This window comes from Benincasa hispida, chromosome 10 (assembly GCF_009727055.1).
Source record: "Benincasa hispida cultivar B227 chromosome 10, ASM972705v1, whole genome shotgun sequence".
Classification (NCBI taxonomy): Eukaryota; Viridiplantae; Streptophyta; class Magnoliopsida; order Cucurbitales; family Cucurbitaceae; genus Benincasa; species Benincasa hispida.
The window spans coordinates 13085676-13144840 of record NC_052358.1 but is presented as its reverse complement, the minus strand read 5'-3'; the positions used below and the strand labels follow the sequence as shown (position 1 = coordinate 13144840).

The 59165-nt window shown below is 34.9% G+C and overlaps 2 protein-coding genes and 1 long non-coding RNA gene across 4 annotated transcripts; 2 read left to right on the top strand and 1 right to left on the bottom strand.

Moving 5' to 3' along the window:
- Positions 1-17037: 17037 nt before the first annotated feature.
- LOC120089305 (NEDD8-specific protease 1) lies at positions 17038-22783 on the top strand. Its single transcript, XM_039046741.1, has 2 exons — positions 17038-17187; positions 21819-22783. Exon 2 carries the CDS (start codon positions 21840-21842, stop codon positions 22548-22550), a length of 711 nt encoding a protein of 236 aa, XP_038902669.1. The 5' UTR covers positions 17038-17187; positions 21819-21839; the 3' UTR covers positions 22551-22783.
- Positions 22784-23038: 255 nt separating this feature from the next.
- Positions 23039-25897, top strand: LOC120088802. The gene is made up of 2 exons (XR_005485039.1): positions 23039-25531; positions 25681-25897. It is a non-coding gene; the product is annotated as an uncharacterized LOC120088802 (long non-coding RNA).
- Positions 25898-32445: 6548 nt separating this feature from the next.
- LOC120087646 (arogenate dehydratase 2-like) lies at positions 32446-36026 on the bottom strand. Of its 2 annotated transcripts, none has more exons than XM_039044488.1 (12): positions 35664-36026; positions 35498-35559; positions 35307-35399; positions 34536-34736; positions 34371-34451; positions 33990-34085; positions 33827-33904; positions 33597-33686; positions 33447-33508; positions 33202-33286; positions 33030-33114; positions 32446-32730 (listed from the first exon to the last, which is right to left on the bottom strand). In XM_039044488.1, the coding sequence occupies exons 1-11, from the start codon at positions 35914-35916 to the stop codon at positions 33055-33057; spliced, it is 1161 nt and encodes a 386-aa protein (XP_038900416.1). In that variant the 5' UTR covers positions 35917-36026; the 3' UTR covers positions 32446-32730; positions 33030-33054. The 2 variants fall into 2 exon arrangements, with proteins under 2 accessions (XP_038900416.1, XP_038900417.1); XM_039044489.1 differs by having other exon boundaries at positions 33202-33283; positions 35664-36023.
- Between the last annotated feature and the right edge of the window lie 23139 nt (positions 36027-59165).

The following is a 59165-nucleotide window of genomic DNA, read 5'->3' as shown; positions in this document are numbered from 1 at the left end:
GAGTCCTTTACAAAGGCCCTCACGGCTAAAGTGTTGAGTGCTCACTGATAGTCTGGGTCTGCGGGACAGTGACACTCTTGTCTAGGGCAAGTGAGAGATGATACTGGAGTATGCTTTAGTTTATTGTATATTGTAACATTTTTATATTGTATTGTACATTAGTCTCTCGAGTCATGAGACAAGTGGGAATTGTTAGTTAGTGTCCTAAATTCTCCCGGAAGTCTCGTTGTTTTGTAAAGATACACATTGTTCAATGAATAAAATAAATGTTATTTAATTCTGCATTTACTCATATCCAATAACAAAAAGCTCCTTGTTATCTTATGTGAACTAAGCATGTATATTGTGATATACAAGTGGATCATGCCTTAAGTGATAACCTAAAATCGGTCTGTAGTATAAGGATTAAGGTGGGATAACTGATCCTGGTTGACACTACGGATACGGCCGCCTTGTAGAGGTTTACAAGTGTTGAAACACTATAGATGATCGATCCTGACCATTCATGTGGAGACATGGAGCGGGGGTCCTATACAAAGAGTTTGTTATAAACCTGGACCACGAGAGATACTAGACTCTGTATATAACGCCGTTGATACTAGAGACTTTACATCTCACCTAAACGACCATAGGTAACACGACCTCAATCCTGAGTATTTTGTGAACACAAAATCCTGAGTATTTTGTGAACTTGATTTCTTCAGCCATTGTAGTGGTTTCCTCACTAAACTTGACTGAGTTCGAGGTTTTGGAGGTGTTCATTGGGTTCGTGTTCTTGGAGATCGTTGAGTTCGAGTTTGTTGTTGATCGTGCTGTTTGCGGTGTTGTGTTCGAGGGGCCATACTCGTAGTGTTACAAGGATAAGGTTCACCAACCTTATCCATCTATTATAGACCATTTAGGTTATCACTTAAACATGATCCACTCGTATGTCTCTACTATACTGTTTAGGTTACAAAGTAAACCTTGGATGTTAGTTTGTTGGTTTGTGTTAATGTAACTAAAATATCTATATTTTTATAGATAGTTAATTTGAATAAAATATCATATATTTCATTAAATACACAATGAGTTTGTTCAATAATGGTACAAACTATAGGACCCTACGAAATTTAGGGTATCAACCCCAATATGTAGTAGATGGATAAGGCTAGATACCCTATCTTAGTGACACTACGAGTATGAACCACTTTGTAGATGTTACAATTGTTGTTAAAGTGCTACAAATGATCCGATCCTGATCATTCATGTGGAGACATGTGAGCGGGATATTTCTATACAAAGGAGTTTTTATAAGATCAAACCACGAAATGTTATAGTCTTATTATATAACATCGTTCATAATAGAGACTTTACATTTCACCAGAGATGACCACAGTAACAAGACCTGAATCCTGAGTGAGTGTGAACTCCTGCCCATGAAGGCATTTCTTTGATTTGTATGGGTGAGAGTGGCCAAATCGCGACTCCATTTTGGGATTCCTTAATTGGGAGCTAGAACACAACTACACAAAGAGAATTCACTCCTTCCAACGTCGAGGTGAAGTAGATAAATTGCTCCCTTAAAGGGCTGATTTCCGGGGCTTGAACAATGATGGCGCCACACCTCTCCTAACCCTAGAGGGTTTGTCATAGTTGGACTATGATTTATTGTTTTATTAGAAGGATCAGTGGTACTTAGAAGTTAGATATAACTATAGGAGAAAACGGTAATTTTTGGGTTGCTTGTACTTACGAGAAATTTGGATGGTCATCGTACTGTTGATTGGTTTATATCCAATTGGCACAAAAATATATTCTGTAATGCGAAGAGTGTAGCCTGACGTCTTTAGTGGAGTGCCCGTCAGTTAATATATAGTGAATAATTATATTTAAAGAGTTTAATTAATTAGTCACGAACGATTGGAGCTTCAAGCTACAGGTCCATGGGTCCCTCAGTAGCTCAATGGGATTTAAGTGAGAACAATTTTTGGATAATTTGAGTTGTTCAAATTATTGAGGAAATTAAATATTGATATAAATTAATTAAATTTATTTATATATGATATAATATATAATTATTATAATGTAATCAAATACATTATAATGAGAGGAAATGTGTATTTAAATATAATTCAAATATTAATTATGTGAATTGGATTCATATAATTAAAAGTTAATATAAATGAGATTTATATTAAATATCGTTATTGAGAGAATTAAACTATAGGTATATGTTATATTTTATGTAACAATATAGTTTAATATGATATATGATAAAGTAGTTATCAATATATATTATATATATTTATATATATATATATATTATATATAGTATTATTATAAAATTAAATTTATTAATTTTAATTTTATATTAAAAAAAGCTTTCTAGGGAAGAAGTTTGTAATCCTCCCCTTTTTCTTCCCGACAAGTGTAAGGAGCGGTAAGAGAGGCTTATTCTTCTTTTCCTAAAAGAAAAACACATAAACGTTCTGTGTGGGAAAAAAAAAACCCCAATTCTTCCTTCTCCTCCTCTCTACGAAGAAACCTTTTCCCTCTCGAAATCCAAAATAGTTAGAGCCCACTCCTTCTGGTTCTCATCTCTGAGAATACCTTGTAGCCATTTGTTGGTGACCTTTCTGAAGAGGATTTAACATGAGATTGGTATTATTCAAGGTTAAGGGTTCTGAACCTATTTTAGTTTTTATTAAATTGTTAAAAAAAAACATGTTGTATTATTTTTTTAAATGCATATTTTTGTTATGTTCTCTCTGTAAATTTTTTGTTCTATAAATTTGGAAATTGTGATGATCATATCTTCTGCTCAAGAACCTTTAACAAGGTCCTTCAATTTGATCAGAGTTTAGGTTTTGATCCCAATTTTTCTAATTTTCATAATTTTTTTATACAGTGATGGTGAGTATGAAGGATCCCAATGAGAGGTTCTTTGAGTGGAAGCGGGACCGTCCCAATTCCCCAAAAATTTTAAAGAACAATTTTACAAAGAATAAAAAGAATTATGCATTTAACCCAAAAAATACAACATGCATAATTAATTTAAAAAAAAAAAAAAACAGAAGAAGAGATAAGAAGGCTTATCCTTGAAACTCCAAACTTCACATAGATCTCCTTCTCTGTGAAATTCACAAACAGAATCCAAAAAGGGCCAATTGGGCACCACCACTTGGGAGACTCGTTATTCTTAGTGAGAATCCAAGAGGTGTAGACTCTGGTGAATTTGGTTTGAGAGGGAAGAGATTAGAAATTGAGAGCCAAAAGAGAGAAGGAGCAAGAGAGTTTTTGTTTTCTTAGATAACCTAGAGACATTCTCTGTTTGCAGGAAGAAGAAGGAAAACCAAAAACCCTTTTCTCTCTCTATCAACCACCCAAATAAAATCTGGGCGGAGAAAATATGGAGAGTGGAAGTTAAATTCCCTCCAAAAGAAACCAAATATAAAAAATAATTAATTAATTTAAAAAAAATTAAATTATATATATATGATATAATAATTATAACATATTACATAAAACTATGGTTATATATAACATATAACCTATAGTTTTTTAGATTGTATTAAACATACAATCTATAGCATATAGCCACTTTCTCTCAAACCCAAATGGCTTTTAATATAAATCACATTACATTAAAATTAATAATATGATCAATTCATATAATTAAGATTTGATCATATTCAAATATTTATTTCCTTTAATAGTTAATATTATAAATGTATCAAATTACATTATAGTAATTATATTACATATAATCAATTAATTAATCATATCATATATAATTAATTCCCTTCAATAATCTGAACAATTTCAAATCTAATCCAAAAAGCTGATTCTCATTTAATCCTATTGAGCTACCGATGGGACCTATGGACCTGTACTTGAAGTTTAAATGGTACACGATAATTAATTAAATATTCACCATTCATTAATTGTCGGAACACTTCACTCTAAAGCACGATAGTGTACTTTTCGTACTACATTATATTTATGTGTCCATTGGATATAACCACATCAACAGTACGATTGACCCTTATAAATTGCTCGTAAGTACAGTTGGGCCAAATAATTAACCGTTCTGCCCCTTAAAGTTAATCAACTTTCTTAAGTACCACTTTAAAACCCTCTATGAACAATAAAACATAGTCTGAGAATATTTGATTAAACCCTTTAGGTCAAGAATGGTTGTGGCGCCCATGTTCAAGTCTCAGAATCAGCTTAAGGAGCAATTATTTACTTGTCCCGACATTGGAGAAAGGAGTGAAGTCTTCCTGTCGTTGTGCGGCTCCTCAATCAGACAATCCTCAAATGGATAGCTTGTTGAGTTCGACGATCTGGCCACTCTCACCATACAAATCAAGGACATGCTCCTCATAGCAGGAGGTTCACATCTCATCAGGATTTTAGGTTATGTTACCTAATGTCATCCTGGTACAATGTAAGCTCTCGATTATGACGATTTATATATATGAGAGTAAACCTTTTGTGGTCCGGGTCTTAAACTAACTCCTTTGTTATAGATATATCCCCGCTTCACAGTATCTCCACATGGAATTATCAAGATCAGATCATTGGTAGCACCTTTTTTACAACAATTGTAACACCACAAAGAGGCCATTACTCTATAGTGTCACTAGATAAGATATCCAACCTTATCCATCTACTACAGATCGTTTTATATTATCACTAACATGATTCCCTCGTATTGCTATACAGTACATGTTAGCTACAAAAAACCCTGGATGTTAGTTTATTGGTTTGTGGTTACTCATCATACTCTAACTATCTCTCTTCATTAAATTTTTTGAAATAACATCAAATAATTTTATTACATAAAATAAAAGTTTACATAATACAATTACAAACTTAGTTTTTGGGGAATTCTAAATTCTTGCCTACTTGTGTTGACCCTATTGCTTGGCCACTTGTTCTACCTTATATAATAGTAGTTCTACTATAATAATTTTTGTTTTGAGTTTAAAGTCCGAATAACGACATTTATTCTTTAATCAACAAACTCTCCTAAAACTTTAACAAATAAAATATCTTTAACGGGTTTTTCGCCACCAACATGAGTTGAGTTGATTTTGTATAAATACAACTTAAATATTTTGGCCATCAACTAAATGTTTGATGATTAGTTATATATTTTACTAACTCATTCACAACTCTCCCTTTTTCCAAATTCCAATGGCTCCATCCATCAGCCACACGGATACTATCGCTACCACACTCTAGAACATCCAGGCTCCGTACAAATTGATAGCTCTCAAAAGACTATATTCCTAGCTTAATTTGGCTCGTTAATCACGATTTCTATGCTACTATAGATGATCGATCCTGACCATTCATGTGGAGACATGGAGCGGGGGTGTCCTATACAAAGAGTTTGTATAAGACCTGGACCACGAGATGACTAGACTCTGTATATAACGCCGTTGATACTAGAGACTTACATCTCACCTAAACGACCATAGGTAACACGACCTCAATCCTGAGTATTTTGTGAACACAAAATCCTGAGTATTTTGTGAACTTGATTTCCTTCAGCCATTGTAGTGGTTTCCTCACTAAACTTGACTGAGTTCGAGGTTTTGGAGGTCGTTCATTGGGTTCGTGTTCTTGGAGATCGTTGAGTTCGAGTTTGTTGTTGATCGTGCTGTTTGCGGTTGTTGTGTTCGAGTGGGCCATACTCGTAGTGTTACAAGGATAAGGTACCCAACCTTATCCATCTATTATAGACCATTTAGGTTATCACTTAAACATGATCCACTCGTATGTCTCTACATACGTGTTTAGGTTACAAAGATAACCTTGGATGTTAGTTTGTTGGTTTGTGGTTAATGTAACTAAAATATCATATATTTTATAGATAGTTAATTTGAATAAAATATCATATATTTCATTAAATACACAATGAGTTTGTTCAATAATGTTTACAAACTATAGGACCCTACGAAATTTAGGGTATCAACCCCAATATGTAGTAGATGGATAAGGCTAGATACCCTATCTTAGTGACACTACGAGTATGAACCACTTTGTAGATGTTACAATTGTTGTTAAAGTGCTACAAATGATCCGATCCTGATCATTCATGTGGAGACATGTGAGCGGGAATATTCTATACAAAGGAGTTTTTATAAGATCAAACCACGAAATGTTTAGTCTTATTATATAACATCGTTCATAATAGAGACTTACATTTCACCAGGATGACCACAGGTAACAAGACCTGAATCCTGAGTGAGTGTGAACTCCTGCCCATGAAGGCATTTCTTTGATTTGTATGGGTGAGAGTGGCCAAATCGCCGACCCATTTTGGGGATTCCTCTAATTGGGGAGCTAGAACACAGCTACACAAGAGAGAATTCACTCCTTCCCCAACGTCGAGGTAAGTAGATAAATTGCTCCCTTAAGGGCTGATTCCGGGGCTTGAACAATATGGCGCCACATCCTCTCCTAACCCTAGAGGGGTTTGGTCATAGTTGGACTATGATTTATTGTTTATTAGAAGGATCAGTGGTACTTAAGAAGTTAGATATAACTATAGGAGAAAAACGGTAATTTTGGGCTTGCTGTACTTACGAGAAATTTGGATGGTCATCGTACTGTTGATTGGTTATATCCAATTGGCACAAAAATATATCTGTAATGCGAAGAGTGTAGCTGACGGTCTTTAGTGGAGTGCCCGTCAGTTAATAGATAGTGAATAATTATATTAAAGAGTTTAATTAATTAGTCACGAACCGTTGGAGCTTCAAGCTACAGGTCCATGAGGTCCCCTCAGTAGCTCAATGGGATTTAATGAGAATCAATTTTTGGATTAATTTGAGTTGTTCAAATTAATTGAGGAAATTAATTATATATGATATAATTAATTATTATAATGTATCAAATACATTATAATGAGAGGAAATGTGTATTTAAATATAATTCAAATATTAATTATGTGAATTGGATTCATATAATTAAGTTAATATAAATGAGATTTATATTAAATATCGTTATTGAGAGAATTAAACTATAGGTTATTATGTTATATTTTATGTAACATATAGTTTAATATGATATATGATAAAGTAGTTATCAAATATATATTATATATATTTATATATATATATATATTATATATATATTATTATTAAAATTAAATTTATTAATTTTAATTTTATATTAAAAAAAAGCTTTTAGGGAAGAAGTTGTAACTTCCTCCCCTTTTTTTCTCTCGACAACGTGTAAGAGCGGTAAGAGAGGCTTCATTCTTCTTTTTCCTAAAAGAAAAACACATAAACGTTCTGTGTGGAAAAAAAAACCCCAATTCTTCCTCCTCCTCCTCTCTACGAAGAAAATCCTTTTCCCTCTCGAAATCCAAAATAGTTAGAGCCCACTCCTTCTGGGTTCTCATCTCTGAGAATACCTTGGTAGCCATTTGTTGGTGACCTTTCTGAAGAGGATTTAACATGAAGATTGGATTATTCAAAGGTAAGGGTTCTGAACCTATTTTATTTTTATTGTAAATTGTTAAAAAAAAACATGTTGTATTATTTTTTAAATGCATATTTTTGTTATGTTCTCTGTAAATTTTTTGTTCTATAAAATTTTGGAAAATTGTGATGATCCATATCTTCTGCTCAAGAACCTTAACAAGGTTCCTTCAATTGGTATCAGAGTTAGGTTTTGATCCCAATTTTTTCTAATTTTCATAATTTTTTTTACAGTGATGGTGAGTATTGAAGGATCCCAATGAAGGGTTCTTTGAGTGGAAGCGGGATCGTCCCAATTCCCAAAATTTTAAAGAACAAATTTTACAAAGAATAAAAAGAATTATGCATTTAACCCAAAAATACAACATGCAATAATTAATTTAAAAAAAAAAAAAACAGAAGAAGAGATAAGAAGGCTTATCCTTGAAGACTCCAAACTTCACATAGATCCTCTTCTCTGTGAAATTCACAAACAGAATCCAAAAAGGGCCAATTGGGCACCACCACTTGGAGACCTCGGTATTCTCTAGTGAGAATCCAAGAGGTGTAGACTCTGGTGAATTTGGTTTGAGAGGGAAGAGATTAGAAATTGAGAGCCAAAAGAGGAGAAGGAGCAAGAGAGTTTTTTTGTTTTTCTTAGATAACCTAGAGACATTCTCTGTTGCAGGAAGAAGAAGGAAAACCAAAAACCCTTTTCTCTCTATCAACCACCCAAATAAAATCTGGGCGGAGAGAAAATTGGAGAGGGAAGTAAATTCCCTCCAAAAGAAACCAAATATAAAAAATAATTAATTAATTTAAAAAAATTAAATTATATATATATATATAACTAATTATACATATATACATAACTATAGGTTATATATAACATATAACCTATAGTTTTTAGATTGTATTAAATACAATATAGCATATAGTTCCACTTTTCTCTCACAAATGGCTTTTAATATAAATCACATTTACATTAAATTATATAATATGAATCCAATTCATATAATTAATATTTGAATCATATTCAAATATTTATTTCCTCTTAAATAGTTAATATTATAATGTATCAAATACATTATAGTAATTATATTACATATAATCAAAATTTAATTAATCATATCATATATAATTAATTCCCTCAAGTAATTTGAACAATTCAAATTAATCCAAAAACTGATTCTCATTTAATCCTATTGAGCTACCGATGGGACCTAATGGACCTGTAGCTTGAAGTTTAAATGGTACACGAATAATTAATTAAACTATTCACCATTCATTAATTGTCGGACACTTCACTAAAGACCGATAGTTGTACTTTTCGTACTACATATATATTTATGTGTCCATTGGATATAACCAATCAACAGTACGATGACCCTTATAAATTGCTCGTAAGTACAGTTGGGCCAAAATTACCGTTCTGCCCCTGTAGTTACATCTAACTTCTTAAGTACCACTAAACCCTCTAATGAACAATAAACATAGTCTAAATATGATTAAACCCCTTTGAGGTCAAGAGATGGTGTGGCGCCACATTGTTCAAGTCTCAGAATCAGCCTTTAAGGGAGCAATTTATCTACTTGTCCCGACATTGGGAAAGGAGTGAATTCCTTCCTGTGTTGTGTTCCTGGCTCCTCAATCAGACAAATCCTCAAAATGGTAGGCTTGTTGAGTCGACGATCTGGCCACTCTCACCCATACAAATCAAAGGACTGCCCTCATAGGCAGGAGTTCACAACTCACTCAGGATTTAGGTTATGTTACCTATGGTCATCCTGGTGAAATGTAAGTCTCTATTATGAACGATGTTATATAATGAGAGTAAACATTTTGTGGTCCGGTCTTAAACAAACTCCTTTGTATAGAATATCCCCGCTCACATGTCTCCACATGAATTATCAAGATCAGATCATTTGTAGCACTTTACAACAATTGTAACACCTACAAAGAGGGCCATACTCATAGTGTCACTAGGATAAGATATCCAACCTTATCCATCTACTACAGATCGTTTAGATTATCACTTAAAACATGATCCACTCGTATGTCTCTACATACATGTTTAAGCTACAAGATAACCCTGGATGTTAGTTTATTGGTTTGTGGTTATTGCAACTAATTTTGAAATAAAACATCAAATATTTTATTACATAAATAAAATGTTTACATAATACAATTACAAACTATAGTTTTAGGGGAGATCTAATTCTTGGCCTCTTTGTGGTTTGACCCTATGCTTGCCACTTGTTCTACCTAGTAGTATAAGTAGTAGTTCGATGACTTATAAATATTATTTTTTTGTTTTGAGTTAAAGTCGAATTAACGACATTTATTTTTTAATCGAACAAACTCTCCTAAAGACTTTAACAAAAAATTATCTTAACGGGTTGTTTCGCTCACCAACATGAGTTGAGTTGAGTTTGTATAATATACCAACTAAATATTTGGCCCATCAACTTTAAATGTTTGTGGAGTTGAGTTATATATTTTACTAACTCATCACAACTCTCCCTTTTTCCAATATTTCCAATGGCTCCATCCATCAGCCACCATCGGTGACTATCGCTACCACACTCTAGGAACCAACTCCAGGCTCCGACAATTGATAGCTCTCAAAAAGAGCTATGATTCCTAGCTTAATTTGGGCTCGTTAATAGATTTTATGTGTTAATCGTCCTATTTTGTTGGCACTGAGCAACCAAGAGGTAGAATTAACCATTTGGTGAGAAAAGGAGTTAAATTGAAGCAATTTGGAGTTAATTTGAGCATCCGGACTTCAAAAGAGTGAATGACCAAAATGCCCCTGTTAGAGCGCCGCGACACTCATTATATGCCTAAGCCCAACGCTTGCACAACACTGAGTGGCAATAGCTACATTCGTAGGGCAGCGTTCCAAAACTTCCAATAGCGTTGCGATGCTACAGATTCTTTAACGCTACCCAGTCATCCGCGTGCACGTTTCTTCAAGCCCATTTGTAAGGTAGCATTGCAACGCCCATTCATAGGGTTGCAACGCTGCAATGATTTCTATAAATACTCTCTTCGATTTTTAGGTTAAAGGGATGCTGATTTTCATAAAGACTGAGGAGAGGACTAACATTATTCTTTTCCTTTTGAATTTTCAATATCAATAGGTTAGATTTATGTTTAATTTTGGATTGTAAGCATGGATTGGGTTGTATCTTATGGATTTGTCTATGGATTTTTTAGGTAAATTCCATCTAGTTTCTTGGATCAAGTATTCAATGTTAATTTCTTCAGTTTTCTACTCTTAATTGATGTTTTGCACTCTAAATTATGTTTTATTGAAATCTTCTTTAATTCTTAAATGCATGATTTTGAGGTTGACTTTTCACGGGTAATTGTACATGCTAATTGATTCTTAGTTCGTCACAATCTTGTATGAATATCTTGTTAAATTTATTTTTGCATAAGAATGTCTAGCTAATGTCACCTAAGTAGCAATAGTTAATTAGGAATTTGATGGCTATTCCTAGAATGTGCTAATTGCTAGGTTCAAAAATAAAATTGGTTAATTGAATATGGCTTTCCTGACAGTTAATCGACATAATTAAATCCTAAATTCGTAATGCATGTGTTTTTAGTTCTATATGGCCGCTATCGAACCCAATAGAATTTAGAAGCATGTAGATTAGTTATGATATGGTCTTTTCGACCTTAATTAATAATTAGGACGCTTTCTTGATTAGATTCATGCTAGTTATCCGCCATTATAAAGGCTAGTTAGATCGAATCGAGTGAGTAGTTGTGCATGCATAATTTGATTGCATAATTAATTGACAGAAAACGATGATTGAAATTGCATTTAATATCTATCTTGATCTGAGAACTAAATAAATCAATCCCTGACTACATTTATCCATTGCATTTAATTTCCTGCATGTTTTCAAATTAGTTATAAAAAAAAAAAAAATCAAAACCCATTTTTTACTGCTTTCATAAACAAACATAGCTTAAGAAAGATTTAATTCTCGTCCTCTCTATGGTTCGACCCTGCACTTACCACTGTTGCTACGTTTTTGTAGTAATAGAGTAGTTCGATGTAATTATAAATCTTCTTTTGTTTTGCGGTCCTTTTTTTGGAATTAAATGACACCGAAAAAGGCAGTCGAACAATAACCACTTCCGATGATAACTCGATGACCTAACTCCGGCGACCACTTTCACACGACCAACTCTGACGATCAATTTTGGCTCCAAAAACCACCTTCGACAAACAAACTCCGATGACTAACTTCGACAACCACCTTCATACGCTTCGAAAACCACCTTCGACTACAAACTTCGACTAAAATCACCTTCAATGACCACCTTCAAACTAGCAACTCCAACGACCAACTCCAGCAACCAACTCCAATACCACCTTCATGTGACCAACTTCGAGCTCCAACAACCACCTCTGATTACAAACTCCAGCAAAAATCATCTTTGATGATCAACTTCGATGACTATCTTCATGCGACCAACTTGGGCTCCGAAACCCACCTCCGACAACAAACTCCGACTACCAACTCCAATACCACCTTAATGTGACCAACTTCATGCTCCAACAACCACCTCTAATTACAAACTCCAATGAAAATCATTTTCGATAATCAACTTTGACAACCACTTTCGACTAGTATAAGGCTCATAATTGTTAAAAGTATGTTATAGGGTTGCTGATTATATAAATAATAGTATTTTGTCTACATTAAGGGCAATATTTATACATAGAAATTTGTAAAATATATTTTTATTCAATTGAATTCATATACCAAATGAGTGTTAATAATATTTGAAAAGGTATGTATGTAGTTGAATAGTATGTAACACTAACAAAAAAAAGAAAAAATTAAAAAAAACCATAAAATGAAGATTTTTTTTTTTTGAAATGATAAAAAATAGAGATTTGTTCTCTGATGATATTCTAAATTTAGAGGATTGAAAATGAAATTGTTGAAGAAATGTGGTGACATTTCATTGGCTGCTAAAATGATGGGGAGATTCAATTAAAAAAGTTCATGACAAGGTAAAAATACAAAGCAACAATAGGAAGAAGAAAAAAAGATGATGATGATGAAATTCATGGAGAAAAAATAGGAATCGAAAGTTTTGATTTCTCTTTGGTTTCTCATTTTATTTAACTATATTACTGCAAGAAATGTAAGAAACATAATGAGTTAATTATTGTTCATTACTCAAAAAAATAAGAAAGAACGAAAAACTTTAAAAGTTAAAAGAAAAGAATTGCAATCCATATTTATTCAACATAAAGATGGGTAGAATTATTAAATAAAAAAGCTTCAAAACAAAAGTAGTCATCATAAAAGTATATTATTTAGGTCCCGTTTAGTAACAATTTCGTTTTTAGTTTTTTGTTTTTGAAAATTTAGCCTATTTTCTTCCCATTTCTTACAGTGATTTGCATCTTTCTTAAGTAAAATGGTTGAGTTCTTAGTCAAATTCTAAAAATAAAAACAAGTTTTCGAAAGTTTTTTTTTTTTAATTTTCACAATTTGGCTTGATTTTTTAAACCATTGGTAAAAAGGAAATAATAGAGGAAGAAAATTGGGGATGGAAGTAATGTCTATAGGCTTAATTTTCAAAAACAAAAACAAAAAACTAAATGGTTACTAACCTTATAGTTCAAAAAACTGCATTAGATATCCTAGACATATGGACTCAACTTTACACCCTAAACATAGATATATGAATTTAGACCAAATAACGACCAAATAACTTTGCACCTTAAACACAGACACATGAACTTCACAGATATATGAATATTTCATACATCATATCTCAACCCAGTATCCAAACAACCCCTAAATTTTTTTTTTTTTTGAAGAATTCTTGAAGACTTTGAACTAAAAGCTTAACTAGGTCCATGAGTAATTTACAAAACATGTTAAAATACTAGTTTAAGACCATTCAAACACGGCAAGAAAAAGGCTGCACCCGATGCCTATATAGACAGTCAGAATTGCAATCGTTGAGAGGGGACAAATCTTCTGACCGGTTATATAACCCATTAGGAGTATGTTTTGTGTGTTTGTAAGGGGTGGGGGTTAGAGTTATGTGTTTGTGTGTTTGGTGTATATGCTGGGGTAGGGGTAGAGTTATGTGTTGTGTGTTTGTATGTTTGAAGTTAGTTAAAAGGCTAGGGAGGGGGAGTATGTTTATGTGTTTATATGATTTTGTGTGTATTTGAAATTAGATGAAGGGGTGGGAGTTTGTTTTACGTGTTTATAAAGGGTGAAGGTTAGAGTTATGTGTTTGTGTGTTTGGAATTGGTTAAAGGAGCGTATGAAGTACGTGTTGTATGGAGTATACAGAGTTATGTATTTGTATATGTGTTTATAATTAGTTGAATGAGTGGGAGATGAAGTGTGTTATATATTTCTATTTTTATTATTTGTTATGTCGAAATAGTTTATATATATAAGTTTGAAATAATAATCCTTTAACTTAAGTTTACATTTTGTCTTTATTAAGTGATTTGGGGATGTACAAGTTAAAGTTTATGCAGAGGAGCAACATGATGTGGTTTGAGAGAGGATCCATTAATTTTTGTTATGGTTGGCTTGTAAAAGTTGAATAGTTTAATCCAATTAGCTAGTTTTTTTTTTTTTTTTTTTTTTTTTTTTGTTAAGATATCATAAAACTTTGAATGGATCATTTAGGTTCTTTTTGTTAATCTTGTTTGGATGAACAAGTTGTGCGTTTGTAGTAATATAAAACATGTGTATTATTATTCTATTAGTATTTTGAGGTACTTAAAAATTAAATTTAATATCACAAATAAATTAAAAAAAATAAACAAATTGGCACTTTGTTTCCCGACGATGGACACATGGCATCGGTATCGGGAGTGCAAAACGAGCAAAAACGCAATTGGAGATCTGACGACGTCAAAGCAACCATCGGGAGATATACTCCCAACGATGTATGTACAACGTAGGGAATATTAGTACTCCCGACGAAGTAATATATCCATCAGGAGTATAATGATCTCCCAATGGTTGTTTTGACGCCGTTAGGAGGTCTTTTCCTGATCAGTCTACCTCGACAATTCTGCCGAACGCCATGTATGTCATCAAAAAATGAATGGCCAACGTGTTTTTGGGCTTCTCTTGACCATCTTCAGCATCGGGAAAAGGCCTTTTCTTATAGTAAAACAACATTATGAGAAACCTTTATAAAAATAATCTTGAACTCAATCTAATATAAAGATGAACTACTTACTTTGATTTTTAGTATAGTCGTACATTTCTAATTGCAAACAATTAATTTTAAACTCCATAATAAAATGGTTGAAACTGGCTCATTACACTTTACCTTCTCCTAAATGGGCGACTATGTACAAATAAAGGGGTCTCGTGAACGGATGAACTACAATTGTAGAGAAAATGAAATTTGTTATACTTTTTAAAGTTAGGTTTTTTTTTCCCTTTTTTTTTGGTTTTTTTAATACCATTTGTTGTTGTCATCGTATCTGAGTGAAATTACCACAACGGAACATCACCCATGCAAATTGTCTTCTTGCTCTCGCTTTCCTCTATCCCAATGTTCGATCTTGCTCTCTCATTTACTCTTGATCTCCTCTCTCTCTCACTATCTCTTGGTATCCTCACTCTCTTGCGTCACTGCATCTGAAGTTCAGATGGCCAACAATGATACTTTTGTAACGTGATAAATAGAAAAAGGAAAAATGGAGAATGAACGACCTAAATGGAAGAAGGAAAATCGAGAAGAAGAAAAAGAAGAGAGAAAAATAAAATTAAAGGTAATTTTGTAACTTTGACCGATGATGATGTAAGCAAAGGGCAAAATTCTCAAGCCTTAAAAATTGGGATAAAAAACCATTTTCGACTTTGAGATTAAGTCTATTATACAATTATCTCCAAATAAAGTCCACATTAATAAGAGTTATATAAGTGAAAACAATTATTTTCATTACTATGAGATCTTTTGGGTGATTTCACAATCAAAGTCAAGATAAATTATGCTAAAAATAGATATGTTATGGAGATAAATGAAAGTTCTTTGTTCTTATCAACAATCCCTCATCGTTTGTTTTACTAATTCAACACCATACACCATCAAAATTCAAACCTCCCATATTTTGGGTTCAACAAATATGTAAGATGAGATATTCAAATACCTCTATATCAAATATGTTCATATTGACAAATAGATGGTAAATAATACATACAATACTTTAAGTTAAATTATAAGTTTAGTCTATAAATTTGTTAGTATCTATTTTATTCTTAAAGGCCTAGTCAACATTTAATTTAAAGGGAATAATACATTTTTGGTCTCTAAGTTTTGGCTCTAGTTTCTATTTGGTCCCTAGATTTCAAAATGTTACACATGTAGTCCTTAAGTTTTGAATTTTGTTTCAAAATGTTACAACTTTACCCTTAAGATTTGAGTTTTGTTTCAATTTGGTCTCTAGATTTCAAGATTTTACATCTTTAACCTCGAAATTTCATTAAATACTTACTTTCAATTATTGACGTTAATTTCTATTAATCAATTAAAAATAATTAAAAGTGAAATTTTAAATTTAATTTTAAAAGTGACAAAACAATGAAATTTAATTAATTATAATTCTTTTAACGATTTTTAATTTATTAACATAAATTAACGGAAAGTGAGTATTTAGTGAAAAATTGAGGTTAAAAGTGTAAATATTGAAACATAGGGATCAAATTGAAGCAAACATAAATATCTAGGGTAAAATTGTAACATTTTGTAACCTAGGAACTAAATTGAAACCAAACTCAAAACTTAAGGATGTAACATTTTGAAACCTAGATACTAAATAGAAACTAAACCCAAAACTTATGAACCAAAAAGGTATTTTTCCCTAATTTAAATTATGTGTTTAACATGCATCTTAGGATAAATTCAACGTTTTTAAAACAAAAACATCACGATCCCATTTGTTTCATAGATTTTTCCAGGATTTCAAACAAATATTTAATATTCATATTTGTTTCACAGAATTCCACTTTTTAAAACCCAAGATATTATTATCGGAAGAACTTTAAAACACATGAATTTTTTAATACCCTACAAAACGTGAGATTTTTACGTCGAGAAGATTGAACAGAAAAAATTATAACTTAATTAATTAGTAAATTAATATCAAGTATTCACTATTAATTTTAATTAATTATTAAACACAAATATATTATTTAGATTTAATAAATTTCAACTAATATCTTTACCATTATATTTATACTATCTTAACTATTTAATATAAATTATTATTGTTAATTATCAATATTTTAATTAATTAAATTATTTTAGTAATTAATTTAATTATATTTAACTACAAAGTATTTATTTATTTTTTATTTACTTAAATAATTAATTTCTTAATTATTTACTTTTAATTTCTATATACAAATTATTGAATTAAATATGTATATTTAACTTTTAAATATTAATTATCCTGCACGTCTAAATATAAACACAAATATTAATTATTCTAGATATTTAAAACCTTGATATTCTCCCTATTTGATAATTCTTTTGAGTACAACAAATTGCACGTGGGAACCGACCTCTCCCATCCAAACTGCTTTGGAACTTTCGAGGTAATATAAAAGCTTCTGTATAATATATCGAAGTTTGTAGCAAAAAACTTCACTAAAGGCTCGGATCGGTTTCGGATTCAGAAATCTTCGGAGGCCTCTCAGTAAGTCTTCTTTCTTCTTAATCCTTAGAGATTACTCCACTGAGAATCCGATTGCTATGTGTATTTTCATTTTCTCCGAATGAACACTCAATTTATATATATTATTTATGTTGCGGATCGTTTCTATTGGCATCTTCAGTTTCTTGATTGTCGAGGAAGTATTATTGATGCTGGTAAAATCAAGCAGTTTAGGCAGATGTTATCACTCTAATTAGCCGGTAAAATCAAGTTTAGGCAGATGTGATCACCTTAATAAACTCTGTCCAAGATCCCTAATCCAGTATAGATGGCACGATTGTTTGTGCTTGGTTGTTGATCGACTATAAAGAATTTTAAATAAATTTGAAGACGAAGAGGTAAGAACTAATTCTGGCAAGAAAAGTGTGTGTAGCGTGTTTCTAGAAAATTACGGAGGGAGAGAGTAGCTGAAAATTTTCTGATTGTCTACCTAGTCGCTAACATGTATCGGGTGCTAGTTGAGTATGCTCGCTTTGGCAACTGTTGATTCATTTATTGATACCTTTCCATCTGGTTTCATAAGGTTGAAGTTATATTGATAATCTTTTAGGTTCTTTTTGCAATGTTTTCGTATTTAATTTTCTGTTTTTGAAATTTGAATTCTCTTTCGTAGAGGTTTCGACTATGACCTTAGAGCGAAGTTACTGATGTTAATGACGATTTTTTCTTTTCTTCTTTTAATGTTTTTTGGAAAAAGATGTTATGATTAATTAAGTTGGCTCGTTTTTCAATCGGGTATAGCTTAGCAGATAAGAAACTTGTTACTTTTAGCGTATAAGACACTTATTATTGATAGTCTTTGGCTCAAGTGCTGTTGGGTTGGAAGAATTAGTAATCCTAGGAGAAAGAATTTTCCTTGTTCTAATGAGAATTGAGACAGATAAAAATCATAAATGCAATAACTAAAAACTCCCCAAGTGCAGTAACTATTTCAAATCATGGACCACGCTTGGTCTTTTGCACATGCGAGGGAAAACTATCCTTGGTCATTGCTTGTATGCTGCGTTTCCTTCTTTTTTTGCCTAACAAGAAAAGCTTTCCATTAATTAGCACCTATCATCTTGAGATTTACTCCATGCTGTGCTAATTACATACAGAAGAGGTAGAGAAAGCATACCAAAATGAGCAGAGGAACTTGGTCTACTCAAAACTTCTTCCCATTTTTTCCTCCTGCTTAGTAGCTATACAATACTCTCCTGAGAAGTGTTCATTTGCTTTGGTAATGGTTGGCTACTTGGTTAGTTTGGTAAAAAAAAAAAAAAATCGGTTCAACTGTTTTAACTTTTTAGTTGACAATTCCTCCAGTTTTTTGGTTTAACTGTTTTAACTTTTTAGTTGACAATTCCTCCATAAATGGAGGCTTTAGGCTCTTGTGTTAGAATATTAGAAACTAAATTTATTTTGATTTAAGATTTATTCTCTCAATTCTTGGAGAGACTATAGGCTTTTCCATATGATACTCAAAAGAGTTGAAAGCACTGAAAGAGGGAATTCTCTGAACTTTAATGTGGTTGACAATGAAAAAATAGGTGGCCAGCAAAGCACCCACCACACTTTGAGCTTTTGTGTGAGAGACTAAGAGCACTAGTTAGGGATATATGGTAGGATTAGTAGGATATTACTTATTAGTAAGGGCTATTATAGGTAATTAGCTAGTGGGGTCTTGGTTAAAAATAAGAGGGGTTGGGCAACTTAGGGGATGGATCATTGTGGTGAAAGTTTCCATTGTGAGACTTTAGGAGAGAGAGAGAACCCTCTTGAACGACTATTAGTATATTGTAACTCCTCCTGATATTGCAATTTATCACTACCTTTATGTTCTTTGCATTTCTTTACATTTTCTTGTTAGATGGTATCCTAGAACTTTCCAAAAAGATGTTAAGCATTTGGAAAATATTGATGATGAACAAACCACAATTAGTTGAAAGAAGGGATGTTGACAAAAATGGCACATTTCAGTTTAGGGTTTAGAAAATGGTTCCAATTTTTAAAAACTTGTTTTTGGGGACCCTTTTGGAGGTGAAAAATCATAAATGCCCTCCAATAGGGTCCCAATGTTTGAACTTCTCCTTTCCCCTCATTTATAGTTAGTTTTTCTAGGGTTTCATTGTGTTTAAGCATGTGAGGAGGATTCCTGGATTAAATGTATGCTTAGGTGATTTTGGCATGTTCTATTACGTTTAGGGTAAAAAAAAAAAAAAAAAAATTGACTGAACTTGAAGGAAAATTGAAAATTTATTTTCTCCAAATCGAGATTCATCCCTAGAACTCAGTGTAAATCAAGACCAAAATTTAGTCCATGGCCAAGTTATGAGTTTCCACCGAGTTTTTGATCGACTTACAAATCTCAGTGTGAATCTCGGTCTGGATGTCCATCGAGATTCACGCTGAGATTTGAGACAAAAGCAGCATTTCAATGGTTTTGTTGAGGTTTTCAATTCCTTATTGTAAGTTCTAAGTCCATGCAGGGTTTACCACTATGGAAATGGTTCCGAAACTTGAACCAAATGACTACTTTCTGCGGCCTTGTTATGTTGTTCCCACCTAGGCAGAACCATTAAAAATATAAAGCCGAATCAAACCCCAACCAAATTGGGTATGTTTAGACAAACTGTATTTGGACCATTTTTAGATACATCCATTATATTTAATAATAAACTTTTTCATTACATCCTCCTTGGGGAAATAACGAGAGTTGGAATGATGTAATTAGTTTTAACCCGTCGAATCAGAAGGTTTCATTTGGTAATAAGGATTCTGATCTTGTCAATGGTCTTAGACATGCAACCATACCGAGTAGGAGAAATGCGGTGATGGTAGGCAATAGACTCTTCAAAACATATTTGAATGATAGTATCAATTGTGAGGATCTGGATAAGTTATACCCCAAACTAGAGCTTCAGAACGGAGAGGATGGAGTTAAGACGTCTATCTTTTATTTTTATTGAGTCAGTGCTGATGGGGATGGAGAGGAGGCAGCTTGTAGATACTAATTTGTTGAATATTATTGACGATTAGGATGTCTTTTGCAATGAGGATTGGAGCACTATAATATTTCATAAGACACTGAAAAGTCTTAAGGGAGCATTGATGGGGGGAAGGCTGCGTGGAGGGCATATCTTGACCTTGGTTATATGGGAAGGATGAAGGGGGCATATACGGATTTGGGTTATATGAATTGCGAAATGATCCAAGTCACTAGCTATTACCGTTTGTCTTTGGCACATTGGATACGTAATGAGGTATTACAGACACCTCTTCCTATGTCAAGAAAGAGTGGTCATCCTCATCGTCTCTAATAACAAATGCATGGGTTTTAGACTATAATTGTACCACATATCTTATTACAAGGTCAATCCCATCAGGATTTATCTTGCCTATTCTATACACTCTGCCCTAAAAATTTATGATATTTGATTCTGTCAAACCCTCTTAATTCCCCACCTTCGTAATTCTCTTCACTCTCTTTCAATACCCCCTATACACATCCACACACAAGGCATTATCTGCAATAAAAAAATGAATAAAAATAGGGAAAAAAAAAACTGGGTAAACCATAAAAACATAAAAACTCTGGTGTGAATCGCGGTGTGAATCGGGTCAATGTGAATAACTTAGTCCAGATCTCGGAGCAAATCATGGTTAGAAAAAAGAACTGAGATGTAGGCCAAGTCACACAAATCTGATCAAGTTTTGGACTGATATTTAAGCAATCTGAACTAGATTTACCCCGGGTTCCATGAAATTTTAACAGAGAATCATGAAATTGAACCGAAATTTAAGTTCTCAAACTGAGATTTGACCGAGATTTTTGAATTTTAAACAAGCTTTATATGCATTTCAGCCAAAAAAAAAAAAAAAAAACTTAAATAACTTTCACGATAACACAACAGAGTTGTGTATAGATACCTCCTTCGTGGGAAAGATGTTTGTCTAAATAAAACTTGGGATAGATAAAAAAACGAGGTTGGTGAAAAAATTAAAGGAGTTGGTTGAATAGTTTGGTGAAAATTCAAAGAGAAGTTGGTGAAAAAATTGGAGTGTAAGGGATATGAGTTTTTTCACACCCTTGCTATCATCATCCTCATCCTCATCAACAAAGAGTCCCTAAAAACAAGTTTTTAAAGATTGGGTCCATTTTAACCATCATGGGTTGGTCTAATGGTAAAAAAGGAGACATAGTCTCAATAAATGACTGGCTAATAGATCAAGAGTTCAATCAATGATGGTCAACTTACCTAGGAATTAATTTCCTACGAGTTTTTTTGACACCCAAATGTTGTAGGGTCAGGCGGGTTGTTTCATGAGATTAATCGGTGTGCGTAAGTTGGCCTGAACACTCACGGATATTTAGAAAAAAAGGGGTCAATTTTCCAAACTATTTAGAAAAAAAAGGGTCAATTTTCCAAATCATAAACTGAAATTGGCCATTTTTGTCAATATCCCGTGAAAGAAGGTCAACATAGTGCCTTTATGTGACTAGTGAACTTTGTTAGTACATTTTTATTTTATTTTATTTTAAGTACATAATTATTACTTATTGTGAGGTAAGACTAGCTTCCTAAGAAAAAGGATGCATACAATTGGTATTCACGTTCTTTCCTTCTTCACAGGGATTGATTACCTGATCTGAAATGGGGAAGTCTGAAGGAGACGAGAAAATCTTAAGTTACAACGATGTTGTACTCCGAAAATCCGATTTGGACATCCTTGGCGGTCCATATTATCTGAATGATCGAATCCCCGAATTCTATTTCAGCTATCTAAGCACAACCCATCCTTCCAAGGATATTCTTCTATCTCCACCTTCAATTGCTTTCTGGATAATGAACTGCCCCGATGCCGAGAGTCTCGACGATTTCCTAAAACCTCTCAATCTTTGTGACAAGAAGCTTGTAATCTTCCCCGTCAATGACAACAATGACGTTAGTAAAGCTGAAGGTGGAAACCACTGGAGTCTTCTTGCATTCTACAGAGAAGCGAACGTATTTGTCCATCATGATAGCCACAAAGGGATGAACAAGTACCATGCCAAGCGACTTTACAGAGCTGTGGCTAGATTTATGAGTGCTGACTCGAATTCAACGTCGAATCCAAGTTATCTGGAATGTGTAGAGTCTCCGCAGCAAGTAAATGGATATGATTGTGGTGTGTATGTTATAGCTATAGCAAGAACCATATGCAGGTGGTATGAGCAAAGGAAAGAAGTTGATAGAGATGGGTTGTGGTTTTCAGCGGTGGTGAAGGAGGTTAGTCCATCATTTGTTACCAATATGCGTAGCGAAATATTGGGGCTAATAAGAAGTTTAATGGCTGTGAAGGAATATCAACCGGCTTCTAAATAACACATTGTTCATTGTGTTATTGTTAATTTTTGCTTACGGTTCCATTTTAGTGCTGGATTTGTGTTGCTAATGGAGACAATGGGTTTAGTTTGAAATGATCGACTCAGTCTCAATTGCTTCGAGGATAAAAAATCCTTTCTAGCTCTTTCTAGTTCCTCATGTCCCAGAGAAAAAGGGGTCGAAATTCGGATAAAACCCATTTTTTGAGTAAACGTGAATTTTTTTTACTCTCCCAAACTAGAATATTAAACATTTCAGGCCAAGAATACATTAAAAAAATTTCACAAATAGGGACTAAATTATTATAAATTCTAAAATATTTAGGCTAAATTGTTATTTATCAAAATTTTAGGATTAAATTGTTATAAATTTGAAAGTATAGGGATTAAATCATTATTATTAAAAAAGTTGACTAAAATGTGTTTTTTTTAATCTAAATTATAAGTGTGATCCATTTGAATATTTTAATTTCAATTTGGTCTCATAGATTTAAACAATTAAATTTGATATGGTTTTAGAAGTTTTTATTTTATCATTATAACTTAGTTTAACTTCACAAATTGTTTTTATCTATAGGGACGTGACTTTTTTCTTTATAAAAAAAAATTATGTTGTAATGAAATGGCTAGTATCTTGGCTACTTGAGCTAGCTAACTATGTTGAACTTGAAGTTTAAGTTGAAACAAAGTACAGAAGAAGAGTAAGACGGATAAAGATTCTTTTAGGAATAATTTCTGGAGTGCGCTAAATTAGAACCAAACTAGAGGAATCCAATTAAGAAAGTTCTACTCAATTATAGGATTAACTTAAAAACTTTTAGAATCATGATTGATGCTAACAAAACTCGAACTTACTAAATTAAAATGTTTTAAATTTGCAGTATATTTTGTTTAGTATCCAATTTAAGGACCGCAGATTTAAACTTCTAATCTCTTAGACGAGAGTACGAAAGTGTAGGTCGTTGAGCTTTGCCCTATATATATATGTGTGTGTTTATATGAAACTAAGTCCAAAGTATATAAGACTAAGGGGCTGTTTGGGTCCAAGAGTGGACTGGTAACCCATTCCATGTTTGAGGCTCCAACTATTTTTAGTTGAAGCTTCAAAATTATATTGAAAGTCAACTCTAGTGAACACTGTTTCCAACCCCATGAACTGTACCTCCACTATTTGCAACATCTCCCTTCTCCTTCGTCTCTTCCATCTCCTTTCTTCTCTGAAAGAAATACTCAGATTCAAGATGTTTTTCCTTCTCTATTTACTTCTCTGTTCATTCCACCCCTACTATAACTTTTTTGTTTTATCTTCTTCGTTGATTTCACTCCTCATATGTGGTTTTCGTCTCTTTCAAGCTTGTCAGTGCCGTCTTCAGATCTAGTTTCACATCTCTTCATCTCTATCGGTTCTATCATCGTCGAAACCAGATCTGGATCCGTAGTCCTTAAATTTATTTCGTCTAACCCTTCATAGATCTGTAGATCTACGTTTATGGTGGTACCCATCTTACATGTTTTTCTCTAAACCCTTCACAAATCTGGATTCACGTCTCATTCATCTTTGTTGATTGGGGTTTTATCCGACTTCCTCCCTCTCGTTTCCATTCTAAATGTGTTCGTTCATTCTTCCCCTTGCTGTTCCAAACCTTTGATTCCCTTTGCTGCATTATTCAATTTTCTCACTCTGTCATTTCAGTCTAAATTGTTTGGTTGAAGGACGATTGTGGTTAGTGGGGCATGGAGGTTACTGTTTGGAGAGTATTAGGGGGTGAAGGACAAGTTGTGGAGCTGGGGGGGGGGCTATAGGTATTTGATGGATTTCTCACTTCAGGGTTTCTCTGTTTGATTAGATAATTTTCATTCTACTGATGAAAAAAGATGGATTTTCTCTGTGCAATGTCCATTGTTTTGTCTATTTTGGTCCCTATTTGTCTATAGTTTGTCATTTTTGGTCTCTGTTTGTCCATTGTTTGGCCATTTCCATAAATTTTGGTGTCTGTTTGTCCATTGTTTGTTCATTTCAGTCTCTGTCTATCTATTGCTTGTCCATTTAATAACTTTTGGCCTTAGTTTGTCCCTGTTTATTGTACATTGATTGACAGTGGTTGTTAGGTACTGTTTATTGTATTCATCATTGTCATATCTTTTGTTTTTAGAGTGATTTATTGTATATTGATTGACAGTGGTTGTTAGGTATTGTTCATTGTATCCGTCATTGCATATCCCCTATTTTTAGGATGGTCTATGGTATATTGATTGACAGTGATTGTTAGTTACTGTTTATTGGGTAGATTTTTGTCAAAATCATTGACTTTTATTTATATGTGGGTCCCACTTAAAAAATCGGTGAGCCAATAGTTCACACAACTATTATATATGGTTTAACTTCACTCTAACTTTAGACCAAACTCATTCAATCTACTTGCTTAATGCAATTGTTATGTCATCTCTTTTGTCTCCACTGTTCTTATCATGTGCTTCATTTCATATTACCATGAACTTCTATACATCTTTTGGTTTCTATTGTCTTTGTTGTTTGTTTTTGATTTTCAATTCTTTTAACTTGAATGGAATGATTTACCATTGTTTGTCTCTGGTTTAAAATCAATTGTTGGTCATTCCATCTACATTGTTGATTTCTTTTTTACCATTATTCATAATATTATCTAAAATTCAAGTTTCAATGAATGAATTTCATAATTCTAAGGTTGGACTCTATTCCGTTCATTTTTTCTTTGACTTTATAATTATGGTCTCACTTGCCTTCAACTATAAGGACAAACACATTCCATCTACATCATAAATGTAATTGGTATGTCTTTTCCCTCTTTCTCCAACATTTTGTTATCACAGGTGTTGACTAGTGTCTTCCTATTGTAACTTGTTTAGTATAATACTGATATTCTTTATTGTAACTTGTTTTAGGGTTGGTCTTGTTATGAGTCTGCCGCATCAAACACTGTTTACCAACTATATCTTGCTAAGGTGATAACTATCTGTCATCATTATGAATTTGAAATTATCATTTTACTTTATGTAATTCATTTTGGGGTTTAGATTACACACTTAGGTTACGCACTTTTCTTTCTTACTTATGTTTGTTGCTAATCATTACTTTTGTGTGCTCTTGTCAGGGTGGACTATTAGCATACTCGAGCATTGCTTAAGGTTCGTTAACATGAATTTGTAGCTGTTGGACGTATTCTCATATATTCCTGTTTATAGTTGTTTGTATGATTAAAATAGTCATATATGTTTGTTTCATATTTGTAGTTGTTTGGATGAATTTTATCTCACATAAAAAATTTGTTATGTTTGGATGAATAACATGAATTTGTAGTTGGATGAATATTTGAAAGATTTTTATATTTGGATGAATAACATGAGTTTATACTTGTTGATATGTTTGAAGGAATAACAATAATTTTTTTTAAAGAACACAAAAAACCAGTGTTGTTTAATATGGTATAAAAAAAGAACACAAAAAACCATTTTTTTAAAAAAATTGACAATCAATAATCAATTGTTTTTAGAACAACATGAAAGAAGAACATAAAAAATCAGTTTGTTGCATTATTTACTAAAAAAGGATTACCAATTTATAGTGTATTCGTTTTTAGAATAACATGAGAAAGGAACACAAAAGATCAATTTGCTGATTTTTTTTTAAAGAAAAGAGTCACAATCAACATTATAATCGTTTTTAAAAGAATGAATATTGGGTACATACAAAAGCAATGTTGTTTACTATGAAATAAAAAAATTTAAAAAAAAAAAAAAAAACTTAAAAAATCAGTTTGATGGACTTTAAAAAAAATGTTGTTTAATATGGCAAAAAAATAAGTTTGTTGGATTTGTTTTTAAAAATAGAGTATCAATCTATAGTGTATTAGTTTTTTAAAAAACCTAAAAAGAGAACATAAAAGGAAAACAATGTTGTTTAATATGACATTAGAAAATAACATATAAAATTAGTTTGCTGGACTTGTTTTAAAAAATAGAGTACCAATCTATGGTGTATTTATTTTTAAAAGAACATAAAAAAAATGTCGTTTAATATGGCGTTAAAAAATAACATAAAAAATCAGTTTGTTGGATTTGTTTTTAAAAAAATAGAGTACCAATCTATAGTGTATTTATTTTTAAAAGAACATAAAAAAGAAAACATTAAAAAAAAAAAAATAATGTTGTTGAATATGACATTAAAAATTAACATAAAAATTAGTTTGTTGGACTTGTTTAAAAAATAGAGTACCAATCTATGTATTTGTTTTTTAAAAAAAAAATTAAAAAAAATTGTTGTTTAATACGACATTAAAAAATAACATAAAAATCAGTTTGCTGGACTTGTTTTAAAAAATAGAGTACCAATTTATATAATCTACGGTAATATAAAAAGAGAACATAGAAAATCAGAGTGTAATTATTTTATGATCTAAAATTTATCTTTCAGGACCAAATCCAAATTTTTGAGTACATAATGGACCCAAGAGAACTAGTTACGATATTAACAGTATTCACAACTTCACAATGTTAGTTACTTTTAATATTAGAGTTATTATTGATGACCATAGGAGAGTAGAAAACACATCACATGACAGTAGACATTGTATTAGACAATTAGCATACTTTCAACTCATTCATGAGTTCGACTTATGTTGTCGTCAAAGTACAAGAATGGATAGAAGATGTTTTGCCATTCTATGTCATTTACTTAAGACAACAGGCGGATTAGTTGGAACTAAAGTTATAGATGTAGATGAGATGGTTGCCATGTTCTTGCATATATTATCTCCCAATGTTAAAAATTGGATAGTTCAAAGAGAATTTGTACGGTATGGTGAGACTGCTTCTAGGCATTTCAACTTCGTTTTATTAGCGGTGTTACGATTACACGATGTGTTGTTAAAAAAAAATTTTGCCGATCATGAACTCATGTACAGATCAGAGATGGAAATGATTTGAGGTACAGTTCAAGTAAAACAATGTCAGATTGACATGACTTATTTGTTAGGTGAACATATGTGCATGAATATTTCTTATTTTGTTCCGTTACAGAATTGTCTGGGTGCGTTAGATGGCACGTATATCAAGGTAAATGTCAGTACAACTGATCGCCCAAGGTATAAGACAAGGAAGGGTGAAATTGCAGCAAATGTACTCAGTGTTTGTGATACAAATGGCGACTTCGTATTCATCTTATCAGGGTGGAAGGATCCGCAGCTGATTCTTGAGTTCTCAGAGATGCAATATCACGACCTAACAAATTGAAGGTTATGAAAGGTAACTAGTTACACATACTATCTTTTCCTAGTCATTGTATTTCTAGTATAAGGTTTGAAACGGTTGGGAGTTCAATGGGGTATTATTATTTATGTGATGTCGGGTGTCTCGATCTAAATTTGAGATAGTAGATTGTGAATCCACTTGTGTAGACAGTGAAGTGGCGACACGTGAGTGTCGATACACCTGGCAAAGATAGAGGACTAAGAGAAGTGTCATGATGCAACCAGGGAAGATGGTGCATCATTCAACACACCAACATAAGTGGGCAAGCATGCCATGTTGAACATTAAGCAGAAAGACAAGTAACTATGTCATCAGTGGTGTCGGTGATAAGCTTAATAGAGGCTAGATGGGGCCCTGGGCCGTGACCTCGGAAGGTGGGGTTCTGTCGTGAGTTTGGATAAGCAGCTCTAGAGTCAGATGCATATTGATAAGATATGCAAGCACGTTTAATTTCATGTCAATTAAAGTTTAGACGGGTGCTTTACGTTGGTGAGTGATCGTTCGCCACATTTCATATGCATGGATGGCAAAGAGGAAAATGTTCATAATGCACTATAGGGAGCGGCATGGTGTCAGCTCTCCACCACCTCTGGGCCCTGTAGCCTAAGTGAACTACCCCATGGCACATGTGTGTGTCATGGCATGGGCGAGTGTTACAAGACAAGTGTCTTAGACATCTTCCATCGAGAATGGGATCTCATGGATAGTGTCAGACGACACCGGTGTGCCAGTATTGTGCCCCTTCCCATGGGCCAGAGGTTCAATGTAGCACTCGGTATACCATTTTGATTTGACAAGGACTCGGAAGAGTCTAAGTCTCGATTAAATCTTGATGGATGGATATCCAAGAAGTCCCGAATTAGATTGTTGCCCATGGGTCGGTTGATGATGGTTCTCGATAAGCGTGTCTAAATATGAAAGAGAAAGCTGATGACTTCCCGACACTTGGGATGGAATCCTAAAGTATCAGTGGGACTCGATAGTTCTCGGTTGGCTCAATACTTGCCTGAGTTGTCCCTGTAAGTATTGTAATGGCCCAGTAAAGCCGAGTAGGCGACCACTAGGCCGATAGAAGCCCAATAGGTTTCGAAATAGGCCGATAGAGCCCAATAAGCAATGTTATGTCTCGGAAAGCCCGATAAGTGTTTGAATCACCCAGTAAGCCCCGATAAGGGGTTATAAGCCTGTTTTGTTCCAATGAAGGGTTAGAACTCATCTCAGTGAAGTTTCGAAGTGATGTAGAAGAATATGGGACGTGTTGTTGAGAACCAAGATGACGGAGAGAGATGCGACGTTGCATTGTGATGACCTTAGCCTCATATATGGGCAAAGTCAAGCCTCAAGACGTGGCCTAGAGTAGAGGCAAGTCGGCTAGAGTTGCACATGAGGGAAAATACATGTACAGGCAGCGTGTATGGATGAATGAAGTTCAGTTCCGCATGAGTTCAGTTCGGTTGAGGATGGAATAACCTCACCTAAGGTCTGACGAAGCTTCAAAGGGTTGAGGAAAAAGTGAATTGGGACTTGAGCATCCCTTAAAACTAACCAAGATCACGAGTGAATCATGGTGCCACACGGTTGGAGAAGTACGATCGTGACACTAGGTACCGAAATGCAAAGGGTTTCTTGGCACCATATAGTGGCGAAAGATATCATCTTTCAGAGTGGCGTAGAGGAGGTAATGCACCAAAAACTCCACAAGAATTCTTTAATATGAAGCATTCTTCTGCACAGATTGTCATCGAGAGAACGTTCAGGTTGTTGAAGAGTAGATGAGCAATCTTGCGAGGAAAATCATACTACCCAATGCAAATCCAATGTCGAACCATTATGACATGTTGCCTTCTGCACAATCTTATCAACATGGAGATGAACAACAGTGAACTAGCTAAGGATTTGATGAGGTTGATTCAAACTTTGCTACAACTAGGGGGTGAGTTCAATTACATTAAGAGTTCAAATGAATGGACCCAATGGAGGGATGACTTGGCACAATAGATGTTTACTGAATGGGAGTTGTCTAACGAGTAGTGCCTTTATGTTTCTTTAATCAATTGGAATGCTTATTTTCTTAGTCGTATGTTGTGAAATGACTTCATTCGGAACTCTCTTAATATCATTATGTTTACTATATTTTGTACTTCATTTCACTCATTAATTATGTTCCATACTTTTGTTTGTTGTTTAATTGTATTAAAATGTATACGTATGTACATTACAATGTCATGTTCCTCTAGAGCCCCGAAGCACACTTGGACTAAAGAGGAAGAAGCAAAGTTGGTCAAGTACTTGGTGACATTGGTCGCATTTGGTGGATGGAGATCAAATAATGGGACGTTTCGATCTAGGTACTTGGCACAACTACAATGGATGATGGCTGAGAATTGCCCAACTGTAATATCCAAGGATCGCTGACTACAGATTGTCGAGTCAAAACCCTGAAAAAGACTTACCAAGCGATCGTAGAAATGAGAGGATCAACTTGCAGTGGATTCAGCTAGATTGAGGATTTCTAATGCACACTGCAGAGCGAGAGTTGTTCGATGGATGGGTGAAAGTGAAATTTTGTCTAAATTGTTTTTCGAATATTGGTAACCTAATCATAACATCAACTTTACTCTTCGTGTAGAGTCATTCTGTAGCAAAGGGGCTTCTACACAAGTCGTTTCCATACTATGATGATCTGACCTATGTCTTTGGTGAGGATCGGGCTACGGAAGCACGGTCAAAGACCTGTGTGGACGTCGTGTCTAACATGCCAAACCATATGAATGATGGTGTTCCTGTTGGTGAATCACAGAATCTGAACATCCCCACGATGTCTAGTCAGGGAATGGGCATGTCATAGGATAAGATGCATGGAACATGTACTAGTCGAAATATTGAAGGAGAAAATACTTCGAGAGGAAGTAAGAGGAAGCGAAGTGGAAATCAATATGAAACGACAGATATTGTTAAGAATGTGATAGACTTTGCAAATGACCAACTGAAGGTGATTGCAGAACGACCGAAAGAAAAGCTTGCAACAGAGGTCAAACTGTATGCAGAAGTCATGGAAGTCATGAGCCAACTCCAAGATATTCCTAAATTACATTTGAAGTTAGATTATTGCAACCTTCTACTTCAAAAGAATGTTTGATCAGCTCGTGTTTTGGATTGCTTTTCGATAATGAACAATGATTACTTTGTTTCAATTGTGCGTTTAAGTTCGTAGTAGATATGGTATGAAATCTTGTTGGTCATATTTTAATCGTGCAATCATGAGTTAACTATTTTGTCTTGGATTTTTTTGTACCTTCAAAAAAGAGAACTTTACACATGAAACACATGAATTGCATTCTAAAGTAATATTCTTTTTTTTTTTGGGTCCATGTTAACTAAGGTTCCCAATATGGCAAAAAATGGTTAGCTTTTAACATAAACTAAAATCCAATTAATTTTGTATAAATTGGTGGAACATATAATTTTAAATATGTTTCCAAAATATGATATTTCATATACATAATTATTTGTATATAAAAAATTATAGTAGAAAAAGTTACATACGATCTAAAATAACCTACATTCAAATTACAAATGGTTATAATTCAAAATATAATAACTTACACTCTAAACACAGACTAAAATACTTTGCACCCAAACACAAACTGTAATAAACTAGACTATAATAGTCTACACCCCAAACACATACTATAACACACAATTACACACAATTTATTATATCCCACAAATGGTAATAACCATAGACTATAATAACCTACTTTATCCCCTAAATGTCCTCTAGATGTACAATTTGACCACAAATTTCTTCTAAAATATAGTAAGGGAAGATGAAGACTTATAATTTATGGAAACGTTATTAATAAGCCAAGCCTAACTATTATATTAATAGTTGTCTAACCAAACTTTCTCAATAAAATAAAATAATAGATAATAAATAAAAAAAAAAATAGTTGTCTAACCAAACGGGACACTTCCATCTATTCAAATAATCATATCAAATTCATATGTACCGACGGTTTCTTGTTTCTTCTATCCTTTTTTAAAAACCAAAAATAATAAACAAAATTGTCAAGTAAACACGTCCAAATTGGTGGTTTTGACTGCTGAAACAATTGGCTGTACACACAACCAAACAAGGTTAGAATCCTAATATGTTGCTTTCACTAAAATTAACAAAAGAACTATAAGCTAGCTTCTTTCAAAGCTCCTAACTCAAGCTATCCCAACATGAACATAGTTCAACTATCATATAGTTTGTATTATCGTATCGACCTCGAAGTCAAAGGTTCGATTCTCACACCTCTCTAGTTGTAAAAAAAAAACATTTGTGCTATCTTATAAATTGTGACTACACAACTCTAACTTATCAAATAATCAGCATTATGCAAGGGTAAATATAACTCCTAACATATTCCTATGCAATCTGATCCCTCAAGTATTAGCTTCCCAGTTACAGTTAGTCGGGCAAACAAAGAACCATTCCCCACCCTCGAACCCGAGCTCTAACCGATTTCATTTTACTAAACACAGAAATTACATGGTTCAATAGAAAATGAACAAAAAGATTTGTTGCCACATATTTTTCTTTAAAACACATTAACAAAAAATTTGCAAACCAAAATTGACTACAAAATTGACTTAACCTCTCAGATATCCGAACTCTAGACAAAATAGTATGGAGTAAATGAATAATTAATTTGCAAAAGTAAACTAAACCTGTGAATGAACTAAGTAATATCTACTGGTTTTATGGAATATTGAGCCGAATCTTCATATGAAAAGAGACACATCCATAGAGCCACAAGCTTAACCTTTAAGCCAACCGACGATCCCTCCTGTAAGTTGACAACTGAGGAAGACGATATACAACTTGGTTGATGCCATATTGCCCCCTAAAGGAATCAATTCAAACAAGTCAAGAAAGAATAGCTACAAAATATAAAAGTACTATCACAACATGTTTCAGAATATTTTACTGATACTTCAACAACTTCTCCCATGTAAATATTAGTGTCAAAAGTGGCCGTATAGATTTTGGGAATAAGTTAATTTGAATGGTAGAGGAGCTTCTTAAATAAATGCTCTAAAATCTATATAGCTCAGGACTAGTTTTATGAGATACAAGCACAATCTATAAATACTATATAAAGAAACTCGGGTTTAGCAAAGTAGACCAAGAAATAGGAGATACCAAGTCTTCTGGATGCTGTAACTTCTCATGCCATACTAGTGTCCGTTGGATAGCTTCCTAGCACTCTCAAAAACGTAGCAAACTCCTGTCGAGCCAATATGTCATTTCCTATCACGTGCCAGTATGAAAATTTATTTTCTGAATATTGTTTGGAAGATCTGAGCAAACATACCTTTAAATGCCTAAGGGCATTTTGTGCGTTTTGATCAGCCATTGATGCTTCAAAATCCACATAGAAAAGATAGTCGAAGTATCTGCTATAGAAAGAGGAAAAGAAAAGGAGAGGGAAAGGGGAAGAAAAGGAGAAACCTTCAGACCATTGAAATAACCGGACAATACGCAGTTATGGAGGAACAAATGCATTGGCAAGAGAAAAGTTGTATAAGTAATATATAGTAGAGGTTTCAATGAATGTACTTTGAAGATCCATTATCATCAGATGATCGTAAGGGCTGGTTCCGCAAAGGTCGACTTTCAATCTGTTTGAGAAAACAAACGGTGCTTAGCTAACGAACTACATAGCAGGTGCATTGAGAAGGTTCCCATGGTCATTGGGCAAAATTATACCTTTGTAAGGTTGATTTGGCGAAGAGCAAAAACTGCAAGTGCCTTGAAGAGAATTCCCGGACCCTCCTCTAATGAGAAAACTATACTTGTCTGAAAAGGAAGTAAGCATATTATAAATAACAGTTTGCTTATTCTAAGCACCATGTCCATGAATACAAAGAAGTAGAAGGGGAAAGACTCTTCCTCCTGAAAGGAGGCAAAAAAAAAAAGAAGAAGAAGAAGAAGCTAACCTTGAATGGCCTATCAATGCCTGGAATTATGGGCTCTCTCGCTAGCATTAGAAATCGAGTTACATTGTCAGAGTCATCCTAATAGAAGAAGAGAAAATTGGTAATCGGTGCAGCATTAGAATATATGGGCTAGTAAATGATAACTAAATGCTTAGGTAAACACCTGAATATCTTCAGCAAGTATATTCAAGCCATATATCGATGCAGCCACTGAGCTAGCAACAGCTCCTGCATCTTCCAATTTGTGAAAAGCCACATGCTGCATAATATCCAAAGTCTCATCAACAATCATTCTGAACAGGCAATTAAAACGATGCCAATTTGAATGATATGAATATAAAATCATCATATCATCAAAACTTCATACGAGTGTGGCCGATAAATAAGCATCCACAAAAATCTGACTAGGCTGCTCAGAATCTCTGTTGAGCCATTATGATAACTTGAAGACAAAAGATGACAAGTTTTCCAGCAGTATAGACCAAAAATGACGAAATATCGTAACAGTAACTGAGCAGCAATTGAACAACCAAAGATCAGGTACCTTTGCAGCACCAGCAGTATCGTCCACTGCTTCTCTCACCAATCCTAGCCCTGTCAATGTGTTTTCACACTGAGCAAGAGCCTGAACAAGAATCATGTTAAGCCGGAAGGGAGAGGGGAGAGTGGGAGGGGGATTTATGTGTATATATAATAAGACTGTTCTCACCTGTGGATGACTGAGCACCCTTTTCAGTTCCTCGATTTTAACACCATGATTGGCTAGTAAACAATGACGAACTGCAAATTTTACCTCACCAACTATATGCAACCTATGTCGAAGCAGAAGATCATAGTTTCTGTGGATGCTTCCACCTAAAGAGTTCTCTATTGGCAAGACAGCTCTGTCTACAATCCACCGCTCAACAGCCTATAGTGGGAAGAAGGATGAGCGAATCTTTATCCTAAATCATACCAAGTCATGAAGTACTTATCATATATCTTAAGTCTACACGATTAACCTCTTATGTGAACATGAGTTACATGTTATTCCTACTTTCTAAAATCTAAAACACAGATCATTTAAACAAATGAAAGATCAATGTCTAATTCGCTCTTATGATATCACAATTCAAAAATCTTCTCTAATTTCTATTATCCTGAAAATAATGGATCAAAAGACTAAATGAGATATTAATCTCCGAATTTAGCCTCAAATTCTCGGAAACTTGGGGAGGTGGAGAAAGCTTTGATGATGTATCAAGCTGTTCAATAAGTACATAAAATACATATACCGTGATAAATAAATCAATGCAAGAAATGAAGAACACACAATTCAAAGTCAAGTGCACACGATGCGAGTCATACGACCAATTCAAAGTCAAGGTAAACGAAACAGCCATGGTTATGTTTCAGACGCCTAAGGTCCCTCCGAATAACTGTAATTGAAGCAATTCAAGATGCATTCGTCCAGTAATATTTTCACAGTTCGATTACTCACTTCAAAAGCAGCATCAAATTGTTCGCAAGGAACAGCCTCGCAATTCGGATATGCCTTCCCCGCAGCCGCCTCACTGTATGCACCAGGAACCCCCTAAAACCGCACCAACATTAATATCATTCAAATGCAAAGATAGCATTCATATCTAGACCACAAATTCACAACAACAGAGATGCTACGGACATAGTCACCTGGTAGGCAACGCGAAGGCGGGATCCAGTGGAGACAGAGGACTTAGTGGATGATAGAGGCCCTAGAATACGAACAAATCGAAAACGATTCCTCAAATCGATTAAACTGTGCGCCACAGTAACATCAGAAATTAAAAAACGAGAGGTAGCAACCACAGAAACGTACTCGGTAGCGTGCTTGGATCTTTGATTACAACTTCGAAATGAGAATCCTCCATGGCACTCTGAGTTTCAACGAACCGTGAATTCTTGCCACTGCCTCCATGAAGAACAGATACACATCGAGAAGAACAGCAAAGCCGCTTCCAGAAACAGCGAGAATCAAGGATTAAGTAAGCCCTGCGGTAAGACGGCGATGATCTGCTGCAGATATACCGTGGAGAGGGAGGTATCGAAGATCGCGATATAGAAGTCGCCATTGCCGATGAGAAGCACTGCACAGGTAGAGAGAGAAACGCGGGAGAGAGGAAAATCTGTTATCAGCTTTTACCGTGCAGATGTTTTAAGTCCGTATGATAATACTATAACTAATATGTATTTTCTCCCAATATCTAAAAAATAGCATAATTGAACTGACATGGTGTTTGAACAAAGTGAATTAACATAGTGTTTAGACAAGATTGCAATACTTCATAGTTGATTATAAGTAATACTACAAATGTTGCAATACTTCTTCAATCCGTGTTCTTTGTAAATGGTGTCTCACGTAGCACCATTAAGCGTCACAATGCCCTCAAATTTAGGGCAAAATGCTCTCTTTTCCTCCCTACTTGATATAATTGGCATCGATTTGTCTTGATTACACATAATTGAAACGTTTTTACTTGTTTTAGCACCAAATCTTGTTATTGGGCTCAAATTCTGAAAATCAATAACAAACAACATCAAATTTAATAAAAATAAGTGAAATCCTCTCTAAATAAAAAGGCAAATAAAAGCACAATGTAGGTACTTTTTCTTAAATACGCTAGTTAAAAGGCTAGTGCGATGCACATGGTTAAATTTTATTAGAATTTAATATATATATATCATTTAGTTTGAATAATAAGAATTTAATAAAATTAATAATGAAAAAAATTAGTCCTAAAACTATATTCATTTTGTTTTAGGTTAATTTACCATGAAAATAAAACAAATTGGACATGGTTGAAAATCTTTGGCATATAAATTTTTAAGGTGAAATATAAATGGTTGTCGAAAAAAATGGTGAAATATAAATGGTAAATGAATATACTTTTCATTAAGAAAAATTATAAATATACTTCAATTTAAATTTTAAAATAATGGAAGAGATAGAAAAATAAAAATAATAATAATAAAAAAGATATATTAAAATTTACAAATGAACCACATAATAAAGTATTAAAAAAAAATTATATTACATATACTTAAAATTAAAAGAATGAGACAATAGGAATGGTTTAGATACAAGATCTAGTTATATATATATATATATATAAATCTAAAAAAATTAAAAATCCATAAAATCAGGAGGAAACACTCCATATAGTTATCAAGTTATATTTTACATGCATTTTCAAATAAGTTATTGATAAATTAGTATATATTCTTAATATAAAAGACAAATTTGTTTAGATACATAAATTTGTTTCATACACACACACAAAAGAAAAAAAAAAACTTTTTTTATGATTATTTCACTATCATAGGTACAGTGTTGCAATGCTGCAAGGTAGAATGCCCCAAATTTTACGATTTTTTAGCTCCGAACATCACGGAAAGCTTTCGTTTCTCCCTGATCTCCTTAGCAACTGTTGCTCTTTCGATTGACCTGGACTTACTACTCGAAGCAAGAAATTAAATGTGCAAAAACACCTAGCCCTTACATTTTAATCAAAATAAAATGCAAAATCTATGTGCCAAAAACCAATCAACAGAATGATGAGCTCACAAATGCTCATAACTGCAGTTGGGTCAAAATACTGTTTTGCCCCTACAGTTACATCTAATTCCTTAAGTATCACTGATTCCACTAATGAACAGTTTATAGTCTAACTATAAACTAACACCTCTTGGACTAGTGAGAGGTAGAGGCCTCATTGTTCAAGACCCAAAATCAGCTATTAAGGGAGCAATTTATCTACTTTCCCAAGGAATGAGAATGAGTTAATTCCATCTTATGTAGTTGTGTTCCCAATTCCTTAATCAGACGAATCCCCGAAATGATAGGCTTATTGAATCGGCTATCATGGCAACTTTCTACAGATCAAAGGACTGTCATCATAAACAGGAGTTCACAACTCACTCAAGATTAAGGTCAAGTCTCATATGATCATCCTAGTTAAATGTAAGTCTCTTCTAGTCACGTTGTTATATAGAGAGTCCTCTAATGAAATGTAAGTCTCTTCTAGTCACTGATTCATTTAATGAAATGTAAGTCTATTCTAGTCACGTTCCATGAGCAGCGGAAGGATCGTTCCAAATTCCATTCGAAATTGAACATAATCAATTACAGTACAACAACAAAAACTTGATGCAACAACTAGAAATTACAGCATGCTAACAAGATAATCAAGGGATAGAGTACGTTTACATTTAAAGACTCATTTTTCAAACTCCCTCGATCAATCCAATGCGTCCAAGAACAGCAACACGAATGCAACGACCGGTACAACACGAACACAATGATCACGAACCCAATGAATGACCTCCATAACCTCAAAATCAATCGAGTTGAGTGAGGACACCACCACAATGGTTATCTTGGTATTCTCGGTGTGAAAACCCAAGTGTTGTGGGCTATGTATGATCTTGGCTTGAGGAAGAGACATGAGAACAACAACCGTGTAGACGATCAAGCAAGTGGGAGATAGGATGTTGTCTCTCGTATAGACGATATGCTTGATAGTGTAGAAGATGGCAGCCTATCGTATAGACAATGCCACGTGATTGTTTAGCTAAGACTAGTTGAATGAACTATCGTATAGTTTTAGTCCACGATTGTTTAGTCTCTCTATTAGCTATCGCTTAGTGAAACTCTTTCACTTGATAGCCTTCACCGTGAGTACTTTCTGAATTGAGTAACTCTATCAAACTAGAAAAAAAAAATTTCCTTTTATCTCACGATTACCATAAAACCACCCATAAATAAATATGATAACCAACTTACCATATTATATTTATAACCTATAGTTTTAATATTTTATCTCATGAAACATATAAACCATAGTTCTTTTTCTATTTTATGGTACTTAATGTAAATCATACTTACATTAATCCTCCACTTGATGTATCTCATACACCACACCGATTATATCATATATATCGAATTTTCTTTTGTCAATTTGAACATTTCAAATCAACACCAAGAATTGATTCTCAACTTGAATCCATTGAGCTACCAAGGGGACCTTATGGACCTGTAGCTTGAAGCTCCAATGGTACGTGAATAATTGACTAAACTTTTTAGTTAGAGGATCCACCATTCGTTAACTGTCGAGCACTCCACTAAAGACCGACAGTTGCACGCTTCTCACTACATATATATTTTTGTGTCCATATCAACCAATCAACGGTGTGATAACCCTTCACAGATCGCTCATAAGTACAACTGGGCCATTTCACCTTTATGCCCCTGTAGTTACATATAACTCCTTAAGTACCACTAATTCCTCTAATGAACATAAGCCATAGTCCTACTATGACTGAGTCCTCTCTTCCAAAGAGAGGCTATGACCACTATATTCAAGACCCGAAATCGGCCCTTAAGGAAGCAATCTATTTACATACCCCTACTTCGGGGAAGAAATGAATTCCATCTTGTGTAACTGAGTTCTCAGCTCCCCAATCAGACAAATCCTTAAAAAGGTAGGCTTGTTGAGTTGGCAATCTGGCCACTCTCACCCATACTAATCAAAAGACCGCCCTCAAAGGCAGAAGTTCCCAAAACACTCAGGATTAAGGTCATGTCACCTATGGTCGTTTAGGTGAGATGTAAGTATCAAGTATCAACGGTGTTATATAAAGAGACTATTAATCTCGTAGTCCGGTCTTATACAAACTCTTTGTATAGGACACTCCCACTCACATGTATCCACATGAATGGTCAAGATCAACCATCTGTAGTAGATCACAACACTTGTAAACCTCTACAAAGTGGGTCGTATCCATAGTGTCACCAAGATAAGGTATCCCTCCTATATCCTTATACTACAAACCTTTTAGGTTATCACTTAAGACATGATCTATTTGTATATCTCATATACATGCTTAAGTTTACATACAACAACCATAGATCTTTGTTTATTGGATATGAGTAAATGCAAAATAAAATAACTCTTATTTTATTCATAACAATGTGTACAATGTTTACAAACTACGAGACTCCGGGAGAATTAGGACTCCAATCCCAACAATCTCCCACTTGTCCTAATGCCTCGGAAGACTAATGTACAATACATGAAAAATACAAGTACAATATACAATAAACTAGGGCATACTCTATACCCGTATATCATCTCCCACTTGCCCTAGACAAGATGCCGCATGTCCTGTAGACCCAGACTCTTCAGATGACCCTCGAACACCTTAGCTATGAGAGCCTTTGTAGACAGATCAACAACGTTGTGTTCCGACGCGATCTTCGTGACTATCACATCACCGCGATGCATAGTCTCCCTAATCAAGTGATATTTCATTCTATATGCTTGCCTCTACAATGACTCCAAGGTTCCTTTGAATTTGCCATAGCCCCGCTATTATCACAATAAAGAGTGATCGACAAAGACATATTGGAACAACTTCCAAATATGTAAGGAATTTCCTCAGCCAAACAACCTCCTTAGCTGCTTCACAAGCGGCTATGTATTTGGCTTCCATAATGGAGTCCACGATGCATCCTTGCTTGATGTTTTGCCGCACTACAACCCCTCCATTCAGAGTGAACACTGACCCTAATGTCGATTTCCGAGAATCTCTATCAGTTTGAAAGTCAGAGTCTGTGTATTCTATAAGGATCAAATCCTTATCTCCATACACGAGCATGTCAATGATACTTGAGGATCGTTTTGATAGCCTTCTAGTGATCTAATCCTAGATTGGACTGATAACGAATAACAATCCCTACTGCATAGCAAATGTCAGGTCTGGTAAATAACATTTCATACATTAAGCTTCCAATAGCCGAAGCATAGGGAATTCGTCTCATCTCCTCAACCTCTTGAGGTGTCTTAGGACATTAATCCTTAGACAAAACTCCATGTCTGAAAGGTAACAAACCCCTTTTGGAATCCTGCATCCTATACTGATCAGCACTTGATCGATGTACGATGCCTGAGACAAGGCTAACCTCTTATTCTTACGATCCCGAATGATCAAGATCTCTAGGACATTCTTCGCCTTTCCCAAATCTTTCATTTGGAACTGGGTGGCTAGCCACTTTTTAATGTCAATCAGAAACCCTATATCATTCCCAATGAATAGGATATCATCCACATACAGTACCAAGAAAGCTACTGAGCTGTTGATGATCTTCTTGTAGACATAAGACTCATCAACGTTGTGATCAAAGCCAAACGATTTGACCACATTGTCAAATCTAATATTCCACGATCTAGACGCTTGTTTCAGCCCATAAATGGACTTATTAAGCTTGCAAACTCTTTGCTCTTGATCTGGAACAATGAACCCCTCTAGTTAAGCCATATAGATGGTCTCCTCAAGATTACCATTAAGAAAGGCAGTCTGGACATCTATTTGCCATATCTCATAATCATTAAATGCAGTTATGGACAGGAATATCTTGATAGACTTTAACATGACAATAGGTGAGAAAGTTTCCTCATAGTCCACTCCCTCGACCTGAATATAACCCTTTTCCATGAGTCTAGCCTTAAAGGTCTGCACCTTTCCATCTACACCTCGTTTTTGCTTGTAGATCCACTTACACCCTATAGGTTTTACCCCATCAAGCTGATCCACAAGTTCCCAGACGTTATTGAAGTACATAGACTCCATTTCCTGGTTCATGGCCTTAATCCACTCATCTTTGTAAACATCCTTTATTGCTTGCTTAAAAGACAATGGATCCTTGACCCCATCATCAGAAATGATGTTCTGGGCTTCAGTCAAACCCATGTAGCATTCCGGTGGGTTCATAACTCTCCTATTACGTTGAGGTAGTCTTAACTCTTGAGATGGTTGACTAGATGTACTGACCTCAACAACTCTTGTTGATCTGTCAGTCTGTTCAAAAACTCTTGTTAAACCCTCAGTAGTCTCACTAGAAATCTCCTGTAAAACAAGCTTACTCGAATCATAGAAGTATCCACCCCTCGTTTCCCTAGAGTAGCCTACAAAGAGGCAAACTTTCGAACGCGGTTCCAACTTCTTCGAGTTAGTCACAAGTGAAGGAAATCAGACATAAGGATTTCCATGAGCAGTGGAATGATCGTTCCAAATTCCATTCGAAATTGAACACTAACAATTACAGTCAAGAAATGGAAACTTACAGGTCATGCACAATACTAAATTACAACATGCTTTACAATGAGATCAAGGGATAACAAATACATACCTTTGAAGACTCATGCTTCAAACTCCATCGATTACGAACGCTCGAACAGTCTCCAAGACGACAATACATGAACGCTCGAACACAATGATCGCAACACAGCATGATCAACAACAACCACCACACGAACACCACGAACACACAACGAACGGCCTCCTAAACCTCGAACTCAATCGAGTTGAATGAGGACACCACCACAATGGCTACCTTGGTATTCTCGATGTGAGAATCCAGAAGTGTGGGGTTTATGTGGACTTGGTTAGAGGAAGAGACTAGAGGAATAACAATCGTGTAGACGATGGAGCAAGTGGGAGATAAGAAGTGTCTATCGCATAGACGAATGCTCAATCGTGTAAAAGACGTCAACCTATCATATAGATAATGCCCTACGATCGTTTAGCTACAACCAATTAAGTGAACTATCCTATAGTAACACTCCACGATCGTTTAGTCTCTCTTTCAGCTATTGTTTAGTGAAATAATTTCACTCGACAACAAGTCGTGATTTTCTTTCCGAGAATAGCAACTCTTCTATTAAGGAAAACCTTTTTCCTTTTATCTCACGGTTATCATAAAACCACCAATAACCTCCCACTCAAATGGTTATTAGAGAAAAAGAGATAATTATCCAATAATTAATATAATTATAAATATATACGATAACCAATTTACCATACTATATTTATTACCTATAGTTTTAATATTTCATCTCATGAAACATATAAACCATAGCTCTTTTTCTATTTTATGGTACTTAATGTAAATCACATTTACATTAATCATCCACTTAATGTATCTCATACATCACATCGATTATATCATATATAATCGAATTTCCTCTTGTCAATATGAATATTTGAAATCAACACCAAGAACTCATTCTCAACTTGAATCCATTGAGCTACTAATAGGACCTTATGAACCTATAACTTGAAGCTCCAATGATACGTAAATAACTGACTAAACTCTTTAGTCACGGGATCCACCATCCGTTAACTACCGAGCACTTCACTAAAAATTGACAGCTACACTCTCCTCACAACATATATATTTCTGTGTCCATATCAACCAATCAACGGTGCGATAACCCTTCACAGATTGCTCGTAAGTATACCTGGGTCATTTCACCTTTATGCCCCTGTAGTTACATCTAACTCCTTAAGTACCACTGATTCCTCTAATAAACATAAGTCATAGTCCTACCATGACTGAGTCCTCTCTTCTAAAGAGAAGCTGTGGCCACTATGTTCAAGACTTGGAATCAGCCCTTAAGGGAGCAATCTATCTACTTACCTCTGCTTCAGGGAATGAATGAATTCCATCTTGTGTAACTGAGTTCCCAACTCCCCAATCAGACAAATCCTCAAAAAGGTAAGCATGTTGAGCTGGCAATTTGGCCACTTTCACCCATACTAATCAAAGGACCGCCTTCAAAGGCAGGAGTTCCCTAAACACTCAGGATTAAGGTCATGCTATGGTCATTTAGGTGAGATGTAAGTTTCAAGTATCAACGACGTAATATAAAGAGACTATTCATCTCGTGGTCTGGTCTTATACACTCTTTCTATAAGACACCCCCGCTCGCATGTCTCCACATGAATGGTCAAGATCAACCATCTTGGTAGTTCACATCACTTGCAAACCTCTACAAAATGGGTCGTATCCGTAGTGTCACCAGGATCAGGTATTCCTCCTTAATCCTTATACTACAAACCTTTCTAGGTCATCACTTAAGGCATGATCCACTTGTATATCTCATATACATGCTTAAGTTTACATATGATAACCATGGAGCTTTGTTTATTGGATACGAGTAAATGCCAAATAAAATAGCTCTTATTTTATTCATAACAATGTGTACAGTTTACAAACTACGAAACTCTAGAAGAATTAAGACACCAATCCAAACAACAAGCACGTGGGCCGAACATCCCCAAATCCTAAAGTGGTGTAAACTACCTTTATGGCCTCTCCACAGCTCAAAAGGTGTTTCAAAAACACATTTCGAGGGAACGTTGTTCAGAATATAACATGCAGTCTCCATTACAAAACCCCAAAACAAGTCTAAAAGATCAGTATAACTCATCAGATACTGAACCATGTCCAACAGGGTTTTGTTTCTCCTTTCTGATACACCATTCTGTTGAGGTGTACCTAAGGCCGAGAGTTGGAACGTAATTCCATGTTCTATCATATAATTCTAGAATTAGAGGTCCATATACTCTCTATCACGATCAGATCGTAGTGTTTTTATCTTCTTACCTTACAAGTTTTCAACTTCAGCCTTATACTCCTTGAACTTATCAAGGGCTTCAGACTTACGTTGCATTAGGTAGAGATACATGTACCTTGAATAATCATCTATGAAAGAGATGAAATATTCATATCCACTTTGAGCCTTAACATTCATCAGACCACAAAGGTCTGAATGTATAAGCTCTAAGGTTTCCTCGACTTTATAACCTTTTCCAATAAAAGGTCGTTTGGTCATCTTGCCTTCAAGGCATGATTCACACACTGGCAAGGAGTTTTCTTCTAAACTCTTTAGAAGTCCACATTTCACCAACTGCTCAATCCTATTGAGTTGATGTGACCTAACCTTAGATGCCGAAGATGGGCCTTTTCCTTAAGAGAAACCTTTGGTCTTTTAGCTGTTGTCGCCGTACTGAACATTTAAGTATTAAACAAGGCTTTTATGACTAACAATCTTAGTACATATAAGTTATTTTCCATTGAACCAAAACCAATCTCCATACCATTCTTGAAAATAAACACTTTACTCTCAGAAAAGGAGATGGTATAGCCTTGTTCAATGAGACAAGAAACCGAGATTAGGTTCCTCTTGATATAAGGAACTACGAAAACATTATCTAGTAACAGATAACGTTTCTTGTCCAAAAATAACTTCAACATGCCTACAGCAATAGCTGAAACAACCTCACTAGTACCGACTCGAAGAGTCAACTCTTCGTGTGGCAACGTTTGCCAGGAACTAAATCCTTGGTAAGAGGAACTGATGTAATTCTGAATCAAGTATCCAGGTAGAATCATCATTCTCTACCAAACACGTCTCCAAGACCAATAAATCATATTTACTATCTTTAGACATCCTCCTCTTTTGGAGAGTAGTGGGATCAGTATCAGAACCTAAATAATCTCAAAGTACCATTTCAGAGAACATTTTTTGTTGATGAACTATAACAGAGTCAGCAACACTTGCTTTCTCTTCCTGGAAGTTAACTTGGGAACTGGCACTACTGGTGTCTTTGTCATCCATCCCTTTGTGCTCAAAAAGTAAGAACTGACATTCAAACAATTCTTGTGTCCATGATCTCACGTGCAATGACCATGTTCTCAACCCTTTTGACTAAACATTAGGTATGCTAGCCAAAATGTGAGGTCAGGCCAATAAATTAGCCTTCATGCACACCTCATATTCATTACGAACATTTTATGGTGCATCAAGGGTCGGAACATAAGAACACTCCTCAACCATGAAAAACTCGAGGTCGTTTACTACGAAATATGTTTTAACATACTCTTTTCATTGTATGAAATCGATTAAACTAGAGGCATTTAACGGAAAATCAAACATATTGCTGATAAAACAAACACATTGACCTACGTTAAGTTTTAAGCAAATACTCGTTGAAAACATACAACATCCAATACGGTTTAGCAAAATTCAAATAAACCCCATGTGACATCTAGTTTCCCAATGACTCTTCAAAAATTTAGGAGAAAAGCCACCGAAGGGTGGTCAATTTATCCCTCCTCTGCATTGAGACATTCTCAACCAGCCATTAATATCAGAACAATTCTTGCTCTTATAACGACTAGCCATCATTGATTTGGTCAAGAATTCATTAACTTACTTAACAATTTTCCCTAAGTGTGACTCGACATTTTAGGTCGTAGAGTTCTGCCCCAAGCAGCCAATCCGAAGGGGAAAAAATCCGATTGGGACAAAAACTAAAGTGACCCTATCCATTTTTGTAGTTACCTTAATATTGACCAACAGCACAAAACTGATCCGAATGGGGACGCTCCTAGGGCGTCACGAGGGAGTGCAAGAATGATCTCACGGTGCGAACCAATGAAGAAGACCGCAGGATGTGTTAACACACACCCTTCACCCACTTACTATAAATACTCTCTCCGTCCACCTTGATATTGACTCATCAAACACCATCCAAAGGGGGATGCTCCCAGGGCACCACGAGGCCAAGCATGAATCTCACGGCGTGAACATTCAAGGAGAAATGTGAGTGGAATCATTGACATATCATATACATCTCTTCCTCCCACTGAGTATTTTATAACCTAGGGTCTAGTTTACTTAGAAAAAACATGGATAAGGATTTTAACTAAGTGACTTTTTAGGTTTTCCCAAGAGTAACTTTTTACCTTGGAAAGTTGAACAACTTTTGATCATCATCCATTAACCTCTTTAATGGAGTCTTTGATCAACTTTTGCATGCTTGCAGAAAGTCTATCTAATTCACCTTTCCAGGTAGGTTCCCAGGTAGGGGTGTCCCGTTTCCGTCAGCTTAAGTACCCCAGCCTAGACAAAACCCGCCTTAGACAAAAGGTCCATTGTAGATAGATTTAATACAATTTTAATCTTTTATGTCAATCAATTTAATCCTATTAAACTGATTTAAAAAGATTAAACTTAGGTTGCTAATTCCATTAGAACCTTGAACTTAGGTCTATCTCAATCCAATTTTAAAACCCTTTTAAAACATGAGTTCGCCTAAGTCTGCATGCAACTATTTCTTATCGATTTTAGTTCTAGTTTCCATTATAATGCTTATAACAGAAACAACCAAAACCATCCTTAACGCGAAGCAAATACATACAAGGCATTCATAACGCTTACAAATTAGCATAAGTGTCATGCTCCATACATTGTTCATTCATTGCTACTTTTATATAACACTTATACAACCAAGCAATGAACCAAGTAAACATGCTTCCATTCACCCTTATACTATAACACTTATAATATAAATATGATGCATGAATATGCTTACTGCATCCATAAATATAACTTTTATATTTGATGAAGCATGTGCATGCTCTCTTGTAATTTCATCATGCCATACTATAACACTTAGAATATATGATGCATTAATAATTGCATAACCTAAGGTGAGTTTCAACTCTATATGTCATACACTATGGCATATAAACCAATGTACATTAAATAAAAGTTGATAAACCGGGATAATTTGCCCCAAATCCTCAAAACCAAAGCTAGCTATTATAAATAGCAAAGAGTCTTCGGTTCAAACAGGTGAACCGGGTCTTGAACCATCTGATGGAAGTCCGCATCTCCTTGATCGTGTACCAAACTCCTTGTGATCACCTACACGAAAGAGTAAATGATTTACTCAATCGTTTACCAACGCTTCCTGAGCTAAACTATCGTTTAGCAATGATCGTATACCTTTACTATACGATGAAGCATGGCATGCAATCGTGCAGTGCATAACGTACAACACAAGCCTTAAACGATCATTTAAACGACAACGATGCGGTGAAGCACAATCATCTAAACAATCACTGAGCAAGCACCAAAGTATCATATACCATGTGATCGTGTAGTCAGTGACTATGCGATGAGGCATACTAACTACACGATCGTTTAGTGCATGCACCTTTTATTAAACGATGAGCATCATATGCTCTATACGATCATCTACCTCCAGTGACTACGCGATAGAGCAAATACTTTACCCCATCGTTTAGCATTAGTTAAACGATCGTTTAGTAAATACTACACGATCGCGTAGAAAATTCTACACGATCGTTTAGCCAAATCCCAACGATCGCTTACCTTAGGCTACACAATACAACCAACCTTTGGTATTCTTCCTCGCTGAGAAATACATCTCCATGCTTCGAAACTTCATCACGAACGACTCAACCAACTCAAACATTTTGAATTACAGACTCGATTGCATGTTAATTATGCCCAAAAACATAGGGGCCCTTACAAATTAATACTTTGTAATAGAAAGAAAGCTTTAAACAGAAGCAATTAACTCATAAACATTCATAAACATCCATCCACAAACACATTTAACACTTAAACGCAATACAGAAAACCCACTACGACTGTAAAAGAAGTTCAAAATAGAAGAGGAATTTGAAATATTAGAATAACCTGGCTCTGATACCAATTGATGGAAATTAGACATGAGGATTTCCATGAGCAACGGAAGGATCGTTCCAAATTCATCAATTACAGTACAACAACGGAAACAAACAGGTCATGCAACAACTAGAAATTACAGCATGCTAACAAGATAATCAAGTGATAGAGTATGCTTACCTTTGAAGACTCATTCTTCAAACTCCCTCGATCAATCCAATGCGTCCAAGAATAGCAACACGAATTCAACGACCGGTAAAACACGAACATAACGAACACAATGATCAAGAACCCAACAAATGGCCTCAAGAACCTCGAAATCAATCGAGTTGAGTGAGGACACCACCACAATGGTTAACTTGGTATTCTCGGTGTGAGAATCCAAGAGGTTTTGGCTCTTATGATCTTGGCTTGAGGAAGAGACAGGATAACAACAATCATGTAGACGATCAAGCAAGTGGGAGATAGGATGTAAGTCTATCGTATAGACAATACCACGCGATCGTTTAGCTATGACTAGCTGAATGAGCCATCGTATAGTTTTAGTCCACGATCGTTTAGTCTCTCTATTAGCTATCGCTTAGTGAAACTTTTTCACTTGATAGCCTTCACCGTGAGTACTTTCCGAATTGAGTAACTCTATCAAATTAGGAAATATTTTTCCTTTTATCTCACGGTTACCATAAGACCACCAATAGCCTCCCACTCAATTGGTTATTAGAGAAATAGAGATAAATATCAAATAATTAATATTATTATAAATAAATATGATAATCAACTTACCATATTATATTTATAACTTATAGTATTAATATTTTATCTCATGAAACATATAAACCATAGTTCTTTTTTCTATTTTATGGTACTTAATGTAAATCATACTTACATTAATCCTCCACTTGATGTATCTCAAACATCACATCGATTATATCATATATAATTGAATTTTCTTTTGTCAATTTGAACATTTCAAATCAACACCAAGAACTGATTCTCAACTTGAATCCATTGAGCTACCAAGGGGACCTTATGGACCTGTAGCTTAAAGCTCCAACAGAACATGAATAACTGACTAAACTCTTTAGTCACGGGATCCACCATCCGTTAACTGTCGGGCACTCCACTAAAGACTGACAACCGCACTCTTCTCACTACATATATATTTTTTTGTCCATATCAACCAATCAATGGTGCGATAACCCTTCATAGATCGCTCATAAGTAAAGCTAGGCCATTTCACCTTTATGCCCCTGTAGTTACATCTACTCCTTAAGTACCACTAATTCCTCTAATAAACATAAGCCATAGTCCTACTATGACTGAGTCCTCTCTTCCAAAGAGAGGCTGTGACCACTATGTTCAAGACTCGAAATCAACCCTTAAGGGAGCAATCTATCTACATACCCCTGCTTCGGGGAAGAAGTGAATTTCATCTTGTGTAACTGAGTTCTCAGCTCCCCAATCATACAAATCCTCAAAAAGGTAGGCTTATTGAGTTGGCAATCTGGCCACTCTCACCCATACTAATCAAAGAACCGCCCTCAAAGGCAGAAGTTCCCAAAACACTCAGGATTAAGGTCATGTCACCTATGGTCGTTTAGGTGAGATGTAAGTATCAAGTATCAATGGCGTTATATAAAGAGACTATTAATCTCGTAGTCCAGTCTTATACAAACTCTTTGTATAGGACACTCTCGTTCGCATGTCTCCACATGAATGGTCAGGATCAACCATCTGTAGTAGTTCACAACACTTGTAAACCTCTACAAATCGGGTCGTATCCGTAGTGTCACAAGGATAAGGTATCCCTCCTATATCCTTATACTACAGACCTTTTAGGTTATCACTTAAGGCATGATCCACTTGTATATCTCATATAGATGCTTAAGTTTACATACAATAACCATGGATATTTGTTTATTGGATATGAGTAAATGCAAAATAAAATAACTCTTATTTTATTCATAACAATGTGTACAATGTTTATAAACTATGAGACTCTGGGAGAATTAGGACACCAATCCTAACAATTTTGTGGTTCGGTTTTATACAAACTCTTTGTATAGAATACCCCTGCTCGCATGTTTCCACATGAACGGTCAGGATCAGATCTTTATAGCACTTTACGACAATTGTAACATTTATAAAATGGGTCATATTCATAGTGTCACCAGGATAAGGTACCCAGTCTTATCCATCTACTATAGACCATTTATGATATTACTTAAACATGATCCACCTGTATGTTTCCACATACATGTTTAAGTTTCATAAAATAACTTTGGATATTAGTTTATTGAATTGAATCAATGCAGTCTAAATGCCAAATAAAGTACCTCTGGTTTTATTAGATAAATAATTTGTGTTAACAAAACTACAAACCATGAGATACATTAGATTTAGGACATCAATTCTAACATCGGCGAGGTGGAGCTAAAGTTTACATATGGGAAGACTCTCACTTTGAAAGATGTCCTGCATACTCTAGAGATAAGAAAGAACTTGGTCTCGGGCTATCTCCCAAACAAGGTCGGGTTTACCCAAACAATAGGAGCATATTTATATACCCTTACTAAGAATAATGTATTCATAGGGAAGAGTTATGCAATTGAGGGCATGTTCAAATTAAACCTTGACATAAATAAAATGAAATATTCTGTTTATATGTTGTGTTCTTTAAATGTTTGGCATGCTAGACTCTATTATGTTAATAAGAGATTAATTAGTAACATGATTAGGCTGGAAATAATACCTAAGTTATCCATGAATGAATTTGCTAAATGTGAGTATTGTAGTTAGGCTAAAATAACTTAGACTCCACATAAATTTGTACTTAGAGAATTTGAGCCTCTAGATTTAATTCATTTTGACTTATGTAAATTTGATGGCATCTTGACTAGGAACAGTAAAAGAAATTTTATTACTTTTATTGATGATTGCTCTGATTTCACCTTTGCATATTTTCTAAAAAAAAAAAAGTAATGTGTTTGATGCTTTCCAATTGTTTGTAACTGAAGTAGAAAATCGGTTTAATAGAAAGGTTAAAAGACTTCATAGTGATAGGGAATTGAGTATAACTCAGACAACTTTAATGAGTTCTTTAACTTACATGGAATAATACACAAAAATACTGCACCTTACTCTCCTGAAATGAACGAAAATCCGAAAGGAAAAATAGAACTTTAACTGAGCTAGTAGTTGTTATTTTACTCAGTTCAGGAGTCGCATTTTATTGGTGGGGTGAAATTATCCTTACCGTGTGTTATGTACTAAATAGGATACCAAAATCTAAAAACACAACTTCACCTTACAAAGTCCTCAAGAATAAGAAAGAAAACTTGTCATACTCTAGAACTTGGGGGTGTCTGGCATTTGTAAGAATTCCATACCTTAAAAGAAGAAAGCTTACTAGTAGAGCCTATGAGTGTGTCTTTATATGTTATGCCATAGATAGTAAAGCCTATAGGTTTTATGACCTAGTAAACCAAGTGATCATTGAGTTAAATGGTGTTGACTTCTTTGAGGATAGATTTTCTTTTACATCAAGAAATAGTGGAGGCTCGGGATCCAGTAGTCTAACCCTAGTTAGAAATCTTACCACTACAGAGGAGGTCGACCCATGACCTAGAAGAAGAAAAAGAACTAGAATTGTCAAGGATTTTGGGGATGACTTCTAGACCTATAACGTAAAAGAAGATCATAAAGACCTAAAAGAAGCTCAATCCTCTATAGCTGCCAACTTATGGAAAGAAGACATAAATGATAAATAGACTCTCTTGAGTCAAATAGGACTTGGCATTTGGTGAACTTACCCCCTAGTTAGAAAGCAATAGGTTGCAACTGGATCCTAAGGAAGAAGTTTTGACCTGATGAAACAGTTGACAAGTTTAAAGCCAGGTCAGTAGCAAAGGGCTTTAGACAAGGAGAAAATAGACTTCTTTGACACCCTAGAATTACCTTAATCCATGTACTGTTTTCTCTAGCTACCCTAAATAACCTCATAGTATATCGATGGACATAAAGACCGCTTTCCTAAATGGTGAACTTGAAAAATATATTTATATGGAACAACTTGAGGGCTTTATAGTCCATGGTCAAGAGAACAAGGTTTGCAAGTTAGATAAATCTCTTTATGGTCTGAAACAAGCTCCTAAGCTATGACATGAAAAAATTGATAACCTGGTCTTATCTAAAGATTTCAAGGTTAATGAAAGTGACAAATGCATCTACTATAAGTTTGAAAACAATCTTTGCACTATCATCTATCTGTATGTAGATGACTTGTTAATATTTGGGTCAAACTTGCACGTCATAAATGATGTAAAGTCTATGTTGAGTGCAAACTTCGATATGAAAGACTTAGGAGAAGCGAGTGTAATCTTAGGCATAAAAGTGACTAGGTTTGAAAAGGGAATTTCTTTAGATCAATTTCACTATGTAGAAAAGATTCCAAAGAAATATAATTACTTTGAATGTAAACCAACATGTATTCTTTATGACCCTAGTGTTAAATTGTTCAAGAACATTGGTGACAGTGTTAATCAAAATGAGTATGCGAGCATCATAGGCAATCTCAGGTACGTTGCTGACTGCACTGGGCCTGAGTTATAGGATTACTTTGTAGCTTTACAAGCAGATCTAGTATAGAGCATTGGAATGCTATAAAAAGGGTTATGAGGTACTTAAAGAAAACCCAAAACCTAGGATTACATTATCGAAAGTTTCCCACTGTACTGGAAAGGTTCAACAATGCTGACTGGAACTTCATCTCGAATGATTCAAAGGCTACAAGTGGCTATATTTTCAATATAGTAGGTGAAACCGTCTCTTGGAAGTCCAAGAAACAGACTATCTTAGTCCAATCAATGATAGAGTCATAAATAATAGCACTAGCAATAACTGGTAAAGAAGTAGGCTAGCTTAAAAGTCTTCTATCAGAGATTCTCCTGTGGGAAAAATCGGTACCGACCATATTGATCCATTGCGATAGTACTACTGCAATCACAAAAGTTCATAACCATTACTACAATAGAAAGAGATGAAAAATACATCGTAACCACAATACCATTAGAGAGTTCATCACTACTAGTGCAGTTATAGTGGATCATATACGGACTGATGAAAACTTGGCAGATCCTTTGACGAAAGGACAAGGTAGAGAGAAGATTTTCAAAACCTCAGAAAGGATGGGACTCGTGCCTATAGAAAGATGAATCACTGTGAGAGAAACCTAACTTGTAAACTGAAGATACCAAGAAACAGGTTTGATGGGTAATAATTGATCACAAGTGATAAAGTGAATCATACTAAAACGAACACAGAGTTCCCTTCCTATGACTTAGAGTCTGAGCATGATATCCTGAAGCATAATAAAGGTTAAGCTTAGTTTTTAATGAGATCTATACTTAATGTCAAGTGGGGTACCTAGCTACAGGAGTACTCTTGATAGACTCACCTATGTGTATGTAGAAGTGGGGACCGTTTCCTGTGGAGTTTTAGGCAAACTCTCTAGAGCATTCACTAAACCGAAATAAACGTGCTAGGCCTTAAAGCACGGGCTTTTGAACTACACCCTAGTAATGTTGTTAAAGATAGAGTCCAAAACCAAGAGTTATTCTAGTATTTTTTTTTAATCATCTACATTACATAAAAGTTTAAGTCGTAAGACACCTTTGCTTATGCACAATATTTTACAGACTGGTACTGCTCGATAAAAAATGCTTTTCTTATGTTTTTGAATTTTCAAGTGGAGAGTTGTTGGTGAAAATTTTACGTTTTTTTTTTTTAAAAAAAAGGCTTGTTTAAGAATCTCACATTGCTTAGTTTAAGAAATAGAATCTCCTTCTTATACTCCCACTTTGAGTTGTGGGTTTGGACCCTAAGAAGTACCCATATTTTAGAGGGAGTGAGGAGATAGGAAAATGTGAGTATGGTGGGCATCCCACATGCACGTCGTCGCCGCTGTCCATTCGGTCGGGTAAGTGGGCAAGGCAAGGCTCGTGCGTGTGTGTGATTATTTTTTATTAAAAAAATAATTATTATTCTTATTCTTCTTTTATTTTTTATAAAATAAATAAAAGTAAAAGATTTCAGTTGTTTCAGTCTTCCACACGCAATCTTCCACCCCCATCTTACGCACATGTTCTACAACTTGGAATGCTTCTCTCTCTAGCGGTTTTGCGTCACAATTGGCCTTCAAGGCCTATAAAAGGCGCAAGCCTTTCATCAGTCTTTACAACTCATTTTTCACAGTCTCTCTCAATTCCTTCTTATTTCTTCACTTTCCATTTTGGTTTTTCAAGCATCTCAGTCCTAAAGGGTGTGAGTTTTTTGATTGGGTACAGTGTAGCTCTGATCGAGACAGTTTTATAAATTTTGGGTTGTTTTATCCTGGGGACGACGTGGCAATTATGTAGAACTGCTTGTACAGTTGGCAGAGCCGTGAAATGTCTAAAAGAGAGCGAGATCTGTGACTCAACTTGTAACAAGTTTGTATTTTGCAGGTTCCATTTTCTAACTACTGTCATTCGTGACCGTTTGTTGCTGTCATATTCTGTCCATCAGAGGGTAGAGGTTTCAATAAAAGCACATGAAGAAGGGTTATACATTGGGGAGTCATTTGTGTATTTGGGATGACAATCGTCAAGTGATAATACACAATTCAAGGTTTTGGTTACAACCTTTTTATATTGAATAGGGTTCAAATAAATGAAAAATATATGAGTTTGGTTGATTGATAGGGTTCGCTTAAAATTGTTTGAGTTAAATGAATCAACTCAAACATATTATTAAGTATAGTATTAATTCCTTTACTTATGAAATACATAAATTTATAGTTTTTTTATGGGTTATTTTTGCTCTAACAATTAATAGAATTAAATAAATAGACATTTTATTTTTTTGAAAAGAAAAAAATAATAAATGACTCGATAACTTAAACATGCCTAACTTAAAAGTTTTGTAGCTGGGTTGGATTAGGTTCTTTATGGCATAAGTGTTATATGAGTTGAAAAAGTTTATGATCTGAACAATTTGATTGAATCTAAAAGATACTTCAACCTAATCCAACTCGACTCGACCATGAACACCCTTTTACAAATGGTTAAGAGTCAAACACTAAGCACCATAGAGAAGTGTTGAGGACTTGGGTACAAATAGTCAAGGTCAATGCAACTCAAAGGATTATTCTTGGAGAGAGATGGGTATGAGTGTTGATAAAATCAATGTAATGCTCAATTAGATGAGGGGTGCATTAATGAGTCGAGACCACATCCAAACGAGAAAGATCTTGAGGATATGCAAACATTATTTTTTTAAAAGTATTAAATAACATACTACCTATATCAACAAGATGAACCATCATTTTTTATGGCTCAATCATAAGAACTTCGTATGTAAGTATGTTTGGCTTGTAACAAACTTATGTTGAATGACCTCTTAGGAAGCATGTGAGTGAAGAAAAAATATACTGAAAGAATCAATGTTGGTTTGTAGGAACAATCTTCATTCTCATAAACTATTTGAATCAAGTAAGATGATAATGTTGTTAAGTCGCAAAAGATATAAGGAATTACTAAAATTGTTTGGTACCAAATCCAGATTTTGCATAGTTGATGTGGAATTTCAACCAAATTTGAGGGAGCTTGTTATGCTTGAGTTGAGACTGAGTGTGGTGCATGATTTGTTTGCCATTCGTTTAATGACCCGACTATCTAAGACACTTGATAGGTCTCCTACTTCATGCATGCATAAATTTGTACATAAACATTTATATTTAAAATCAAGAAATTGGACGATTTTATTTAATAAAGAATTCAAACAAAATTCCAGCTCAAAATTCATGACGTTTGGATTTGGGGTACCTCTAAAACATAAAATTCAAAATAAGGAAAATTAACTGAAAATAAAAATATCTAACACCTAAATTCTATCGAATTCAAGTTCATGGAAAGAAGACCGTAAGATATGAAAATGACACAAGAACTCATATGCGGAAGCGTTTTTCTAGTCCCGTTGGCATTGTCACGAATTTTTCTTATCAGTCATCCGTGTATCCTTGCCCTCACTTGAAAAACATGTAAACATAGTAAACATAAAGGATGTTGGGGTTGATGCCTTAAATCTCGTGGTCTTATAGTTTTTAATTGTATTTGAACAAACAATTTATTTATCTAATAAAATAAGAGATATTTTATTCGACATTTAATTGCATTAACCCAAAAACCAATAAACTAAGATCCAAGGTTATCTGTTATAACTTAAACATATATGTGGAGACATACAGGTGGATTATGTTTTAAATGATAACCTAAACGTTCTATAGTTGATCGATAAGACTGGGTACCTTATCCTTGTGACACTACGAATACGACCCGCTATGTAGTTGTTACAATTGTTGTAAAGTGCTACAAATAGTCTGATCCTGATAATTCATGTGGAGACATGTGAGTGGTGGTATTTTATGCTTGATTTTATGAAGTGGAAATGTGGATGATATGCGTTGATGAAATTGCATTGTGCACTCAAGTTTCCCCAGTGGAATCCAAGTGTAAATTCCTCTAAGTTTCCTGGTAATTCTAGGGTCGAACACAGGGACTTGTGAAACAGATTGCATTGGTAATTTTTATGAAAACCTTGCGGTAACCGAGTAAATTAAGTGTTGATTTGTTGTTGATTGCGTTAATGAGAAAATAAACAAATACGATGGATTTGAGAAAAGGCAGTTGTGTGATAGATGCAATGAGTATGCAATGAACGGGTTGAGAAAATCTTTAGCTAGCGTTACTTGGGAATCCGTCAGACTATGTGATCATGTTACAAGCATATACAGCAAGTCATTTCCCAATGTAAATGTGATGCTCCTAAGTCTAGGACGCATGTGTTGAATGCAAAAGTGTCCATAGAGCTTATTCCTAAGTCTCTACTCTTGTCCTATGTGATGATGCAAAATGCATGAAAGCAATGTGACCACATACAAGCATATCCTATCTCTAGGATGCATGCAATGCGTTAATAACAAATAGTGCCCATTCCTAAGCGCCTATCTCTTGTATTATGTGTTCTAATCTAACTCTCCCGAACCTAGATTCTAACCTGACCTTCCCAAGTCTAGATCCTATCCTTAGACTACCTTCCCAAGTATTTCTAATGGACGAATGAACCATACATAATACAAGATAATCGCAAAGGATGAAGATTCCCTAGTTGTGCTAGCTAAATGCTTCTCAACCCATTCAACTGATTTAGCTACTCATGCGTGAATAACAGAGAGTGAACAGATATAGAGAAGGAAATTCCATTTTTATAAATGAGTTGAATACAAAATGACAATGGAAGTTAAGTTAGAGGTCTGTAGAAATTCCTTACTGACTGAGGCTTTTACACTGAAATCTCTATTCTGTTCTAAAGATGTCCACTTCCACAAGCGTCGCCCTCTCTTTATCCTTGAAGCTCTCGACGCTCTCCCAAGCTTACTGAAACGATCTGCCGACACAACTTTTTCCCTCGCATCCGCCTTAAAATGAAAGAAACTATGACAAAAGCATGCGAATTGAAGAATGGTGAACTGATCAACTCGTCAACCCCTTCTCTGAAGAATGCCCTTGGTATTTATAAAGCATCCATGGTGAAAGGCGGCTTCTCTCTCATGGTGTACAGATGAGACGGCTTTAATTCCTGACTGATGCTCTCAATAATTTAGACCTAAAAGCTGAATGTACTTTATGATCGTTATCGGCTGTCAACTTAATTCAAATTCGACTGTCATCAACTTTCTGTCCCATCGCGATTGATTAGCCTTTCACCTAGATGCGCCTACCATGTTACACTGACCAAGTTGCAGCGATTTTTCTCAGGCGAATGTTTATAAACACAATCATCATAAAGCCTTGCAGTGAAGTTGTGCTCAACCAATGATTTCCTATGATCGCAATTATTACATTGCGTTAACGCATATTCTGCACAAAAATACAAAAATCAACTGTTCTAATGCGTTGAACGCATGCGACCGCAATATTATGAAATCGATGCTTAATGGACGCAAATTAACATATTTCATCAACGCAATCCAACATTGTTTAAGAACTTAGCACTATGATAATGTGCATTTCTGCCTGTTATCAGTATTCTATATAAATAATTTGTATAAGACCAGATCATGAAATGAGAAGTCTCTCTATATAACACCATTATTAGAAGAGTCTTACATTTCACAAGGATGACCATAGGTGACTTAACTTGAATCTTGAGTGAGTTGTGAACTCCTGCCTATGAAGGTGGTCTTTTAATTTGCATGGGTGAGAGTGACCAATTTCTTCGACTCATTATGCTTATCATTTAGGGGATCCGTTTGAATGGGGAGCTAGGAACACAATCACATAAGAAGAAAATCACTCTTTCCCTAGTGTTAGGTGTAGAAATTAGAAGAGAATAGTGTAATGTTATTCTTCTTACTTATGAATTAACTTATCACGCTATTCTAGAGCTAGTCCATTACGAGCTACTAGGGGGACCTCGTGGACCTACAAATCATGGGCTCCAACGATCCGAGATTAATTGGCTAAACTCATTAGACCAAATTAATCCCCATTCGTTAACTAATGGGTCATTCCACTAAAGCCCATAGTTGCACTCTTCTCACTGTAGATATATTATTTCCACATGATTTAACCATAATCAGAAGGTCGACCCTTCATAGGTTGTTCGTAATAACGGCTGGGTCAAATATCTATTTTACCCCCGAGATTACGTCTTATTTCTCAAGTCCCTACTGATCCTTTAAATGAACAACTGGTTTGTGGTCCAATCACTAAACTAAACTCTCTCATCCCTGTGAGAGGGTGGGGCCCCTTGTTCAAGACCTGGATTCAGTACTTGAGAGAATAACCTTTCTCCTATCCCTAAATCGGGTAGGTGTGAACTTCGTCTTGCACCCTATGTCCCCAGCTATCTATTCGGTCTTACCCCTAAAATGGGAG

What these genes read in the sequence shown, in the direction of transcription:
- LOC120089305 (XM_039046741.1), top strand. Translation starts at nt 21,840, where the DNA reads ATGGGGAAGTCTGAAGGAGACGAGAAAATCTTAAGTTACAACGATGTT.
- LOC120087646 (XM_039044488.1), bottom strand. Translation starts at nt 35,916, where the DNA reads ATGGCGACTTCTATATCGCGATCTTCGATACCTCCCTCTCCACGGTAT. An exon ending in GCATTGATAGGCCATTCAAG is followed by an intron (nt 33,687 to 33,826) that starts GTTAGCTTCTTC and finishes CTTCCTTTTCAG; the next exon opens with ACAAGTATAGTTTTCTCATT. An exon ending in GATGATAATGGATCTTCAAA is followed by an intron (nt 33,287 to 33,446) that starts GTACATTCATTG and finishes CTCTTTCTATAG; the next exon opens with CAGATACTTCGACTATCTTT.